General features: G+C 45.5%; 1 protein-coding gene and 1 long non-coding RNA gene across 4 annotated transcripts; one reads left to right on the top strand and one right to left on the bottom strand.

Annotated features, from left to right (window-relative positions):
- Positions 1-3782: 3782 nt before the first annotated feature.
- Positions 3783-23307, bottom strand: LOC310829837 (Golgi-associated RAB2B interactor protein 3-like). 2 transcript variants are annotated; one of them, XM_083708847.1, is made up of 8 exons: positions 23220-23307; positions 21648-21702; positions 20715-20878; positions 11928-12127; positions 8948-9197; positions 7413-7699; positions 5396-5442; positions 3783-3993 (listed from the first exon to the last, which is right to left on the bottom strand). In XM_083708847.1, the coding sequence occupies exons 2-8, from the start codon at positions 21700-21702 to the stop codon at positions 3878-3880; spliced, it is 1119 nt and encodes a 372-aa protein (XP_083564973.1). In that variant the 5' UTR covers positions 23220-23307; the 3' UTR covers positions 3783-3877. The 2 variants fall into 2 exon arrangements, with proteins under 2 accessions (XP_083564973.1, XP_083564974.1); XM_083708848.1 differs by lacking the exons at positions 20715-20878; positions 21648-21702; positions 23220-23307 and adding an exon at positions 18555-18661.
- A 60-nt stretch (positions 23308-23367) lies between these two features.
- Positions 23368-25601, top strand: LOC310829887. Of its 2 annotated transcripts, none has more exons than XR_014557408.1 (3): positions 23368-23424; positions 24591-24680; positions 25006-25600. It is a non-coding gene; the product is annotated as an uncharacterized lncRNA (long non-coding RNA). The 2 variants fall into 2 exon arrangements; XR_014557409.1 differs by having other exon boundaries at positions 23417-23464; positions 25006-25601.
- The last annotated feature ends 45946 nt before the right edge of the window (positions 25602-71547 follow it).

Here is a 71547-nt window from a genome sequence, read left to right on the forward strand (position 1 = left end):
TTCTTCTCCGCTCTTCCGTGTTTCTGGAACAAATGGTTCTCACACAGAGAGAATATCCAACAGTGGCTGTATGTTTCTATGTCGCTCCCGCCACCTGCTTCAGCCAGTAGGTTTCGTTGACTTTCAGCAGGTTTTGTGCTGCCTCTTTGCTTCCTTGTTTCAGAACTATTTGGATCCAGGGTGGGGACCCAGGGCTGCTTCAGGCATCGTACTCCCTGTCGTACATCCATCAGCTCCAGCCAGCCTGACCAGTGTTCAGGGGTGATGGGGGATGTAGTCCAGCAACAACTGGAGGACCGCAGGTCCCCGATTGGTGAGGATAGCCTTAAAATGTTGCATTAGGCTACCATCTCAGAACTGGTATCCTTCTCATTGGGGAGCAAACCAAGTTGTGAAGGTTTTTTGCAGTCTGTTTGTGCATCATACAGAAACAGGACTGGGCTGTGGTCTCATACATGCACACCAACTGGTGGATAAATCCTGCAGCTTTATCAATTTCTGCTAGAGCAGTGTTTCTCAACCTTGGGTCTCTTGCTGTTGTTGGACTACAACTCCCACCATCCCTTAGCTAGCAGGACCAAGTGGTCAGGGATGATGGGAACTGTAGTCCAAAGACAGCTTTGGGAAACTGTGCTAGAGGCTGAGTGTCAGCGTGTTTAGGGCTTATTCCTGGCCTAGAGGCAGTGGGATAAGGGGATGCAGTTACATGGTTTTTCCACTAGAGGTAGGAATGAGCAAGTGGGAAAAGCTGAAAGGAAGCAAAAGGGGGAAATGGGAAGTGAAATGGCTTCATCTGACCACCAGGTGGCTGCAGAGATTTGTGGCAAGCGCTGCCTGCATTGTGGAACGTACGTTCCTTACTCAGTGGTACGTGAATGTCCAGTCCAAATGCTCAGAAGCCCCCTTGTTGGATTCCCACTTCATGCATTCCAGGTTGAGGTGTGTGTGTTTTAAAATAACTGGTTCTAGAATTCAGCTCTGGGAAGCATTGATTCAAACTAGGCACAAACTAGTACACCTCTGTACATGCACAAGACATTCGAGGTTCAGACCAGCCTCCATGCCCTGAGCCACTTGAAATTGGTTTGTAGTAGATGCATGTTAACCCAATTTAAATGCTGCTTGATGCCTTGCGGCTGAGCATGGGCACAGACTGCACTGAGAAGAGTCGGGTCCTGGGAGTTCTGTCCGTGGTGCTGGATCTGTGATGGTGCATCCACAGTCACAAGTCATTTCCTTCACGTGGTTGATTAAAATACGCATATCTTGTTATGGGAGCTCACCCTGTCACGGGGATTCGAAGCGGCCCACACAGACTTATCATGTCATGGTGGCAAGTTGTCAAGTGTTGAGTAGGGGCTCGAGACATATTGCTGGCTGAGCAAAGTGTGGTTGCTGCCCCCGACTCCATTCCACCTATTGAACAAGATGGAGAGTTGACTCTTTGGTGATGAGGTACTGCCCTCCATTACAAGGGTGCATGTAGGACCCATTGCTGTGTACACCAGCAGAGGTTAGGAGCTCAGGAGATGGCCATTTCTGCCTGCCCCCTCAGGATCCGCTGCCCGAAGCAGTTACCTCATTCCGCCTGATGGTAGGAATGGCCCTTCCCCACTGCCTGTTGTGCTACAGCAAGGGTGGCCATTTTGGCCAACCCATGCCCACCTGCCAATCACCTAACATTCCATATTACATATGTGGGAGGCAGTGGAAGATAGGAGTGCCTGGCGTGCTCTGGTCCATAGGGTCACGAAGAGTCAGACACAACTAAACAACAATGGGGCAGGCAGCTACAAAAGCATCTGCCCTGGAGTGGCTGGCTGACAGGTGGGTTGCCCTGCTGTCCACAGGAAGGGAATTACTCACATGGAGTGCTGCAGACAAATAAACAACCCCTGTATCACCACCTGTCTATTGATGGGGACATCTGGAGAAGGGCATTGGGAGATGAGCTGAATACCTGGGCTGCCTGAAATGGGAGCAGGCATCCCTTTATGTACCTGTGTTCCAAATGTTTAGTGTTTTATAGGTAAGCAGACTCTGCCCCGAAGATATTGTAGATGTCATATCAGCCAAAGCTCTTAAAAAGCACGCTAAGCCAGCAAATCTGCTTGGGCCTCAATGACAAAACTAGATCTAGGAGCACACTCAAGCTGCACAGCATCCCCTTTCTGGGGAACGTCACCTGGAATTAGGGAATTGCTCACCCCCCCCCCCCGAACCACCATCTTGTCAGGATTTAATTTGTTGTCTGGGCCTCATCCAGGCCATTACTTTAAAAAAAAAAATGTTTTATTGATTTGCACATAAGCAAAATAAATAAATATTAATACTTTACTGATAACCCCAAAGAACGGCAAACACCAAAATGACAGTTTGGACTTTGGCAAACGTAACTGGATTGACCGTCCTGGAGAGGGGGAAGTGGGTCTTTTTTGTAATTGTTATATACTGGAAATCAGTAAAACTGTATTTTTGGGGGGGGGGGAGAAATTTCCCAAAGTATAATACAACGTATAACAATATAACAAAAAAGGCCATAAGTATATTGTATGGTTTTTGTAATTGTCAAGGGAGTCAACAAACATTAATAAATAACAGTGTCCCCGGGTGTTTTGAAAAGAATCACATAGTCTGGTCTGTAACTGATTTGGTGGGACCATTCAGCCCATCCACTGCCTTGCTTGACTTACAGTGTCATGCTATAAATACCTCCTCAGAAATGGGGCCTAATCCCAGATAAGCAGGAGTGGGTAACAAGGAGAGAGACAGCTGGCTTGTCACACATCACACCTGGACCTAGTTTGTAGTGTCCACCTGGCCCCTACTGAATTGGCCAGGCATGTCTTTTGATGGAAATCAGGCTGGTATAATTCCCATCTGGAGATCCTAATTGTTATGTGAGGAGGGCTGTTAGGTGAGAAATCCACCTGTTGAGTTTTGTTATTTGGCCGGGTAAAAAAAAAAAAAGTTGAAAGGCGATTTGTAATTATCTTCCTTTATGTGGGGGAGCAAAGGGAGGGGGGACCCAAAAAGCATTTGTACCTTGAAACGTGCTTTAGGAAGGGCAAATAAGGGTGTTTCAGAGGCAATTTTTACCTCAAAATTCATTTCAGTGCAGTTTCCCAGCATACCTACCTGCCTTTTGGTATAGCACACCCTCGGTGCTTGTGGTTGCAAAGACTCAGTTCTAGTGCCTATTCACACACCCACTTTGCTTTTTCAAGCACAATCTCATCAGAGTGATAATTTCATGGCTTGCCAGGGGTCACAAGCCCCTCTCCATTCTGCCTGAGTTAATTAGCGGACCCCATGGCAGAAAGTGGCAAAATCCATCAGGTGACCTTGGCAAACGGAGGCAGTCGAAAGTTAATGTTCCTGGCACTCCCCTGAGAATTTTAATGAAGGTGGCCCCAAGTGGAGAAATGGAGGGGATCTGGTAATAATTGCCTCTGGCCGCATTGGAACAGGCCAATCCAAAGGTGTGAGGCCTTATTGATTACCAGTGGAGGGATTTTCGTCTTGGGGTTCAACAGAAAGGACAGCACGTCCAAGAAGGAAACAGTTTGGTCCTGTACAGAGCTTTCGCTCCCTCAGTCTGCTTCTGGCCTCGTCTGGAAGTTTATTAAGCTAGGCCGGCCCTACCATTTGGCAGGAGCTGCAGGTGCAGAGCAGCTACACAGTGTCAGAAAATGGAACTGTCTTTGCCGTTCAGTGTGCTCTGCACCCCCTTAACTTTGACCCTTGCTTCTCATTTCCCCCATACCCACAATGCTTTGCGCTTTTTTGGTGTTCTTTGTTTTTATTATAACCAGTCTCTTTAGTAATGTTGAGGTGGCCAAGAGGCTCCAGAATTTGGGTTCTCCTTTCTCTCCACTCAGTGTTTCTTTCCTTTGCCCCGGGACCTGGCATCTCGGCTCTTGCTCCTCTTCCGCCTCCCCCAGGAGCAGGATCTGATGAGGGAGATAATCTTGCTGGGCTTCCGGCTTGAACCTGTGGAGGAAACAGGAAAAGGAAGTAGACACATGACTCCCTGGAGCACAAGGGCCTGCTCATGGACACAGGGGAATTGTAGTTCTGTGGGAATTGTAGTTCTGTGATGGAGAGGAGGGATAGTGTAGGCCTAATCCAGGGATGGGAAACTTGCAGCCTTCCAGATGTTGTTGGTCTCCAACACCCATCATCTCAAGCCAGCATGGTCTAGTGGGTAGAGAAGTCAGGAGCTGGGGGCCACCAACATCCTCAGCATGTGACAAGGTCTGAGCTGGTTGCTCCAAGCTCAGACCGCATAGCTTTAACAAGCCATTCTTGTGTTCCTATACCACTTGGCTTCTGTAACCAAGCTAGGCTTTCCTGCCTTTGCAACATTTTCTGAATGCTGTGTGGAAGAGCACATGAATCTGACCTTCGGAGAGTTTGTAAGTAAACCATTTTAACTTACCAAACATGGTCTTTTTCTATGCTGGGGGAAGAGGAGACTATTTTGTAATTCACAAGGGCATATATTAAAGGTTCAACAGTCTATATATCCATGTTTTCCTAGCTGCATATTTTGAGATTTTAAATCTCTGCTGGGGTTCTCCCACCAAATAATAATTGTCCCAAGCCAAGATCTAGGCAGCCAATGAATTCTCATTTTATACCTATTTTCCCCCCTTGTCACCAACAGGTAGGGTGTAAGGCAGGAGGCCAACAGTAGGGGGATCTAGAGTCAATGATGGGCAGAGCCAACTAATTCTGGTTTTGCCTCCATCTTCATCCCTGCTGATGTCTATAAGGACAACACTGAAACTAAGGAGGAGGAAGCTGATAGGAAACTGGTTGTAAGTAAGAAGGCAAACAAATGGAGTCCCGCTGAAGACAGACTGAACATTTAGCCTAAAGCAGCCTTTCTCAACTTGTGGTTGAGATATTGTTGAACTACAACTCCCATCACCCCTAGCTAGCAAGGCCAGAGCTCAGGGATGATGGGAGTTGTAGTCCAACGACATCTGGGGACCCACAGGTTGAGAACCGCTGGGCCCTAAAGGATCAGCCTCCACTGTGGGGCTTCATAGTGGCTTTTGAAGGGCTGCATGGTCCTGGTCTGGCTTAAAGAAGAAGAAGCCTAAGAACAGAAACTTGATGTCGCCCATCAGCAGTGAACACCTGGGCAGCAGACTGAACCAGGGGCACTGGTCACACTACGGCAAGATGCTTTTCTATTTAAGCAACCATAATGACAAAACTGAGGCCTGCTTTATCCTCATCTTTGGCAATGCAAGAAGTGGCCATCCTAAAGAGACCAGTTCAGAACCTAAGCAGGGCTGGTTATCAGCTAGAGTAGGAAGGTGATTGATAGGAGCCACCAAAGGGCAGAACTGTCAGCTCTCGACGGACGTTTAGCATCTCTTACTTCTCCGGGGAGACTTCCTTCTGCTACTTCTGCTCTTACTGGTTTTCCTGAAACGAGAACAGCCCGTCAAGACCACTCCATCCAATGACATCACACAATTCCCTACGGCCGGCGTGGGAAATTTTCCCAGCTTTGGATCCCTGGGCAAATTTAGTTACCTTGCAACGTTATTTTTTAGGATGGAGGTAGGCTTGCCTTCAATACCCGCCTTCCGGTCTCTTGCTTTCTTAACCCACTAGATGCACACCCACAACCAGTAACATATGTATACTGGAGGTGAAACCTACCTAAAGGTTGTCCAGATTTCCTTTCACACCATGTTTCCAGGCACAGATCCAAGCTCTAAAGCTCTGTGATGGAAACGGGTGTTTTTCCGCCCTATCGCTTTCCCCAGGAAAAACCACATTTTACCACTGAGTTGGAGCAAATGGCAATCAGGTTTTCTGCCAGTTGCCATTTGCTTCAATTCAGCATTAAAATGTGGGTTCTCGGGGCCTGGATAGCTCAGTTGGTGAGAGCATGCATAGTGCTGGTAACACCAAAGTTGCAGGTTTGATCCCCGTATGGCTCAGCTGCAGATTCCTGCATTGCAGGGGGTTGGACTAGATGATCCTCAGGGTCCCATCCAACTTTACAATTCTATGATTCCATGAAAGTGCCGTGATAGCAACTGCTTGGACAGGGAGCTTTAGAGTGCAGGCCTAGGCCTGGAAAGCATGGCACAAAAAGAAGTCCAGATGAACCCTAAGTCCGAAAATCAGTTTCAACATTTGATGTGTTTCAATTTGGGGGTGGTTGCAACTCAGCTTTCAGGGGGCCACAAAACAAACAACCCAACTCTGAAATCTGTTTTCCAAATTGCAGAGCTATAACGCTGTTTGTCAAATCCAATACTGAATAGTAATTCTGACCTAAAAGTTGCATTTTAGGTGTTGTTAAGACACCCTGGGATCTGTATGTGGAAGGTTGGGATAAAGAAATAATAATAATGAAAATAAAAATAAGCAATAAGCAATAAAATACATTTCACTGTTTGATTAAATAACCAATAGATACTGGTTTGCTAATCCCCAATCGGAGGGACGTGGGTGGCGCTGTGGGTTAAACCACAGAGCCTAGGACTTGACGATCAGAAGGTTGGCGCTTCAAATCCCCATGATGGGGTGAGCTCCCATTGCTCAGTCCCAGCTCCTGCCGACCTAGCAATTCGAAAGCACGTCAAGTGCAAGTAGATAAATAGGTACCACCCTGGCTGGAAGGTAAATGGCGTTTCCGTGCGCTGCTCTGGTTCGCCAGAAGCTGCTTAGTCATGCAGGCCACATGACCCGGAAGCTGTACGCCAGCTCCCTCGGCCAATAAAGTGAGATGAGCGCCGCAACCCCAGAGTCGGCCACGACTGGACCTAATGGTCAGGGGTCCCTTTACCTTTTTAATCCCTAATCATTCCTAGTCCAACAACATCTCAGAGGCTTACAGGTGCCACTCTTCCCCGTTTACAGGCTGAAATGACTTGCATCTTCCAGGTTCCTAAAGGGTTTGGTTGACTACCAAGTGATGGTGGTGGCTCTCTGTGGTATCCCCTGCAATCTTTTCAGCAACTTTATGGCTGCGTACAAGCAGCATACATTTAAAGCATGTGGCTTTCCCTCAAAGAACCCTGGGAGCTGTAGTTTGTGAGGGGTGCTGGGAATTGTAGCTCTGTGAGAGGTAAGTTGCCATTCCCAGGGGGTGCGCATGTGTGCCTAGGGAAATGCGCTTTCAATGTCTGCTATGTACGCAGCCTCTGTATGGCGCCTGGCCCCAGGGCACTCAAATCAGCTTCACGGTCGAGTGGGGATTTGAAGCCAGGTCTCCCACTGTCCTGGTCTGTTGCTCTGACCACTACACCCCACTGCCTCCCAGTAGTTGCTTGCTCTCTCTCTCCTGCTTTTCAAAACATTGTGTTTGAGCTGGAGCGCTGCAAATTTCAGCTCCCTTAACACCCCTCCCCTCTCCCAAACAAGCCCTAACCCAGTACCTGCTCATCCTAGGGCTCCTCTCAGTCCTCTCGGGCTGACTGCCCCGACTCCTGGTGCTGGGCGGGCGCTCCAAGGGCTCTGGCACCCCCAGGTCCTCAAACTCAGTTGTCCTTCCTTCGCTTTCAAATGGAGAAGGGCTGGGGGCTCTGGAGCTGGGCTGGCTCCCCATTGAGAAAACCAGGCTGTGCCTGCTCCTGACGTCCTCTTGGGCAGGGCTGCGAACTTCAGTGGGTGAATAGATACTACGGATGCTCACGGTTTCTTCTAGGTTTAAGGATCCCAGGCTCTGGGGCAGACAGATGGATCAGGACCGTTGAAAGCACCACCAAATAATTCTAACCCTTATCTTATCCTCACAATAACCCTGCCAGGTAGGTTCGGCTGAGAACCAGTGGCTGGCTCAAGGGAACCCAGCGAGCTTCGTGGCTTTGGGACTGGAACCCAGGTCTCCCAGGTGCTAGTCCAACACTCTGACCAGTACACCACACTGCCGGGGTCTGGAGTGGGCTGCAATCTTGGAAGCAAAGTTCAGATGCAACATTTCTGTGCGCCCAATTGGCACATGAGGGTCCACACACTCCTGCCTCTTCCCTCACCATACTCATGTCTATTCCACCACTTTGCCATCTACACCAATGGGTGGAGCAGCACAGAAAATATCCCTGGTGTGTGTGCGTGCGTGTGTTTGTTTGTGCTTTTTTTTTTTTTTTGGTCCCTTTCCACCAACCATCTCCTCCACCCTCCACCCAGCTTACGGAATCAAACTGCCGTTTGCTCTTTCTTTAAAAAAGCAGAAATGTTCATACAAATTTGATTTAACAGACTCCTGCAAGAGCTGTAAGAGAAGCAACCCGATTTGGGGGCTGCTTCGTGTTCTTCATGATATGTGAGTGCATGTACCAAGCTGTTTGTAAATTAAAAGATAACTCCTCTCTCTCTCTCTCTCTCTCTCTCTCTCTCTCTCTCTCTCTCTGCCTTCTCTTCAACGGATGTCCAACAAGCTTAAAGCATCCAAGGATCGAATTGTGTTGCTAAGAGGTAGGAGGGGAATCCAATCAGTTCTGAGTCTCTTCGTACTGCTTCTCCCTGTTTTTCCCACCCCAGACCTCTCCCATGAGCTTCCTGCAGCATCGGAGATATTGGTATGGGGCAGCAAGGGGTGCATGAAGAAGGCAGAAGACAGCAAGGGTAAGGTTACCAGATGTCCCCGTTTTCCAGGGACAGTCCCCAGATTTACAAATCAGTCCCCTGGCAAAATTCATCTATTTAGTAGTGTCCCCGGATTCATTGGAAAAAATCTGGTAACCTTAAGCAAGGGCTGTAGCCGAGTAGCAGAGCATCTGAAGAAGGTTCCAGGTTTGATCCGTGGCATCTTCCTGCAGGCCTGGGAGAAACCCCTCTCCGGAATCCTGTATAGCTGCTGCCAGTCAGTGTAGGCAATACTAAGCTAGATAGACCCGTTTCCTGTGCTCATGCTGCCCTGCAGAGTGTCTTGTATAGTGATTACGCTATATAAACAGAAGGAGTTGCACACCTGTGCCCTATCGGTCATGGCCTCCCCAGACCCCCCCGGGTCTTCGCTGTTGCTGTGCAATAGGGGCCCTTGGTCCGAGGGTGGCCGCAGCATGTTGACCACCTTGACCCACAGTTTGAAGACATCCTCTTTCGCACCAGGCTGGGGGCAGAGCTGCAAGTAGAAGGTGCGGCCGCTCGCCAGCTTGAATCGCAGCTGCTTCTTCTCTGCGTTGTGGAGCGAGATCTTGACAAAATGAAGAGGGATAAGCCTGTAGGTGGTGGAAATGATGAATTAGGGGCATGATTCAGCACGTACAAAAACAGCCCCGATTTGGTCCAAACAGCTTCAGAAAGACATGAAGTTTTTGTGCCTCCCAGTTCACTATTAGTGAGGAAAATGAAGAAATGGTTTTAGCCTCTCTCTTGTTCTCTGTTTGGCAGAACTGGATGAACTTTGCAAGCATAGCCTGGATGGATAAATTCCGCCAAATTCTAGACAAATAGGTCCAGGGTTCTTCATCTATTTAAAAAACCAACAAATATTTCTGCACTGTCAGGCTGCTCTCTGCAATCCCTTTCAAGCAGGTGAGGCTTGTCTAGTAGCCGGTAGCCAACAACCATCAAGACCACTGACTAACACCTAGCAAATGATACAAAACCCTCCAGAAATGGTCACGGTGCACATTCAAAGCAGGTGCTTGTAACAATACAAAATTGCCTCTGTTTTTCCTCCCTTTACCATACAAAACTGACAACACACACACACACACACACAGAGGCACAGCTCCACCTGCCACTTTCCATTCCTAGATGACCTTGGTTGCTCATTAATCAGCATTCATTGTTAGTAGCCAGCCCACCAAGAAGGATTGCAAACCCTTCCAGGAAAAGTTGGCCAAGAGGGGTGGGAGACAGAGAGCCTCTGCCAATCAGTGTAGACAGTCCTGGGCTAGACGGACTAATGGTCTAACTCAGCATGGCAGTTTGCTGTGGACTTGGGGACTGAGGAATACAAATAGGACAGGAAGCAGAGCTGAATCGAAGCCACGCTCAGTCACGGAAGCTGTCAGCGGTGCCAAAGCTACTAGTCTCCTACCTGCCAATAGCTGCCTGTCTGCCCACGGTCCTTGCCTGCCTTTGAATCTGAGTATTAAATTAAATCAGTGCTGTTCACCCCACTTCTCCAAGCAGCGAGGATGTTCCAGAGATGCAATGCTTACCTGGGTTCAGTTTCCTTTGGAAGGAGGTCACTTGTTGCATTTTTTATTATTATAAATGTACAGGTTGAGCATAGGTGGAGGAGGAACAGACAGCCAAAACTGTCCTCCTCCAGTAAGGCAGTTAGCACCCCAAAGTGCTCCTAAAGTTTTCAGCTCAATTCTCTTTCCCTCACCCCATTCTGTCTCATTCAAAATTTCAGTCTGTTGCCCAAAATGCTTGTCTTGTTCTCCACTCACACATAGCATACCTGCTACCTTTGACTGGAGGGGGGATGGATAAGGATAACACAACTTCTCCAAGCATCACCTAATCACCTAGGACAAGATGAGCCTGACAACTTTGCTGCAGTACACAGAATCATAGAATTATAGAGTGGGGCGGGACCATGAGGGGCATCTAGCCCAGGGGTCAGCAAACTTTTTCAGCAGGGGCCAGTCCACTGTCCCTCAGACCTTGTGGGGGCCCGGACTATATTTTTTGGGGGGCAAATGAACAAATTCCTATGCCCCACAAATAACCCAGAGATGCATTTTAAATAAAAGGACACATTCTACTCATGTAAAAACATGCTGATTCCCGGACCGTCCAGATATAGAAGGCGATTGGGCTGGATCCGGCCCCCGGGCCTTAGTTTGCCTCCCCATGATCTAGTCCAACCCCCTGCAATGCAGCAATCTTTTGACCAATGTGGGGCTCAAACCCACAAATCTCATTAAGAGATGGCTGAGCCATGAGCCATGATAAAGGACACCACCATCATAATGAGTACTGTACTTTTCCATGTACAGTGGTACTTCGGGTTAAGAACTTAATTCGTTCCGGAGATCCGTTCTTAACCTGAAACTGTTCTTAACCTGAAGCATCACTTTAGCTAATGGGGCCTCCTGCTGCTGGTGCTGCACCACCGGAGCACAATTTCTGTTCTCACCCTGAAGCAAAGTTCTTAACCCGAGGTACTATTTCTGGGTTAGCAGAGTCTGTAACCTGAAGCGTATGTAACCTGAAGTGTATGTAACCTGAAGTACCACTGTATAGGACTAGGTTTTTTTATTTTAAAATTATGCTGAAAAGGGGGGGTTGCCTTATACATGGATAGTGCATAGGTTCCTTCCGCGGCTGTCAGTGGCTACTGGGCGTGTTACTGGTTGCTGCGTCAATAGCTGGTGTTGATTGGCTGACACTGCGGCAATTGGGTGGGTGATTGGCAGCTTCTGCTGGCGAGGGGACAGACGAGAGGCGGATTTTGCAACGCGTGCGGGTGAGTGATTTTTGGCATCCCTCCCAAAAAAAGAACTCTGTGCCATCTTCCCACGTTTTCTTAAACTGGAGTCCCCCAAAATACATGGGGGCCTCTTATACATGGGAAAATACAGGTGGAAAACCCAGCAGGTCCCAGGGCACCTGACAACAATTTAAAGTTCAGGATTAAAAACAGTTAAGACAAAATTCAGAAGTCATAGTGTGGTCATTTGGGTTCTACAACCCTATCCTGTCCACCCCTACCCCAAACTCACCCTTGTAAGATTGCCAACCTTTTAAAAAAAGGATTGCGAGAGTCTTCAGTCCAGGAAAAGCTGTGGCGTAACAGGCAGAAATGAACAGGTGAAGCTTTTTTTTACAGCCTAGAGATACCATGAACACTTCACCTATGAGTTTGACCTGTTCAAGTTGCAGCATCTCCATCCATTAAAAATGGTGGCCTGTCTTACGTTACGAAGCCTTGAAAGGCATTGCAGCATCTGCAGGATTTTCTGTATGGAGCTGGGAGCTGGGCTTACCTGGTGAGCTCTAATCCCAGCGACGAGGAAGACTGGCGGAGCAAGGTTTTAAACTTCTGGGGCGTCTCTTCGGGAGGGCAGGTGGGGCGAGCCAGAAGCAGCACGTTGGGGACCGTCATGCTGGAGGAGTTGCAAGCAACCCCGACAGTCACGGTCTGGACTTGGTTGTGCACGTCAATCACCTCTCCTCGTTTGTTAATCTGCAGAGAACAGGAAAGGGCAGTGGCAGATATACAGGGCCTCATTCAACAGAATGAGCAGGCACTGATGGTGTATCACATCATAAGTCTTTCATAAGACCATCTCAAGAAGGGCGGTGCCTGAGACCTCACTGTGCCACTCCGAATGCTGTTGGCATCAACAAGAGCATAAAAATAAATTCCTGGAATGATTTGTTTCCTCAGTTTTCTGACAGGCCAACTCAAACAAACTTTATGAAAGCTGCTCAGCCTAAGCAGCCACATCCCAGTTGTTTTGGGTTCTTCTTGTTTAAATACTGTGTGGAAACCACCATCGATTAACTGAATCTTTGGTGGCCACCAGTGTTTTAAGAAGTCTAGCTTATGGCTGGGATCCAAAGGATTGCTTCAGATATGACCAAAAGACTGGCAATTATGCCCAGTGAAGTTGACCTCTTTTAAGCAAGTTGGTGCTAATCCCATATTACAAACCTTATGAGGAATGGTTGAGGGAGTTGGGTATGTTTAGCCTGGAAAAGAGGTGAATGAGAGGAGATATGATAGTCATCTTAAGAATGGAAGATGGAGCAAGCTTGTTTTCTCCTGCTCTGGAGAGTAGGATTCAAACCAATGAATTCAAGTTACAAAGGGAGATTCCAACTAAACATCAAGAAGAACTGTATTGACAATAAGACTCCCATGAGAGGGGGTGGACTTGCCTTCACTGGAGGTTTTTAAGCAGAGGTCGGATGGCCATCTGTCACAGATGCTTTAGCTGAGATTCCTGCATAGCTTCACCATTAATTTTTTTGGGGGTGGAAGATGTCAGATCGATTGTGTGTCATTTATGTTTTAAGTAACCTTAACATTCAGTATGGCAAGTTCCATTTAAAAAGTGATAGAGGAAAGAAAAACAGCTTTGGACACACTGCTTACTATTGGCATTCTTCAGCAGATATTTGCTGAACAAATAAAATCTTACAGATCGGAGACGAATGAAATGAGGAATGAAATTAAGTCAGACATGAATGAAATGGGGAAAGGTATCAGAAATGATATAGATGCTCTAGACCAGTGTTTCCCAACATTTGGTCTCCAGCTGTTTTTGGACTACAATTCCCATCATCCCTGACCACTGGTCTTGCTAGCTAGGGATGATGGGAGTTGTAGTCCAAAAACAGCTGGAGACCAAAGGTTGGGAAACACTGCTCTAGACAACGAAGAACTGGCAGGACAGAGAAATGAAACCATGGCAAAACTAGAAGGAGCAACTGATGAAATGGAAGAACCCACTATACAAGTGTATGGAGAAATGAAGCAACCAAACGATAAAGCTGAGATTTTGGAAAACAAAAATAAAGTTATAGATGGAGAGATGCAGAGTTATCTGGATAATCTGACATCAATAGAATTGAGAGAGAAAGAGTTCTACCTATGACTTGGAGTGGTGATCCCAAGGGATAAAGCTATTAAATCTCTGGCAATTTTTCATTTATTTTTTTGGAAAAAGAATGGAAGAAACACAAATGGAAGAATCAATACTAAATAAGGCTGGAAGAATATAGCAAATTTAACATGAAGTGGAAACTGAAGATATAGAACTGGGTGTGGACCAATGGATAATAAGAAAAGGGTTATGGAATATTATCTCAATATATGATCACAACGGAGAGACTTTTACATGAGCAAATAGGGAAAAGTTTGTCATTAGTTAATAAGGAGGCATGGTTGCTGAAATTGTTGGAGGCAAAGTTGATATGTCTTTCCAACAGAGGAAACCAAAGAGTGCTGCATTCTCAAACCTATTTAGGCCTCTCTTGTAGGCAGGTTTTCAATTAAAGTCTCCACCTGCTTAACAACATATGGAGTGGTCTTAATTTGGAAGCTCTCTTTCCACAAGAAGGATCTGGACAAATTTCAGTGAGTCCTGCCTTTAATTTAAATAAATTAGTAAATAAGCAAGTAAGCATGCTTGAGAAAGAGAGGGGAGCTTCTGAAAGTAACAACAAGCCGAAGCCGATATGCTTGAAAAGAAGAAGAATCAGAATAAGGAAATCTAAGCTGTTTTGCAGAAACATAACACAAATTACTCTTGTCCTGCATGTCAGGCACTCGCTCTGAAGTCTGAAATTGCTGCATAGGATAATAAGGGCTTATAATGACTGCCAGTTACGGTAACTGTTTTTACATCTCCATAAGAACAGGGAAGATAATTTAAGGGATGTGAGTAACGTGCCACCCTACATTTCACAAATGAAAGCAGGGACACACTTGGAGGAGGACGGCTGTCGCTGAGTGGGTAGAGCACCTGCTTGGCATGCAGAAGGTCCCGGGTTCAATCCTTGGCAAATGCCACATAGGTCTGGGAAAGGCTCCCTTTCTGATACCTCAGAGAGCTGCTGCTAGTTGCTATAAATAATAATTACCTGGATGGACCAGTGGTCCAATTTGGTCTATTATTTGATTGATTGATTACCAGCCCTTCACCCTAAGCTCCCAGGGCAAGTTATGGCATGAAAACACAATATAAAAACAATTCAAAACAACTAGCAACCATAAAAATAAGTTGGGTCTTATTTTGATGCCTCAAGTATCTAAAGCTGAGGTAAAAAGGCACGTCCTTAGCTGTATATAATGCAGGTGACGCACCTTTCACACACATTTCTCTGATGAAAATAAGGTAGGTACTGCTGCCCGTACGGGCCAGTCGTGTCCGACTCTAGGGTTGTGCGCCCATCTCACTTAAGAGGCCGGGGGCCAGCGCTGTCCGGAGACACTTCCGGGTCACGTGGCCAGCATGACAAGCTGCATCTGGCGAGCCAGCGCAGCACACGGAAACGCCGTTTACCTTCCCGCTAGTAAGCGGTCCCTATTTATCTACTTGCACCCGGAGGTGCTTTCGAACTGCTAGGTTGGCAGGCGCTGGGACCAAGCAACGGGAGCGCACACCGCCATGGGGATTTGAACCGCCGACCTGACGATCAGCAAGTCCTAGGCGCTGAGGTTTTACCCACAGCGCCACCCGCGTCCCTGTGATGAAAATAGAGACATCCTATTCCATAATAAAAAATTTACTATTTATACCGTGCCCATCTGACTGGGTTGCCCCAGCCATTCTGGGCGACTTCTAACGTATATGAAAGCATACTAAAACATTAAGCATCACAAAGATTCCCTATACCCTATGCCTTCAGGTGGCTCGGGGGTCGGGTAACTCCATACCCTCCAACATTTCTCTGATGAAAATAGGAATGTCCCAAGGAAAAGTGGAATATTCTGGGATCAAATCAGAAACCAGGACAGCTTCTGTAAATCCAGGACCGCCCCCGGAAAATCAGGTGAAAGGCATAGGACCACTGGACGATTAAGTCCAGTCAAAGGCAACTACGGGGTTGCAGCGCTCATCTTGCGTTCAGGTCGAGGGAGCCGGTGTTTGTCCACAGACAGCTTTCTGGGTCATGTGGCCAGCATGACTAAACCACTTCTGGTGCAACGGGACACCGTGACAGAAACCAGAGTGCATGGAAACGCCATTTACCTTCCTGCCGCAGCAGTACCTATTTATCTACTTGCACTGGTGTGCTTTCAAACTGCTAGGTTCGAAGATTTTTGAACCTATTTTCCCTGGAAAATAAGGATATTTGGAGAGTTTGACCTCTGTGGGGAGGGAGTTCCACAGTTTGGGGGCTGCCGCAGAGAATATCTTCTCCCAAGCTGCCACTCTCTCTCCACCCCAAGCAACAGAACTACCAAAAAGGCCCCCTCTGCCAGTCTCAGCACCCAAGAAGGTCTATAGGGAAGGAAAGCCTGAGCCCCCAAAGCAGCTTCGTATCTATAAATTTGCAGCTGCCATATTCCCACACAGAAAGTACCTGAGGTATTGCCACAGCTCTCAACTTTGCATTGGTTTTTCTTTTTCATTTTAAACCCAGCTATATTCAATAACTCTGCAACAGCTGGTTCTGCACTAGCTTCTAAAGCAGGGCTTGTTAGTAAACTGATCAAAGCAGTGTCCCTTAAACAAACAAACAAGAACATTTCATCTCCCGTGGATCTGGCCGTGTTAATTGCAGAAGAAATTACAGTCAAACTCATTCAGCGGCAATCTGACAGGTGGTTTTGTGTGTGGCACTGGGGGCAAGCATTAGCATTTTGTATCTAGGAAGAACCGACTTTGTCATAGCCTGGATCTAAGTCCTATCGTACGATTTAATATTAAAATCACAAAGATGTTGCACTAAGGGGAAAACATCTCATGATTGCTGACTGTGATAAATGGCTGTGTTTTGTTGTTCAAAACAGGCCTCCTCTTTCCTTTTCTGAGCCACAGTTCAAAATGAATGGCATCAAATGCAAAGTGTGAAGTGGGAGACAGTCCGCTCGATGTTGCCTTGGTGTTTGTGAATGTGCGTCTGCAGGCAAGTGCGCCAGGGATATGACTTCTAGAGCTGTGGGGAGGGAGTTCCATAGCTTGGGGGGCACCCCAGAGAATGTCTGGTCCTCTGTATATCATACACACCATCCTTCACATCCTGGTTGTGTTGTTCAGCAGGGATGCTGGCAGCACCAAGAAGCAGGAGGGTGGGATTAGGGGCTGCACTGAGGAAGGATAGTCCAGGGGCAGATGAGGCTGGTCCATTTGGGTATATGGAGCACTGCCCCCCACCAACCTCAGTCTGGCCAGACGCCACCTGTGTATCAGTTTCTTTCCCCTTAGTCTCAGTGCCGCCGCTTGTGGAAGGGTGGAAGAAGGGCAAATATATACGGTAATTAGTTGATTCTGCCTCTCATTGGTTCTGGCTCATTAGCGCCACCTACTGTTGGTCTCCCTGCCTTCCACCCTATCAGTACCAATGGGCACCAGCCATTGCAGGTTGTGGGTTCTCCACCTATATTCTAGTGGTTTGTCATTCAGGAACAGCAGAAGGTAAAGGCAGGAATAAAAGAGGAACCATCCCTAGGATTTAAGAGTCATTTGGGCATCTGTAGTATCAGTTCATCTGCTGTAGACCACCCCTTCCGTAATGTATGCATGATGTATTGGGAGGTGGTCTTGGGCTACAGGGTGGCAGTTTCAAAAGTCTATACAGCGGTACCTTGGGTTAAGAACTTAATTTGTTCTGGAGGTCCATTCTTAACCTGAAACTGTTCTTAACCTGAAGCACCACTTTAGCTAATGGGGCCTCCCACTGCTGCTGCACAATTTCTGTTCTCATCCTGAAGCAAATTTCTTAACCCGAGGTACTATTTCTGGGTTAGCGGAGTCTGTAACCTGAAGCGTCTGTAACCGGAGGTACCACTGTATAAGAGCTTGCACACCTTTGTTCTGGGTTTCTCCTCCCTCCTGCATGTGGTGAGTGAGGACCCTGTTGCAACAGTTCAAGAAAGATCAGACTTGCTAGCTGCTTTGCTTCTCAATATTCTCTGGTTGCCCTCTGTTATTTTCTCCTACCAAAAGGGAACCCACTTAAGGTCTCTATACAGTGGTACCTCTGGTTAAGAACTTAATTTGTTCTGGAGGTCTGTTCTTAACCTGAAACTGTTCTTAACTTTAGCTAATGGGGTCTCCCGCTGCTGCCACCGCACGATTTCTGTTCTCATCCTGAAGCAAAGTTCTTAACCCGAGGTACTATTTCTGAGTTAGCGGAGTCTGTAACCTGAAGCATCTGTAACCTGAAGCGTCTGTAACTCAAGGTACCACTGTAGGTAGCCGTGTTTGTCTGCCATAGTCAAAACAAAACAAAATTCCTTCTAGTAGCACCTTAAAGACCAACTAAGTTAGTTCTTGGTATGAGCTTTCGTGTGCATGCACACTTCTTCAGATACCTGAAGGTATCTGAAGAAGTGTGCATGCCTACAATAGGTGATCATGCTTACCATCTCTTAAAAAGATTCCCTGGCCATTTTCTGAAAATCATGCCCATGCTAAAATCTCAGAAGTTGTCTTAGATGTGTGCTTACTTTTTAGAAACTGGTCATTGGGCAAGCCTATTTATTTTCCTGTCAGTTCTCCGTGCAAAGGCAGAAATTCAACCAGTGAAGCTTTTGCTGGCCTGGAGGAGGCAACAATGAGAGAGAGAGACTTCATCCATTCAGGTTCTGCCCGCCCAGCAGCTATTATAGGCACAGGAGCTGCTGCTGCTGCTGTTGTTTTTAAAGGTGAAGCCTCAGAGGATAAGGAAGGGCTGATAACACTTGCTAAATGATAAATGCCTAATAAAGAACAACCATTTCATGCAGCCTTGAGCCCCAGAATTTCTCCCTTGGAAGGCGAGAAGCTGCCTTATGAGTCAGACCATTGGTCCGTCTTGCTCAGTATGGTCTACTTTGACTGGCAGAAGCTCTCCAGGGCTAAAGACAAGGGTCTCTCTCAGCCCTCCCTGTCAGGGGCTGAACATGGCACCTTCTGCATGCCAAGCATGTGGAGCTACATCCCTTCCCCTATTACCTGAGAGATTAAGTCATCAGGAGAGATGGGAAGAGGGGGCGGGCCTAGAGTGGACATCTTCTTCCTCTTCTTTTAACTTGCTCTGTCCCTGTGCTTTTAGGAGCAGCCTGCCAGGAAGGAAATGAAGCAGCTTCGGTTCTTCCTGTCCTTTTTAATCTCAGCGCTCAAGATATGGCTGCATCTGCTACACTTCTGGGCAGAGAAATACCTCGCACATTTCCAGGGCAGGCCTGAAGGGCAAAATGGCGCACACAAGCCCCTTTCCATGTACAGAAGCCAAACAGACAATCAATTTAATACTGAATAATAATAATCAGAGCCAGATTAGAACCTTCAGAGGCCCTAAGCACTTAGGAGATTTTAGTGCCCCCATATATATCCAACTCAAAGTATAAATAAAAAAAAATTCAAAATGGAAAAAACCCTACAGTAAGATGGAAAATGGTTTATGTATATATATATATATGTATGCAGGTTTTGCTACGAAAGCAAATATATATGTATACTTCCACTTTATCTATATTTGAAATTTTTTTCTCCTACTTTTTCCCAATTGCAAAGTCTTTGATGGGCTCCTCAAAACTAATCTCACATAACTCATCTGCTTCTATACTTAGCAGAGATAAGGCTAGCCGGCCAGCCTTGTTGCATAGTGGTTCTGCTGGGATTTTTTAATAGGCTTCAACTGAGAAAATGAATGCTCAGCTGAGCAATCTGTGACCATTCGTGTTAAAAATCCAGCCATGGAAAATCTCTGTGGCAACCCCCTTCCCTTGATTCCCTAAGCTTGTGCTTATTTTGCCTAATGGTTAATCCAGCCCTAATACCATATTGGCCCATATATAAGCTGCACCCGAATATAAGCCTCATGTTGAAAATTGGAGGGGGGGGGGAAGAAAAAACACCCGAATATAAGCCACTCCATTCCTCGTTGCTCCTGGCTGCATACGGAGGGGTGGGCACTGTGTTGCCAGGATCCTTTCTCCTTCCTCACTCTCTCCCTTCCTGACCTTGGGGGAGAGGACGGGGGACTACACACAGGGCTGGCGCCACTTTGCCACACTCCTGGTGCTGTTTGCCCCACGCTCCTGGCTGCATACTATAAGGTCACGAATATAAGCTGCACTTTAACTTTTCACAGTGGGAATTTGGGAAAAGGTGAGGCTTATATTCAGGCCAATACAGTAGTACTAGTAGTAGTAATAATAATAATGATCATGAAGAAGATGATGATGATCTTGTTGTTGCTGGTTTGTTTATTACCTGTCCTTCACCCTCCCTGTAAGGGAGGCTTGTGACAATTTAAAATGCAACTTTAAAAACAGTGTTACCCAGATTACAATCACAAGTGTAGGGCGGGTCTTAAAACATACATTGCAGGGGTCAAAGGCAAGGGCGGAAGCGAAGACACTTGATTCTGTCTTTGTACTGCTGCCAGCCCCAATGAGGCGTCACCCACATTCACCCCACAGCCTCATTGTTGTGTTGTGGCAGCAGCTGGCATATCCACAGGTGTGGGTACCATTGCGGTGATGGGGCTGGCAGCAGTGCAGGGGCAGGAACAGGGTGGGGACCTGAATCTGTGGGGTGGGTGTTGTGGGGTGGAGGTGGCAGCACTGGGGAGGGGGTGGTGTTGGGGCCTTTTGCCTACAGCAGCAAAATGTCTCAGGCCACCCCTGGTCAAAGGCCGGGAATGAAGAGGTGCGTCTTCAGAATTTGCCAAAAACTTCCATTGAGAGCCAGTGTGGTGTAGTGGTTAAGAGCAGTGGACTCGTAATCTGGTGAACCGGGTTTTCATCCCCGCTCCTCCACATGCAGCTGCTGGGTGACCTTGGGCTAGTCACACTTCTCTGAAGTCTCTCAGCCCCACTCACCTCCCAGAGTGTTGTGGGGGAGGAAGGGAAAGGAGAACGTTAGCCATTTTGAGACTCCTTTGGGTAGTGATAAAGCAGGACATCAAATCCAAACTCTTCTTCTCTGCCACGCTCCTATGACCCACCACTGCTTCTTGCCGCCCAGTATCCTTCAACTGACTCAGGCGTCTCACTTGGCAACAGTAGGGCTCTCTTTCTAGGGAAGAGGTGCCCTTGGGGGGGAAGGGTGACGAGAACAAAATTCACCTGGCAACCAGAAGGGTTATTTGATCTTGCTGCAAGTTACCTGCACAAAGTCACTTTCCAACATGGGAGCAAGCCTGAGTAAGGCGTATTCCCCTTGACTAAGCTGGCTCTGCAATGGTCCCATCTCCCTGTTGAAAAGTCCTTTGCCGTTGTCGCCTCCCGCTGAGACGCTGGGCAGCTGGGATCTCAGCGTCTTCCCTCGTCCTGAACCCACAATGGCATGCAGTTGGGGGAGAAACAGGGAGGAAGAACCTCTGTGAATTAGACATGCTAGGTAGGCCAATGACCTGTGGGCGAGACAACTGTGAGCCAGTGTGGTATAGTGGTTAAGGGACTGAAGTGGGGACCTGTGAGACCAGGGTTCAAATCTCCACCCAGCCATGAAGCTCACTGGGTGACCTTGGGCCAGTCACAGCCTAGCCTACCTCACGGTTTTGGTTGTGAGGATAAAATGGAGAGCGTGAGGAACTTAGATTTCAGTTTCACATGCTTGGCCCAGGGGAAAAAATGGGGTTGGGAGAGTGAGGGAAAGCCGTCAGCAATCTCACCCACTATTGCACTCAATCTGGGACAGTGTTTGGGTACAACTGGACACCATTTTGAATCAAGATGGCAGGCGGAACCTTTCAAAACTGCACTGATTTTAACTACTGATTCCATAAGTGCCCAGATTTCTTTTTTAATTCCTGAGGAACATATGGCACTATAATTCCTGAAGCTCATAAAAAATAACTAAGTTCTATGTCTGCCAGGGAGCCCATCTCCAGCTTTCCCAGAAAGAGCTGGTTGATTTCTGGAATGTACTACTGCAGTTGACAGGGGGAGGAGCTATCGATGATTCAGCCTGCTAAAAACACCCACTGAATTCTGTAAATGCAGATGTAGAGTAATAGCTAAGAGACTCAGCTACCAATAATGAATTTCCCTATTTGATCCCTTCCAATTCTACAATTATATGATTCTATGAACTCACCAGGAGGCCTTAGGAAAGCCATTCTCTCGCTTTGTTTCTTCCAGAGTCCTTTCATCTGCAGTATAGGGAAATAATACTACTTCTTTATCTCACAGGGGTGTTATAAGGATTACAATGAGGAAATTCATGTGCTTTGAACAGCACTGTACAAATGCGAAGTACAGGAGGTTGAAGACTCAGTTGTAGTAGCACCCCCCTCCCTTGTTTATGGAATGCTCCCCCAAGGGGACCTGCCTGGCTCCAACCTTGGGATGGTTTTGCATTTTCATTTTTCTGGGCAGCAACTAACGATTTGGAATTGTTATCATTGTATTGTTCTTTTTTTACTGGCTTATAGCCAGCTTTGGGACTTCTTAGTGAGAAGCTATATACAAATTTAATAAACCTAAACCTAATAATGAGGGAGATGAGGAGCTTTGAAAAATATGACCTCTTCTGCTGAAGCCCAGAATTCTGACATCTCATTCTGAGCTCAGTCATTCTCACCCAGACTCAGTTTCCCTTTGATAGAATAGACTGAAATGATGATCACTGCTTTGAGCTTTTGGGGGGAAATGCAGGATACAGGAGTATTGTTTCGGGGGGCGTTCCAGTAGTCTCTAGAACCTCTGCTCCAACCCCTTTTAAAAATGTAAAATATACTCTGTTTACAGGGCAGATTTCCCTCTGAAACTTTGCCTAAATTTGCATCTAAACTTATAAAGGAGCATATGCACAAATATGGCCCATAGTCCTGTGTCTTGGTTTGTTTAAGGATCTTGCAATGCTCCTGGCAGGATAAACTACTGTTAGTACTGCTAATTGTATAATTTGCATCGATAATAATGCCATCAGCTTCTCAGTTCTAGGTTTTTGCTCACATGACCAAAAGGGGATTCCCCCCCTTTCTATAAACAGTACACATGCGCATGTCTGTCACTCACTGAGTGCAGCATCCGAGTGGCGATGTGAATGACCCATCACAAATCAAATACTTTTGCCCCACCTCCCATGACTTCAGACGCAATGGAGTTTTCAGTGGAGTTGGTTCTTGCAGGTTCTGCTTCATCAAGGATTGTATACTCAAGTGATGTGCACACATACACACTCATGTGAAGGGGCCCCCTGGGAAACTGTAACAAGCAGTGAGTTCTAATATCCTCAAGGGCACGCTGGGAAATGCTCTCTGGTAAGAGAACAAATGTTTGTGCTTGGGCTGTCTGTTGACTACTTCAGTAGCCTGGCACCTGTCCCCCCCCCCCCATCTCCTGCAACTGTGTACATACCATACATTTAAAGCATATGAGCCACCACCACCCCAAAAAAAATCAATCGTGGGAACGGTAGTTTTTTGGGTGTACTATGAAGGGGTAACCTACAGTTCCCATGTGCTTTAAGTGAATGGTGTGTCTGCAGCCTCAGAGAGAAAGGCCCATCCTTGTCGTTTATTTGTCTCTAGGGAATAGTCACCATTCATAGGACCCCTTATTAGAGGACCATCTCAGGCAACTGCTTGTAGTAGCCTTGGTTATCACCCTCCCTCCCTCTCTCCCAGAGTCCCGCCAAAAATCTCTAGGTCTAGGAGTCACTGACCGTCTTTTTGTAGCTTGTAACATAAGGTCTTCAATGTTAACTCCCCACAGCTGCTGCCTCTGTGCTTCCCCCTCCCTTGGCTAGGGGGATGAATGTTGTGATGTCATCATTGCCTCTATGACCTTTTTAGCCCAGGCCTTAATGGGTGGCTGGGGTGAAGAGGAAGGGGTTAGCGGCTAGGAGTCCGTCTCCACTCCCTGGACTAGTAGGTTCAGGATCTGGGCTGGTTCTCTTCACGACCCATGGTGCGTATGACCTTAGGAAGTGGCCTTATTGGAATCAAACCACTGGTCCATCTAGCTCAATATTGTCAACACTGACTGGCAGCGACTCTCTGGGGTTCCAGGCAAGAGTATCTCACCACCCCACTTGGAGATGGCAAGGATTGAACCAGGGACTGTCTGCACGCAAGGCTGAGTCTTGGTGGTGCCGTTCCCTCCAACGAATGCTAGAGTCAAAAAAGACTGTGCTGCTGGAAAGCTGCAGCCAACGTTTCGGTTTCCCCTCTTCCCTCCTGGAACCCCAAACTTCCTCAGCTTCGTAGTCCAGCCCCCTTATCTCCCCAGATCCCTTTCCTGCTAAGGTGGTGATCAGGTGTGATGGAGGAAGACAGAGTTCCTGTAGCTTTGGCTAGACAAAGGGATGAAAACAGGTGCAGCCTTTATCCCCTCCCATTAGGCAGAATGAGGTCATAGAGTCATAGTCAAAGAATCATAGAGTTGGAAGGAACTACAAGAACCGTCTGGTCCAGCCCCCTTCAATGCAGGGATCTTTTGCCCAAGAAGATTAAGAGTCTTGTGCTCTACTGCCTGATCTGACTGCTTCAGGCAAATTAGGACCATAGGAAATTACCTGACACTGAGGCTGATCATTGGTCTGTCTAACTGAGTATTCTCTATACCAATGAGCAGAGGCTCTCCAGGGTTTCAGATTCGAGTCCTGGACCTCCTGTATACAAAGCAAATGGTTTGCCACAGAGCTACAGCACTTCCTCGAAATGATCTGCGTGATCCTTGCATGTTTGTTTTCCAGCGATGGGGAAAGGAGGGCTTTTCTGTCCAAGGTACTGAAATAACTTGGCCAGCCTTGCTGTTCTGCCTCAGGCAGCACCTCAGGGCCACCCTGTGCACCTACCCAAATGGCCTTGGAATACCTGTAGATATAGAAACCTGTGCACAACGGGAGATTTTGCAAATGGTCTCTGAGAGCACCCACTGCCCTAAGCCAGATGATGCTAAGGAGATCTGAGGAGAGATGGCCTGGGAACTTGAGGTCCATGGTAGAAGCAAGCTAAGATAGAGAAATGCTAGGTAACAATTAAGTAGAATAATCCTGCTGAAGTTATTTCCTCTTCCTTTAATGTGTGTTCAGATTCCTGAAGTGGAACCACTCTGAGAGCAACTTCAGCTGAAATGCAGCATCAGTTCCAATTGCAAATCGCTGCCCCTACCAAATTTCAAGGTGAGCGAAAAGGAACCTGGGTCAACAAATGGGCAGCAGATTAAGTAAGAGTGAGCCCAAAACCACTCCCCTTCCCCCTTTCCCAAAAATATACACCCCTTGCAAAAATGGTAACTGCTTTTCTGCTCCTTTGGGGGGGTTGGGAGGATATATTTATCTCACTTGGGGTGGGTGTGTTGCCACTTAACTTACTGAGGGCTTATCCACACTTCATTTTGTCCCACTGTTTCCCCCACCCACCCAAAGGTGGGGGAAACTGCTCTTTAGCACTCAATCGGAGCGGCAATATGGGTTTTTACCTAGATTGATGTTTACTCTGATATAGAGCCAGAGCTAAAGAGTGGGTCTTCCCTTGGAAAGGAGCTGGGCAAGGGGGACAACCACTCAGAAGCATGCCTAGAAAGAGCAGTTCAAGTGGGAAACTGCTCAGACTCATGCTTTCTAGGCAGAGGATAAGCAAAAGTGTGGACGGGCCCCTAGTCTCTTGTCCGTAAGTTCAGCAGATGGAAAGCTGTAGACTAGGGAGTCTCACATGTGGCTTCACTTCCCAGAATGCCTTGGGAATGATGGGATGAGACATGGCATCACTTCCTAAGCCTTCCAGGAACTGTACTCCATGGGAAGCAGCAAAGAGTGTCTTTTGCTGCTGTTACCAGCTATGGACATTTTTTTTTTAAGTTGAAACAAGCAAGGGGAAAATGAGAGATCATGGACTACCTTGGTGATTTTTTGGTTTGTTTGTTTTTTGGTTAAATTTTTTTTTATTACTTTTACATTTATATCATAGTAATGTCCAATAACATAATGTACATTTTCTAATTCCCCCCCCCACAACTTCCCTCAACTTCCTCTTCTGTTTTTTTTAACATATAAATTCCCCTGCTTATTTTGTTAACTCTTGAAATTAAACTTAACTTACATGTTATTATCCTCTTACCATTCTAACATTAATTTATATTTTCTATATTTTTATTTATTTTGTCCATTTTAAGTGTTTACTCAAAGCCTCCTAGTGAGTCCAGTTCTTTACACTGTTTCTGCTAATACAGCATGAATGGTTCCCATTCTTTATTAAAGTCTCTATTGTCTTGGTCTCTTAATCCTTCAGTTAGCTTTGCCATTTCCACGTATTCGTCACTTTTTCTTGCCATTGTTCTTTAGTTAGTATTTCATCGCTTTTTCATCTTTGGGCCAGTAATATTCTAGCCGCTGTTGACGTATACATGAAAAGTTTCTTCTGATCATGGACTACCTTGTAAAGCTAAGGAAGGTAAATGAACATTTCAGAAAAATCCCTCCCCTGATTTTTCAGGAGAGTTTAATTTCTCCCCAATCACCTAATGAATAGTTGAAAACGTCGGTCTTGGAATTTTCAGCACAGCTCTAGTATTAACTATACTCATCAGAGCAGAGCTTCCGCCATGTCGGGTCCCGTGGTTAAACTATTATTGCTGGATAGCAAAAGTCACCTTTCCTGGCCATGAAAATAATTTCAGGTCCCCTCTCCTCAATATGCCTTTGCTTCCCCCACACCTCCTCCTCCTTGCTGAAGTGAGCATCTCATTCTCAGCAGCTAATGAAGAAGAAGAAAAATGCCTTGATAGGAAAATAGTGGAGAGAGAGAGATTGGCAGGCAGAATCTCGAGGAGAGATGTAATTGACCTGGAATTGAAAAGGATGAGCACTGTCTAGGCAAGGCAATAGGGTGGAGGGAGGCAGATGTGGCTGGTTTGAAAATTGTGATACTGCAGAAGGCAACAGGGCTGCTCTGAAACTTTCCCCCCGAATCAGCCAGGGACAAACAATATTGAAGAGGTATTGCGAGACTCTGCAAAGAGATTGCCACTCTTCTCTCCCACCCCTCAAAAAAAATGTCTGTGCTTTGGCAGGTGCATGACAGGCAGGAATTCAACAGGCAGCACACCAATCACTGCAGCTGGGAAATCAATGCTTGGGAAAGCATTGCCTGTTGAATTTCAGCCTGTCACAGAGCTTTTAAAAATAACAGATCTTCCATCTGTGTTGGAGAGGGCCAATTCTAATCAATCTGGCTGGTGTGTGTGTGTGTGTGTGTGTGTGTGTGTGTTTTGGAGGATATTGGGTGTCTGGTGTTTTTCCTATAACAGGAAATAGAAAAGGGTGGGGGGGAAGGAACCATTTACCTCCCAACAACTATAAGTGGCAGATTTTGTTAATTGTAAGTTAGTTATCACCCTACTTCCTTTTGCTATCTGAAAATGGCACTTATATTGACGCTTTCCCAGCATGCAAATGTATTTAAAAGTAATCAGTTGGTGAAAAAGACAAATTAGTTGACTGAAATTCTTCTTCGTTGGCTGGAAACCTGGAACATATGAAAGGCAGGTGAACATCCTGTGGTCCGTATGCTGGCAGGAACCCCTCGCTTCAATAAGTAGGAGGGTGCAGGGATGGTTAGGAGGGAGCCTTTGACTGCAAAGAAGCGGAGGTGTTTCGAAACAGCAGTTTGAGACAGTCTGCTGCGGCTCCATCCCTGGTGCACGACCAAGGACGCCTTTCAAGCTGATCCACCTGACACCATGTCAAGCAAAGCAATAGGCAGGAGAGACAGATGAAAGCTGAGGAAGATGTGGGTTGACAGGATGCAATCGACAATTATTAAGCCCCGCTGGAAGATTCCGGGGGGAAACAGGCACAAGGTTGCTGAGAGCTGAGGAGGCCGCTTACCTGCCTCATCTTTCTGTAAAACGGCACATTTGTACAGTCCCCGTCGCTTTTCGCTCTGCAGCCCAGTTGGTTATATCAATTGTGCCAGAAATGTAGTAAATGCTTCAGCTGAAAGGCAGCATTCTTTTCTGCGGAACCTTCCGGGGACTTCATGGGCAGGGGCCTGAGGCAACAGTAAGCTGAGCAATGGATGTGACGCTTACTTTTCTACTCTTCTAGCTACACAAAAGTTAGACGTTTCTGTACACACACACACACACACACACACACACACACACACACAACCCCTACCTCCAGCCATGCAAGCAAGAGATATTGCCACGGTTCAAGGGCACATTCCAGCCAGGCAAAATCACTTGAGGAATGGGCAAAGCAGGGCCTGTCAGAGGAGTGGCCTGAGGAAAATGGGATGCAAAGAGGTTTAGGGAACATTCTTTCACATGTGGTAGACTTGTAAAAAGGGTAAAAGAGTATTGGGAAATAATCCATAATGAATTGGAAAAAAATGTTTAAAAGTACTCCCCCCCCAAAAAAAACACCAGAGTCCTATTTGTTGAGGATAATTCAGACTGAAATTCCCAGGTGTCAAAAAAAGGTTATGGTATTTATGTATGTCACTACTGCAGCCCATGTTTTGTTAGCCCCCAAGTGTAAAATAAGAGAGGACCCAACCAGAGAAGAATGGCAACTTTAGCTGACAGAATATGCGCAGCTTGCAGATTTACCATATAGAATAAGAGAACAAGAAGAACATAGGTTTAGAGAAGATTGGAAAACGTTTATTGAATATATGGGGGAAATTGTGTACACCTGAAAACGTTGGCAGCGTTAAGATAAATTCAACAGTGTAAATAAGTTTTGATGGATGCAATAATGGAATACTGAATGGTATAGTTTTTGTAAAATATGCAGGGATTTATGATATGCAAAATGAACCATGTAAAGAGAAGAAGGGAAGCCATTGATGTTTTAAGGATGTTTAAATGAGTATTTTAAATTGTAAAACAGTGTGTGTGTGTGTAGAAATGGGGTGTGACCTGGAGAGAGTCTCAAGGACAAAAGAGAAAGAGAGCTTTAGGGTTGCATTTGACCCCCAGGCCTGAGGATCTCCCTTCTCCCGTCTCATTAGTACCCATTTGGATATTGTTGCACTACATAATGGTAGCTTCCTACCTAGGAATGCAGGATTCTGCCTTACACAGAGTCAGAGCATTTGTCCATCTTGCTCAGCTTTGTCTATGCAGATTATTATTAGTGCATTGTACAGTGGTACCTCGGGTTAAGAATTTAATTCGTTCTGGAGATCTGTTCTTAATCTGAAACTGTTCTTAACCTGAAGCACCACTTTAGCTAATGGGGCCTCCCGCTGTCGCCACACGATTTCTGTTCTCATCCTGAAGCAAAGTTCTTAACCCGAGGTACTATTTCTGGGTTATCAGAGTTTGTAATCTGAAGCGTCTGTAACCCAAGGTACCACTGTACTGGATTGTACATTGTACTGGAATGTACTCTGTACATTGTACAGAGTATTCTTATTACATTGTACTGGAGAGGCCGGGGATTGAATCTGGAACCTTCTGCTTGCAAAACAGATGTTCTCTTCCTGAGCTGCAGCCACCCCTCCCTTGAGTGGGGCCCAAGAAGAGGTTTGCATCACAGTCCCCTACTAAAACTGAGTCGTCCTTCCACCCCCCATCCCTTCATCGTTTTAGTGGAGAATTCCATGCAAACCTGCACAGGACCTGCTGCTCAAACGATGCCTCCATCGTAACGGGGGTTCCATGCAAACTCCTTCCTGAAACAGAAAGGGATGAACATTAACATCTCTTACTAAAATGGATTTCCGTCCATTCTTTTAGCAGGGGATTGAAACATTGGGAGAAAAGTCTTTCATGGGGACTCTGATGGACACCCCTCCCTGAACCAGTTTGAATCCTGCTCAGTTTGATTGCAGGCTCCTGTTCCTCCCACCCCTCCTATTCATACTGCCCATCTCACGCCAACAAGACCATTTCGGCTTCAGCCGTCGAAGGCAAGGAGGAGGCAGGTGGTGATAGAGCCAAACAGCTAGGGAGCTGCAAAGCCTGTCCTTACAGTTCCTTCATCACTTGGGCCTCTGTCTCTGTCTGCGTCTCCTTCCACTCTCTCCCTTCTCATCAGGGTCCAATGCGGCTACAATGGCAAAGCAGCACTAGGAAATCTGTGGTGATACTGTGGTGGTAACAGTCTTACAGGGCCTCTCCTCCTCCCAGAGAAAAGGGGTTGTGAGCGGGAACAGCTTCCCGCTGGGGCATGGAGGCGTGCTCGGCTGGAATATGTGTGCTGTGTTGGAGGATTGGGTATGTGCCATCATCTACCCCTCCTCTTTTGGATATTCCGTTAAAGGAATCCAGCGGTCGTGGATCCTGTCCAATGCCCTGCTGGTGGCAAGGGCCATGGCACAACCCCTGGTGATGTCATGGGGGAGCTTCCAGTTGTATTTGCATCAACAAGCTCCTCCCATTGGTTGTTAACCCTGATATGACTCCTGGCTGTGCAGGGTGGAGTCTGGTATTGCTGTTTCATCCAATGCCTAAGCCAATACTACTCACATGCTGTAACCAATAAAAATTGTGGCCTAATTTTGCCCATTAACCTAAAATAATGTGTCTTTGTGTCTTACTATACTCCTATGCAGGTGGCGGGTCCTCGACTCACAAAGAGAGAGAGAGAGAGAGATTTCGTATGAGAAATCTCTAAACCATTTAATAGATTTAGATTTTTGCGCGCGCACACACACACACACACACACACACAAGCTTTCTGGTAAGGCTGTCTCCATGTATACCATTTCAGCTGCTCTCTGCTGGGGTAGGTCTGTTGGGCAAGAGGGCAACCTCCAAGAGAAGCCTGCCCTGGCGCGATTGCTTGCGCTTCCTCTTGGCATCACATGCTATGCTGCTTCTGAGGTTCCAGCGATACCCTCTGGAGCTGCAAATCAGCAAAAGAGTTGACTTCAGCTTCTGTCCCACAAGATTTAGTGCAGGAGAGTCACTCTATATTTGTAGGAACAATAACCATGATATTTATAGGACAAGCCCAGCCAAAATGCTTTGGTTTCTCTTTTTTTCTCTCCCGCCCCTTGCTTGGCAGAACTGGAGAATCTCATCTCTCTCCTCATTCTCACGCTTCCACCATCAGCTGCTGCAGCTGGCAAAATTTATAACTCCTGAGGAAGTGCAAGCAGCAAGGGGAAGATGAACGGTGTCTTACCTGCCAAGCAAGCTAGCCAAAGGGCTCCATGATTGACTGCCACAGTCAGCTGCCTCTCCCGACTTCGCTCTGCAAGTAATGATCCATCCTAAACATCTGCTGTTGAGCAGCAGGAATCAATGGCACCCGGCCAACATTCTGTGCTTCTGAACATGTGCAGAGTGCATTTCTCTCATTGCTCAGGAATCACAACTTTTAATCTATTTCATTGTTTAGTAACAATCTACTCTTTTATTTGTAGGGATGCGGGTGGCGCTGTGGGTAAAACCTCAGCGCCTAGCACTTGCCGATCATCAGGTCGGTGGTTCGAATCCCCATGGCGGGGTGTGCTCCCGCTGCTCGGTCCCAGCGCCTGCCAACCTAGCAGTTCGAAAGCACCCCCGGGTGCAAGTAGATAAATAGGGACTGCTTACTAGCAGGAAGGTAAACGGTGTTTCCGTGTGCCGTGCTGGCTCGCCAGATGCAGCTTTGTCACGCTGGCCACATGACCCGGAAGTGTCTTCGGACAGCGCTGCCCCCCGGCCTCTTAAGCGAGATGGGCGCTCAACCCCAGAGTCAGACACGACTGGCCCGTACGGACAGGGGTACCTTTACCTTTTTACTCTTTTATTTATGGACATGGGTGGCGCTGTGGGTTAAACCACAGAGCCTAGGACTTGCCGATCAGAAGGTCGGCAGTTTTAATCCCTGTGACGGGGTGAGCTCCTGTTGCTCGGTCCCTGCTCCTGCCAACCTAGCAGTCTGAAAGCACGTCAAAGTGCAAGTAGATAGATAGGTACCGCTCCAGCAGGAAGGTAAACGGCGTTTCTGTGCGCTGCTCTGGTTCGCTGGCCACATGACCCAGAAGTTGTCTGCGGACAAACGCCGGCTCCCTCGGCCTGTAGAGTGAGATGAGCGCTGCAACCCCAGAGTCGGTCACGACTGGACCTAATGGTCCCTTTACCTTTACCTATTTTTTATTTATTTTTAAAAAACCAATGTCCCAAGTGTTTTTCAAAAGAAATTCACGGCGGCTAACAGTCAAAGCCAACAGTCATAAAACAATCCATATTTCAAGCAAATTGCATGTTGAAACAGTAACTCAAAAACCATTTTTGCGATGATAATTGCAATTTAAGAGTCCCAGCTAAAGGCGACGCTGAGAGACTTTGTGAGCTCCTTGTGGGATCAGATCCTCTATCCATAGCCCAATCTGCCCAGATCATGTCTCCATATTTCTGGAGCTCCACATATTTTTTTTGCCTCAGACGTTTCAGGCAGGTGGTTGCTAGCAAATTATCAGTCAGAGGAAGGGCTCCTCCAGCTGCATAATCCCAAGACTGCTTTGCCTGGGTTAATTAAAACTAAATATAGACCCTGCCGGCTGGGCAAATTGCAAGGGGAGTTTCAAAGTGTCTGAGTATTTCTTCCACCTACTTTCACCTGGAGCAGAGCTCTTTGGGATGCCGTTCAAAAGTGTGAGGAGAGAGAGAGAGAAAGCAGAGAGAGACTATTCTGGGATGCCTCTGCTCTAAAGCAGGGTGGAGGAGAGGGCGGAAGCAGAGCCTTGTAGGAATGAAATTATGTTGGGTGGAGAGAACCTCTTGCTGCCTGCATCGGCTAGTCTTCAAATTTGGCCGGGCAAAATCCAGTCCCCTGAGGAATGACGACTGGCTGGCTACTGAGGGCAAGGCCTTTCCAGCAATTGCAATTCCCCCAAGTGGCATTGCTTACTCTCTTTCAGCCCTTAAGAAGGAGGCAAAATCCTTGGCTGATTTACTTGCTTGCTTTAGATTTAGATTTGCTCACTCTGCCGTTTTGTATAAGCTTGACTTTGATTCAGTTTTAATTAGCACTGTTATTTCATTGTGATAGATATTTATCTAATCTTTTAGGACAATTTCATTGCCTCGTGGACCTGGTTTGGGATACAGAAGCATGATAGGAATGTATTTCATTGGCCAATATTGGCGTGCTGTTTGTATCATCAGGTCGTAGATAGCTATGCATCTGATTACTGCATTTTTAGGCAGGGAATGTGCCTAAAAATCAATTCTCCATCAATTGCTTATTGGAGAAGCCTCCTCAATCTTATTTATGACTATGAACCTAGAATTGTTTTTAATGTGTGAGGGGTTTTTTAATGCTCAGTGTTTTATGGTGTTTTTATATATGCTGAAAGCCGCCCAGAGTGGCTGGGGCAACCCAATCAGATGGGCAGCATATTATTATTATTATTATTATTATTGTTGTTGTTGTTGTTGTTGTTGTTGTTGTTGTTGTTGTTGTTGTTATTGTTATTAGGCTTTGAGTCTCTTCGAGGTATGCAGCAATTTTTGTAGTTCATATCTTTTAAACAAGTTCCTAATCTCTTCTTTCTTGCATTTCAAGTCTTTCTTTAATAAAAAAATATTTTTAGAAAATGTCTAGAGCTAGAAAGTAGCAAAAGGCCATCTATTTGAAAGGACTACTTGTCCGAAGTGTGAGAAGTGGGGGTGAGCACCCACCCTTAGCCCCACACAACCTTCAGAAACTGGACAACAGTGTATCTTGCCAGCACCCAGTGATCAGTAATCTCTGGGCTGGTTTCAGTCATTCAGCAGTGCCGGAAGAATCATTCTGTACCTGCTCAGGCGTAGTCAATATGATGAAGTGGACCCTAGTCCACAAAAGCTTGTGCTATAATAAATCCATCTGTCTTTAAGGTTTCCCCAAGGCTCTTGCTTGTTTTTCCTGTGAAATACTAACAGTGCTGCTCCTCTGGAAATATCACAAGTTTCAGGGCTAAAACTGGCATTATAAACAAACAGATTCTGGTCCTGAACACCTGAGCAAATAGAATCCATTCCTTCATCAAAGTTTTCACAGCATGGTTAGAGTTTTCTAAGCTTGATGCTGACCTATCAGTGATACTGTGGTTGATTTTTATTTTATTTTATTTTATTGCAAGGGGGTTGGACTAGATGAACTTTGGTGTTCTTTCTAACTGCACAATTGTAAAATCCTGCTTTTTGCCCTGTAGACTTTCTTGTAGCATGATCAGCTGTCCTGCCATGTCCTGGAAGTCATGCCTGCAGGTGCGGCACCACGGACAGCTCTGAGTGAGCAACTTGTTCCAGCAAACCCTGGAGTTGGATGGAGGCCTTTTATGCCCCTCCCAGACTCCGCCCCTTTCTTGATGAATGGAGGGCCTTAAAGGGACAGGCTAGGGCATAACACATCTCTCAGAAAACACCTTCCTAGTTTGTGGCCTGCGTTGACAGGCCTACTTGGAGGTGGTTCCCTTGCGTAGAAGGGATTGCTTCCTCAAGGGATTCGTATTCTGAGGGTCCAGGTTCTGAAGATCCCAATTTAGGGGTCCCTGGTGCAAGGACCACCAAACCACAAGGTTCTAGAGCTTAGGCCCAGTTGTGATGATGAGCCCATGTTGGTTTCTATTGCCTCTGCCTCCACTGCCCTTGGGCTGCTGGATTTGGCTGGATCAGTCAAACCAATCCAGTTTATTGAAATGAACTTGACAGCTATTGAATGCCCTCAGCTAGCTGGCCGACAGTTCAAGGATTTGTTGGAGTTAGTGCTATGAGCTGTTCATCTTATGCTCAGTTGGTACAGATGTGCAAATAAACCATGTGTCACTCTGACAGCATTCTCCTTTTAGAAAAGGGGGGGGGTGATCCCAAAGTTGCTCACTCTCTTTTAGTTGTTTCTTGAGCCACATCTGAGAGTTGGCATCTGGGTATTAGATACTGGCTCGGATGGGGTTAAAGAGCGCTTGTTGCACTTCATGTAGAAATAGGCAGAGGCTATGCTTTGGACATCTTATATTTATTTTGTATTTTATTTATTCACTGGTTCATTTGCACCATTTTTAATCCTGCTGCAAAGCTGGAAAACTCCCAGAAAGCAGCTTGTATGAGATAATGAGCACACAATAAGATCCCTGGCTGCAGGCTGACAGTCAGAAAGGTGTGGCACAAAATGAACAAGGGATGAAGAGGGAAGAGGAAGACAAACAAACTCAAGCACCGGTTCTTAAATGTACAAAACTGTTCTGAGCACCACCAGGGATGGGAAACCGTTCAGGTACGTAAGGTAAAAAGGTAAAGGACCCCTGGATGGTTAAGTCCAGTCAAAGGCGACTATGGGGTTGCGGTGCTCATCTTGCTTCAAGCTGAGGGAACCGGTGTTTGTCCACAGCCAGCTTTCCAGGTCACATGGCCAGCATGACTAAACCACTTCTGGCGCAACAGGACACCAAGACGGGAACCAGAGCACACGGAAACGCCGTTTACCTTCCCGCCACAGCAGTACCTATTTATCTACTTGCACTGATGTGCTTCTGAGCTACTAGGTTGGCAGGAGCTGGGACACAGCAATGGGAGCTTACCCCTTTGGAGGGATTCGAACCGCTGACCTTCTGATCAGCAAGCCCAAGAGGCTCAGTGGTTAAGACCACAGCACCACCCACATCTCAGTTCAGGTAGAAGAGAAGCCAAATGGAGCAGTTCTTTCAGCAGAACTTGACGGTGTGGTCCAGTGCTATAGCCTGAAAGCAATTTTTGTTGTTGTTTTTTAAAAAATAATATTTATTAAAGTTTTAAAGGTTACAAAAAGAAAAAGTAAAAACACCATATTAAACAAAAACAAAACAACACATCACAATAAGGAAAAAAAAAAGAGAAAAAAATAAAAATAAAAAATAAAATCCATTAAAAAACACACAACGAATCTTCCCATAACTTATCTTTCATTTGCTTGTTTCCTTGACCTCCTCACACCTCCCTTTTTTGTATTCTAGTTCGGTTAACTATTTCAGCAAATCCTTTCCATCTTTTCCAATTTTTGTCCTGTAATTTATCTTAACATAATGTAACTTTACTTTCCCTCCTTTCACCAATTAACAATCTGTTTTTTCCTAATCCTTTATAACATTTCTGCTAAAACCACATAACTTCATTCCAACATCCTTCTAACATTCATTAATTTTACAATGTTTCTGTAAATAGTCTTTAAATTTCTTCGAATCTTCCTCCACCAACTCTTCTCCCTGGTCTCGAATTCTGCCAGTCATTTCCGCCAGTTCCATGTAGTCCATCACTTTCATCTGCCATTCTTCCCGGGTGGGTAGATCTTGTGTCTTCCAGTACTTTGCAATAAGTATTCTTGCTGCTGTTGTAGCATACATAAAGAATATTCTATCCTTCTTTGGCACCAATTGGCCGACCATGCCCAGGAGAAAGGCCTCTGGTTTCTTCAGAAAGGTATATTTAAATACCTTTTTCATTTCACTATAGATCATCTCCCAGAAAGTCTTAATCCTTGGGCATGTCCACCAAAGGTGAAAGAATGTACCTTCAGTCTCTTTGCATTTCCAAAATTTATTATCGGGCAAATGGTAATTTTTTGCGAGCTTGACTGGTGTCATGTACCACCTGTAGATCATTTTCATTATATTCTCTCTTAAGGCATTACATGCCGTGAACTTCATACCTGTGGTCCATAACTGTTCCCAGTCAGCCATCATAATGTTATATCCAACATCTTGTGCCCATTTAATCATAGCAGATTTCACCGTTTCATCCTGAGTGTTCCATTTCAACAGCAAGTTATACATTCTTGACAAGTTCTTAATTTTGGGATCTAGCAGTTCTGTTTCCAATTTTGATTTTTCCACCTGGAAGCCAATTTTTTTGTCGAAATTATATGCCTCCATTATCTGGTAATAATGAAGCCAATCTCGCTCTATTTTTTAGTTTTTCAAAACTCTGCAGTTTTAATTTGTCTCCCTCTTGTTCCAAAATTTCCCAATATTTCGGCCATTTGGCCTCCATACTGAGCTTTTTCTAAGCCTTTGCTTCCATTGATGACAACCACCTTGGGGTTTTATTTTCAAGCAAGTCCTTATATCTTATCCAGACATTAAACAGTGCTTTTCTGACAATATGGTTTTTAAACGCTTTATGTGCTTTGACCTTATCATACCACAAATATGCATGCCACCCAAATACATTGTTAAAACCTTCTAAATCCAGCACGTCAGTATTTTCAAGAAGCAGCCATTCTCTCAGCCAGCAAAAAGCGGCTGATTCATAATAAAGTTTTAAGTCTGGTAGGGCAAATCCACCTCTTTCTTTAGCATCAGTTAATATCTTAAATTTTATTCGAGGCTTCTTGCCCTGCCAGACAAATCTAGAAATATCTCTCTGCCACTTCTTGAAACACTCCATTTTATCCAAATTTGCAATGTTTGAAACAAAAACAGCATCCTTGGCAATACATTCATTTTTATCACAGCAATTCGGCCTAGCAATGATAGCTTCAGATTTGACCATATTTCTAAATCCTTTTTCACTTCCATCCAACCTTTCTCATAATTATCCTTAAATAAATTCACGTTCTTGGCAGTCATATTAACCCCTAGGTATTTCACTTTCTTAACCAGTGTTAATCCTGTCTCCTTCTGAAACCTCTCTCTCTCAGTCACTGTTAGATTTTTCTCTAAATGCCTGAAAGCAATTTTTGGCTGCCAAATGACAGGGACACACTACAGAACAAATCAGAGACTCTGTGTGTGTCAACCCCAAGTTGCATTTTAAGACTTCCACTCGTTCACACCAGATGCTGCTCTGGAAACAAAATCCCCTTTTAAAAATGAGTTCCTATAAGGAGAGGAAAGAAACCCAGGATGCTATTTAAGTAGCATGACCAGGAACTGAACAATACAACACAGTGTAAATTTTCATTATTCTGCTCTGTGTGCAGAATTCATTTGCATCCCCTGCCTTGCTTGCTGCTGGCGGAGGAACAAAAGGGCGGCTTGTAAAAGGAGGCCTCTGTGGCAGGTTTAGCAAAGCTTAATTTAATCCTTTGGTAAGTCAAGGTGGCCTAAGGCTTTGTGTGACAACAGCACAATTAGGGGTGGGGGGAGTCAGATGTCAACCCTGGAGTGGCAAGCATGGAGAGATCAGCCTGAAAAAGATTTGCCTGGTCTGGGGCTTCCTCCTCCTCCGCCTCCTCCTTCTCCGCCTCCTCACTGGAGATCTGCGGCCAAGAGTTCCACTGCTCACGGAGGCAGAGATGCAGGCCAAGGTGATGGATGGAAGCATCCATTCTCCTAGCCTAGCAAGGCAGGCTTTTCCTCTCAAGGGGACGCCTGGGTAATTAGCACTGAATCCTAAGCACTTTTAATTAAACACTAAAGTTCCCTGAGCCATCTGCTTTCGCCACAAATTTGCTCACTAGTCAAGTCGCTGGTAGCAGGGGAGGGATTTGTAGTCTTATTTTTTTCTTTAGACAGCGAAATTGAGCTTTCTCATTCTCTCCGTGTTTAACTGGAGCCACGAGGACTCACCGGGCCCCGGCTTAGACTGGAATATCCAAATGCTAGAGTCTGCTGCTAAAACAAATGAACTCAAGGAGAGCAGATGTGAGCATGTGCAGAGTGTATCTTCCCTCTCAGGTCTAGATTCACAACTAGACAATTGTGGATCATATATATATATATATATATGCAGGTTTTGGTGTCCTTGGGTGTCTTCCCGTGTAAAAGTTGGGGTGTCTAGGCGACGTTTCGACGAGGTCTCACTCGTCATCTTCAGGCTGGTGCTTTCGGCTTCTTGTTACTGGAACAGAGCGGGATCTCAATGTTTGAGTTCCTATAAATACTGTAGAGGGGGTGTGGTGTCTAGCCTCCAATGTTCTGGGCAGAGAGGAAGTTCCCAGGCTAGTGTGCCTTTTCTTCTTTTGTTCCTTAATTACTTGAGAGATACCTTGAGTGATTTCTTGAGTGATATCCTGAGTACCACTTAGGTGGGTCATTAGGTGTGGATTAGTTGCTAAAGTCTTTGTGTCTTGACCTCTTGAACTTTGTGAAGAGTTTTCCTGAGAAGATGGCTGTATTGCACTTAGTTGTGCTTTGGCTTGGCTTCGTGTATAGGGGCGAGCTGTGGTTTTGTGGCTTGTGTCAGCCAGATCTGTGTAGGGATTGCAGGGGGGTGCAGCATCCGGAGGTGCCACCATGGATTGGCTACTGGATGGTGTCAGTAATTCATCTGTGGAGAGGGTCTGGGTTTGGGTCTGGTGTGGTTGATTGGTGTTGGCGTTCTGTGTGCCTCTGGATCTGGTGTCAGTTTTTATGGGGAGGGCTAATTTCCAGATGTCTGGCAAGCGGGATGTGTCGTCACGCTTGTTCATGTTGTGAGGGTGTTTCTCTATCTCGATGGCTTCCATGATTATTCTCTTGTGGTGATGTTCCGTGTTAAAGAGCAATTTGGAATCTGCAAAATTAATTTCGTGTCCTGTTTCTTTCATGTGTTGGAAAAGAGAGGAAGTTTTTTCTTCTTTTTTGACGGCATTCTTGTGTTCTGCGATACGTGCATTTATTCGTCTGTTTGTTTGTCCAATGTACGTGGCTGGGCAGACTTTGCAGGGTATTTCATAGATCCCTTGGTTTTCCAACTGGATTTTATCCTTGGGGTTTCTGAGGATATTGGCTATTTTTTGGTTGGTGCAAAAGGCTGTTTTGATATTGTGTTTATGGAGGATTTTGCTAATTTTATCTGTAGTGCCCTTGATATAAGGAAGGAGGGCCATGCCATTGTTTTCTTCTGTGTCTTGGTTTTTGGGGGGTGTTTCCTTTTGGAAACATCGAGATAGAGAAACACCCTCACAACATGAACAAGCGTGACGACACATCCCGCTTGCCAGACATCTGGAAATTAGCCCTCCCCATAAAAACTGACACCAGATCCAGAGGCACACAGAACGCCAACACCAATCAACCACACCAGACCCAAACCCAGACCCTCTCCACAGATGAATTACTGACACCATCCAGTAGCCAATCCATGGTGGTACCTCCGGATGCTGCACCCCCCTGCAATCCCTACACAGATCTGGCTGACACAAGCCACAAAACCACAGCTCGCCCCTATACACGAAGCCAAGCCAAAGCACAACTAAGTGCAATACAGCCATCTTCTCAGGAAAACTCTTCACAAAGTTCAAGAGGTCAAGACACAAAGACTTTAGCAACTAATCCACACCTAATGACCCACCTAAGTGGTACTCAGGATATCACTCAAGAAATCACTCAAGGTATCTCTCAAGTAATTAAGGAACAAAAGAAGAAAAGGCACACTAGCCTGGGAACTTCCTCTCTGCCCAGAACATTGGAGGCTAGACACCACACCCCCTCTACAGTATTTATAGGAACTCAAACATTGAGATCCCGCTCTGTTCCAGTAACAAGAAGCCGAAAGCACCAGCCTGAAGATGACGAGTGAGACCTCGTCGAAACGTCGCCTAGACACCCCAACTTTTACACGGGAAGACACCCGAAGACACCAAAACCTGCATTCCTGTACCCGTGAAAATCTACGAAAGCATATATATATATATATATATAATTGAGCCCAACTGTCCGTCAAGGGACTCAGTATCCCCTAAGTCCATCATTGGTCAGAGAAGAAAGAACGGAGCAAGGAATCAGTCAAAGCAAGGCAGATTTATTTTTATGTTGCAACATAATCCCACTCCCTTCCCCCAACCCAGGGGTCAGCAAACTTTTTCAGCAGGGAGCCAGTCCACTGTCCCTCAGACCTTGTGGGGGGCCGGACTATATATTTTTTGGGGGGATGAACAAATTCCCATGCCCCATAAATAATCCAGAGATGCATTTTAAATAAAAGGACACATTCTACTCATGTAAAAACATGCTGATTCCCAGACCGTCCGCGGGCAGGATTTAGAAGGCGATTGGGCTGGATCCTGCCCCCAGGCCTTAGTTTGCCTACCCATGCCCCAACAGCCTTACAAGGAGGTAGGGACCTAGAACAAAGCTGTGTAACAACTTTTAAAGGCTTTAGAAATTGCCCAACCCCTTAGCCATGGACCACCCAAAAGCATCGTACAAACATTGCAGAAATGGGTTGCGCATGTAAATCAGGCAAAGCTCAGAGCTCAGGTTTCTGCAACATGCTTACAAGTTTGTTGCTCAGAGATTTGAACAATACAATCTCATTGCTTTCCTGGGCTTGCCAGATCATCCTACTGAAATGCTGAATATACAGGTACGGAATCTATTCCCACTGGCTCCCATTCCTACCAAAATGTTTAAGTTTTAACAGGGCTTGAGACATTAGCCATTGTAAAGTCTGCTGACTGTGGAGGAATATTTTAGCAAGAACTTCCTTCTATCTGTTTGAAAGGAGGTCTTCACAGTTCAACTGTCTTCTTCTTCTTTGGCAATCACTTGTAGCAGAGTAAGATTGTCTTCCATAAACACGGTTTTAACACTGAGTCCATAAGGGACTGTGCGAGGCCAATTCTGAATCCACACGTCCTTCCACAGTGGGGACATCTGTTTCCGGGTGGGAGTTGATCATGGTGAGGGTTTGCCAGGCATGCCTTCCTCTTAGCATGCTTCTACCTTTTGTCCTGAGTTCAAGTGTCTTCAAAGCCCATGACACCTTTGGTAAAGGCTGTTCTCCAACTGGAGCGCACACAGGGCAGTGTTTCCCAGTTGTCAGTGTTTATACTACATTTTTAAAGATTTGCCTTGAGGAAGTCTTTGAACCTCATTTTGTTGACCACCAGCATTACGTTTCCATTTTTAAGTTTGGAATAGAGTAGTTGCTTTAGGCCTTAGTTTTGCTCTGTGAACTGTATTAAGTGTCTCTTTTTCCAGATAATAGCCCCCAAATTGTTGAAGGATCAGCTTTCTGGGGAGGGAGTGCTCGCTATGAGTGCGTAAATTGCAAATTGCTGCAAAATGTGGAGAGCTGAATTAAAGTTTGGGGAAACGAGAAACAGAGAGAACCGAAATGGACAGCTCCTTCCATCCCTACTCACGAGTGTTCGAATCCTCCTTCCTGTGGGATCCACCTGAAAGTGGGGGCAGGTGGGTGTGTGGAAGGCACATCTCTAATGTGACACCATCATGCATGTTGCGAGTTTCCTTGCCCCCGGAACCATTTCATTGGCTGCCACTTGCAGATGTGGGTGGGTGGGGCAGGTCTCATCGCAGTGATGTCATGACAACACCTCACTAGCCATTAGGTGGGTGAGAATGAGGAGATGTGGAGCAATGGCTTCCTGCAGTGACCGAGAATATGTAACCCACTGAGGTGGCAGGGATGGGGGCCATAGCTGTCAACTTTTCCCTTTTCTTGCAAGGAATCCTATTCAGAATAAGGGGATTTCCCTTTTAAAAAGGGAAACGTTGACAGCTATGATGGGGACCATGAAGCCATTCGTGCCTCGTCTACGTATTGAACTAGCTCCCTTGATGCAAACCACCACAACAAAGAGAACGTGGCCTCTGCTCCTTCCCAGATATGAGAATATAGAGATAATAGTTGTTTGCTTTGTGTTGTCTTTAGTATTCTAGCCCTTGCGCGCGCTCTCTTTCCCTCTCCGGGCTTCTGTTTTCTCTGCCTTGCCCTGGGATCTGATCTCTCCAACAATGGGAAGCTGCCCTTGTCTGGCTCCACCAGACAGCATTGTCACTGTGCTAACACCTTCCGGCGTGACCTTTGCATTCTATATTTTTATCGGGATGCGTCTTCATTACCGTGGAAGACGGAAATTGCTATGGTAACTCCTCCAGTGAGCGAAATTTCAGGCACACCCTCCAAGAACATCAGAGCCCTGGCGGATCAGATCGAGGAAGTCTTGTCTAGCCCAGATTCCTGTTTCCAACTCATGGCCGGTCAAATGGGCTCTTCAGTCATCAGGTATGGAGCGGGGGGAGAGAAATCTGCCTGCCAAATTTCTCCTCTTTTGCTTATCAACATTAGAGCAAAATAATTTGCTTTCCTGGATCAGACAAAGGGCCGCCGTCTCATGAACAATTTTGGGGGATTCCGATTCCCATCAGCCCCAGCCATCATGGCCCAATTGTCATGGATGATGGGAGCTGTAGTCCAGAAGCATCTGGTGAGCCACAAGTTAGTCACCCTCATTTTAAAGTTTGTTTGATTTGAAATAAACAAGGGCAGCCCTTGGTGTGACAAAACGCATCCTTCCGGATGAAAGTAAGCATCGTGCCTATTCCAGCCCCCAATACACCCACATTTCTCTCTCTCTCTCTTCTGCCATAGTTTCACAGCTGCACCTGCTTTAACAATGCTCTATTTTTAATCCATGCGCAACTTCAAATGATAAGCTGTGGAACATGGGAGATAGTACCAGTAAGCTTTGGCTCCATTTCCGCCTGGATATTCTTATGAATATTATGAATATTATGCAAATCAGCACATTGACGTACCGTGCATATCATGCAAATATTATTCGTGTGCCGCCGACATGACATTTACGCAAACTGTTCTGACATCTAAATAGCATTTGACTTTAAATCACCTTATGCTAATGTATAAGATTAAATGCTTACCTTGAAAAATATACAGTATTGGTGTGTGTACCACACAAGCTTTAACAAAACAGAGAGAGGAAAGCAAACTTAATAATCTATAAAGTTAAGTTTCCTATGGTGCCATTCACATTCACCACTAATTTTACAGATGCTACCAGTGGTGTAGTGTGGGGGGCACAGGGGCGGTTGCCCCGGGCACAAAATTGTTAGGGCCACAAAATTTCAGCACCCAATGCTGCCTCAGTACAGCCTCATGCTTCCATCTGTGGACTCCGTTGAAAACGGCTTCTCCTTGTGAACCAGGAAGTGACCTTTTCACACAATTGAAGGACTCTTCTCATCTCTGCGGATGCAATTTCCCGGGTGACGCGGATGCCATTAGGCAGTCGAATGCACATGCGTACTTCATCTGTTTCCCTCCCTCACATCTCCCCCCCCCTTCTGTGCAGCCCCAGGCACTGGCAACCCACGCTACACCACTGTCAATTCTAGGAACATGGGACCATACGAAGCTGAGTTATACTGTACTGAGTCAGATCATTGGTCCGTCTAGATCATTATTGTCTATTTCAGGCAGGGGTCTCTCCCAGACCTACCTGGAGATGCCATGGATTGAACCTGATACCTTCTGCATGCAAAACAGTTGGCCCATCACTATGCTACAGCCAGCCTTTCCATGCCAATTGCACAGCAAAGAGCACATGGGCAGAGTCAAAATTGCACAAGTCCTTCCCACCTGATCATCATTTGGTTGGGTGAATGGGTAGGATGCATTCAGCACCCACACGGATGAATTTGCCCATGTGGTTCCTGTATTCAGAGCTGCCACAGAGAAGTAACACCTCTGCTGCCAGTCATAAGTGGAAGTGAATCCTTTGACTTGACAACAACGCTCTTGCGTGACTGTGGTTTCTTTTATTTTGATGGCATTTTCACTGAAGAACTTCCTGGCGTGTTACATACCCCTGTGGGTCTGGTCTGCCTGTCTCCCGGTCTGCAGCTCCTCATAACTCCCTGAACCCACCTTGTCTCATGGCACGTTCCACCTCTGGGCCTGAATCCAGCTGATAAATAATTTGCATTGATGAATCCAGGCAGCCTCAATTAATATGTAGCTCTGAATGCAGAGTCACATAGATCAAGCCTGTTCTCCCTTGCATCTTATTAACTGATTGGCTCATGTTTGTTCATTTATTTGTTTTGTTCTCCAAGAGAGAACAATTAAACTTTAATCAGCCTGTTATTAACTTCCAGCACGGAAGACTCTTTGAAAACTCCACCCGTGGTCATATCTATTAGCAATTATTAAAATACACAGCGAGGCAGCCGTGGAGACAGTGATGGCATTTTGCTGCTTTGGAAGAGACTTTGTGAAATAGCCTTTGTAGGCTGTCACAGTCTCACAAATCAATAGGCAAGGAGGGTGGTGCGGGGAGAGGGAACGAATCCCTCCAGGGGTTTGGGAACTCTGTGTGAGACATTTCCTGCAGCCTCCAGGCTTGGTGGATGTTACTGAGAGCCTGTACAATTTGCTGAGTAAGAGAGAAGATAATGTAGTATCGAATGGGCAATAGATTGTGACCTGCAATCCAAGACTTGGTGTCAGCAAGGGGCTCACCAAGGCTAAACCCGAAAACTGTAGTCAATGCCAGGGGCTTAGCCCTTTGGTGCTTCTGAGCATGTGCAGAGTGCCTTGGATTTACAGCTGAGTAAAAACAACTGATGCGGGTGGCCACCACAGAGCCTAGGACTTGCCGATCAGAAGGTCGGCGGTTCGAATCCCCGCGACGGGGTGAGCTCCCATTGCTCGGTCCCTGCTCCTGCCAACCTAGCTGTTCGAAACCACGTCAAAGTGCAAGTAGATAAATAGGTACCACTCTGGCAGGAAGGTAAACGGCGTTTCCGTGCGCTGCTCTGGTTCGCCAGAAGCGGCTTTGTCATGCTGGCCACATGACACGGAAGCTGTTCGCCGGCTCCTTCAGCCAATAAAGCGAGATGAGCGCTGCAACCCCCGAGTCGGTCACGACTGGACCTAATGGTCAGGGGTCCCTTTATCTTTACCTAAAAACAACTGATCCTAATCCGCCTTTGGTGGCATGCACACCACATATTTTAAAGTACGTAGCATACCCCAGAGAATCCTGGGAATTGCAGCTTGCCCACCCTACCCCCCACTCACAGAGCCACAGCTCCCAGCATCCTTAACAAACTACAGCTCCCAGAATTCTTTGGGGGAAGTCATGTGATTTAAATGTACAGAGTGTGTATGCAGTAGGGAATAGGGACTCAAAGACAGAAGATAATGTGGCTGTCAGACAGGCTTGTAAAAAACTGGAAGTGAGACTGATTGCAGGGCACCATGGGGAAAGAGGAGAAAAGTGGTCATTATAAACAATGGTCGAGGTTTAAGTAGAATGGGCAGGGGTGACATTGGGAGGGAATGGCAAGGTTTGAGTACAGCAGGAAAGGAGTTTGAAAGGCTCTGTTGCAGTAGCTTTTTGGTGTTAGCTTTTGCGTTGTACCCATCTCTGCTGTTTCTCCTTCCTAAAACTGGTTTGTTTGGGGGTTGTTGTTGTTTTTAAACTCAGGACTCAGCTATACAGCTGCAAATAAAATGTCTGATGAGTGTTTTAAGTGCAATATACAATGTGATACTAAGACGGCGATGGGTGAACCTTATGGAAAATTCAATGTATTTTTAAAAAATGCTTTTTAAAAATAGCATTTTAAGAACATTTTTAATATGTATGTAGATTCCACTTCAGTGTTGGTCCATCCCTGCTTTCCTCAAATTTCTGCTGTTGTTATAAAGTGTTTCCCCTTTGCTTTTCTCAAACTTCTGTCATTTGCTTGGGAGTGAGCAACACAGAAATACTTCTTACTACTTCTGAGCAAAGTTGCACCATTAATCACACTAAGGGCTCATTCAGACATCCACTTGTCCCCCCGTTACTCCCCAGGGAAACCCAATCTTTACCGCTGAATCAGAGCAAGCATCAATGGGGTTTTCCGCAAACTGACTTTTGTGCCGATTCAGCACAAAAGAGTGGCTTTTCCCAGGGCAAACAGAAAACTGCTTGGACCCATGCTTTCTGAGCATGGGGTGAGCAGATGTTTGGACGACCCCTTACTAGGGAGTAAGCCCCACCGAACACAGAGCAAGAGGATCATGCATGAAGCGGTGCATTGGATTGTTCCATAAAACATTTGTGCTGAATACCAAAAATACAATTTGCTTGGATGCAGCGGCACAAAGGTAGTGAATATATTTGCTCTTCCAAATATAGATGCGATGAACCACTATTAACAGCTTTCTACGGGATTGCAGTTCTGCTCTCTGGCTTCTTCTCTGCTGTCATCTAGGCTGAAGGAAAATGAAAAATTTCCTGGCCCTGGTAAATCCCAAATGGATATATATTTTTTAATCCCAATTCGTCTTGTTCTGCTTTTTGCATCTTCCCTTCTACCCATCGTCGGTTACCCCCCCCCCCCACAAACCCTGTCTTGGACAGAGTGATGAGCAACCAAATGCGAAAGAGGAAAATAAGACTTTGAAGGGGTTTTTTTAAGGGGGGGGTTACCCTGGCTATTGGTTTCCTAATAAAGTGAGAGAACTGTTGAAGCATGAAGCAAGGTCGGAAAAGGTCTGTGCTCAGAGGGCTTCTCCCGTCAATTAAGCGGCTTGCAGGCTGGGTAGAGGGGAAACCTCTTAAAATCTTAGCCAGGATGTGATTGGCAGAGGCTAAAACAAGGCTAGTTCCAGTCAGGACCATACACTGTTATGTGGAAGCTTGATTCTGAGGGCCAAATCAAATGTCACACAGGAGGAGATTTCTGAGTGGCCCTACCCATGTTTTCTTTTAAAAAATATATATATTTAAAAGGAGCTGCTATGACCCTGAATTACAGCAGGATGGTGGCATTGGAGGCTGAGAAAATGTTTCCCCAGCCCCATCAGTAGGGTGGCCCCTTATCCACCAGTGTGCCCTCGCAGCCAGTATAGTCTAGTGGTTAGCGTGTAGGACAGGGATCAGCAAACTTTTTCAGCAGGAGGCCGGTTCACTGTCCCTCAGACCTTGTGGAGGGCCAGACTATATTTTTTTTGAGGGGGAGAAATGAACAAATTCCTATGCCCCACAAATAACCCAGAGATGCATTTTAAATAAAAGGACACATTCTACTCATGTAAAAACACGCTGATTCCCAGACCGTCCATGGGCCGGATTTAGAAGGCGTTTGGGCTGGATCCAGCCCCCGGGCCTTAGGTTGCCAACCCATGGTGTAGGACCTGGGAGACCAGGGTTCAAATCCCTGCTTGGCCATGGAGTTTGCTGGGTGACGTTGGGTCAGTCACTAAGGAAAACAAAGGAAATGCGTCACCAAGCAAGACAACGAAAGAGGACACCCCTTTGCATAAAATTGGCATAAAATAGATTTATCTGCAGAGGTGCAAATGTGGAAATAATCTCTTATAATTTAAACAGAACGACATCTCACCATAGTGGAGAAAGCAGGGACCAGGTGGCTTTGGATGAGCAAATTCACAGTGGCTATGAGCCATGGTATCTGAAAGAGCCTCTATGTGCAGAGGCAGTATATTAGCCTTATATTTATGCACTAGGTGCCAAGAACTTGCAGGCAGACAGGCAAATGGACTGCATAGAGGGAGGATATAGTGCTCTCACTCTCTCCCTTGTCAACCCTCAGCAGGTTAATAAAAAAGATTGCAGTAACATTTGGGTGCTTATTTAGAAAGCTGCAGTACTCTGGTCCATGGGGTCATGAAGAGTCAGACACGACTAAACGACTAAACGACTAAACAACAACAACAAGTACACTGGGAGTGCTCAGTGCTCCAGTGGATAGTGCAATTCTACAGCTTAGTCACTAGGTGGCATTTGTTTCTGGGTGGAGTCAGGAGCTTCCTGTGTCTGTTCTGTGTTTGTTTTGAGAGAGACACCATAAAGTTCTTGTCCCGCTTCCTGCCTGGAATGTCCCCCCAGGTCTTCCATGATTTAGAGGCAAACCACAGAGGACGGCTATCGACTTTGTGCCCTGCTGGGAGGCACCTATAGGACTTCTGTTGGGAGGTGAATGTTGGATGAGATGGATCCCTGGGATTGATCCAGCATCTAAGTTCCTAGGCAGTAAGAAAACTGGAACTGGGACTTCCGGAGGCGGCACGAACGGCAATGGTGGTCCTCCTCGCACTGTGAGGAGGAAGCTCCGCAGAAACGGGTCATCTGCTACGGCGAAGCGGAGACCCGCACCGAAAAACCACAGGCAGCAAGAGCCTGTGGCCGTGGGACTCGGCGGGCGCCAGAAGCGTCCCCTGAAACCGAGAAGGGACCCCGTAAGGAGCCTCTGACCGTGGAGGGGGTATCGTGGCGCTGTAAGTTGATCGCTATTTCTGGGGAGTGAAGCCGCATAGCTGCTGTCGGTGAGCGCTGACCTTTTTTCCTGGAAATATTGGACTTTGAAAAGCAACAACCCGCGAGTAAGAAAACCAGTATGAATTGGAACTAAATTGTTATAAATTCGGCTAAAAGCGGGAGACGCAAAACAGGAAGTCCGTCTTCCGCTTCTGCTAAAGATCAAAAGCAAAGGACTTTGATGCTTGGAGCCTTTGAAGAGGCGCTTAAAATAACTAATCTGTGCATCCGTTGAAGCTGCATTTGTACAAATTTAGGACCTAACTTCTTTTAAGTGACTTACTTTTTAAATGAACTGTGTTTTACTTCTTCCTTTGGAATTACAACTTACTGAGAAGCCCAGGTAGTTGGGCTGCCTGACCAACAGATCTGTCAGACTGCAGAACTTGATACTTTGTAATTCTGGGCTGTTACAATCTGAATTTGTGTGGATCTGCTACACTGAAACATTTTCCCTGGCACTTGTTAGAGAAACTGCAGTGCTTTTTAAGCCAACTCTGTCAACTACAGGAAAAATTGAAGGTTCCCTGGAAATTAACTGAACTTTAACAAATTAGCTTTCTCCCTCAAGATATATCCGAACTCCCTCTAGAGGACTTTAGCTTCACAGTTGTAAGTGACTTTACTTTCTCTTTCCTTTCCTCCTATTTGACTGTTTATTGGTTGGGCTGCTGGATTCTCATGGGAACAGCTTAGCTTGACCTTGACTTGTAGACAAAACTGGAATGAGTGGTGTTGGGAAAACAAGAGCGGCTAAAGCGAAAGCTAAACAAACAACTTTAACTTCACAGCCACGCAGATCATCTGTTCCTACTGTTTTGCTGCCAGAGGAAGTAGAAACTGAGCAACTACAGCAAGAAGATATGGCTGCAGGAGGAACTGGCTCAATATTAGAGAAAATTTTTGAAAAATTGGAAGCTTTGGATAAGAAAGTGGATGAACAGTCGGCTAAGCTTGATCAAAATACAGCCAGTGTAAATAAATTAGCTGAACAAGTTGCTTCGAACACTCAATCAATTGGAAGGTTATTTGAGACCACTGCAGAAAACCACAAATTGACTGAGGAAGCCAGCCAAAAAGTTGAAGAATTAGAACAAGAGGTAAGACCACTGCATAAATTGGTTGGTGAACAGCAGGCGTATTTGTCTATGATTGAATGGCAGAATCGGGAAAATAATCTGAGATTGAGGTCGATACCAGAACTTGAACAAGGGAATTGAATTGAGTTCCTGACAAAAGAATTTTCCAAGTTTTGGCCTTTGGAGGAAGAAAAGGATTTTAAGATTGTGACTGCTTTTAGACTTGGAAGAGTAGTAAGGAAAGATAAGCCCAGAGACTGTTTGATTACTTTGAGATCGAAGGAGGAAAGAGACAAAATATTAGGCCTACACTACGCAAAGTCACTGGATATTTCGGACAAAAGAGTCGAAATTTACAAAGACATCCCGAAACAACTCTTGGACCATAGATCCACCTATACTGAACTAGCAAAATTGTTGAGGAGTAATTCAATTGTTTTCAGGTGGGAATTTCCCCAAGGACTATCCTTACCTTCAGAGGGAAGAAGGTTAAAATTAAAACAGCCGAGGACAGAGATAAATTTTTGAAGGCCTATGGAGAGGATCTTCAGAAAGGGATTGAAGGACTTCCAGGGTCTGGACCACCACCTGCATCTGCACCTTCGGGATCTGAAGAACCGGAAAAGATACCACCACTAGAGGAATAACAGATTGGTTCAGGATGTCTCTGCAACTTCTGAGTTGGAACATTAATGACTGCAATTCCCCGGAAAAGAGGAGAAGAATTTTTCATATACTGAGAAAAGAACAATTGGACATTATTTGCTTGCAAGAAACACACGTGACTAGGCTCCATAGAAAAGTGCTAATAAACAAAAGATTAGGTCAAGAATTTATCTCTTCGGATCGAGTTAAGAAAACAGGAGTGGTGATATATGCAAAGGAGAGCCTGTCACCAAAATTTTTATTTAAAGATGACCAAGGAAGAATTTTGGCTATTGAGATACAGAATCAGGGAGAAAAGTTTTTGATATTGGGAATTTACGCACCAAATGAGGGGAAATCGGAATTTTATAAGAAGCTGCATGAGATAATGCTGGACTATCTGGACTATGACAACATCATTATGATGGGAGATATGAATGGGGTGGCATCAACCAACATGGATAAGTCTCAAAGCCTAAATGTGACAAAAGATGGCAGACTACCTAAAACTTTTTTTGAATTGACTGACAATATGGACTTGATTGACATTTGGAGGACAAAGAACCCCCTGGGAAGAGAGGGAACATTCTTTTCTGAAGCCCAACTGACATGGACAAGAATCGACCAAATATGGATAACTAGAGGTCTGGCACCTAAGACGAGAAAGGTGGAAATCTGCCCAAAGACCTGCTCCGACCATAACGCTGTAAAGATGGACATGAGATTAATCCCAACCGGCTCCTTTAGATGGAAGATGAATGACAACTTGTTCAGAGATCAGGAGATCATCAAAAAGGCCCAAAAAGCTTTGAAGGACTATTTTGAGATAAATTTGAACACGACGGTGGAAAAAAGAATAATCTGAGACGCAAGTAAGGTGGTTATGAGGGGGTTTCTGATACAACAGAACGCTGCAAAGAAAAGAGTTCAAAATGAGAAAAAAGATAAGATTTTGGAGAAAATTAAAGACTGTGAGAAGAAGCTAAGAGTGAAACCGAAGTCAAAGGAGATTTTGAAAGAAATTAAATTTCACCAAGCACAATACTCCAAATTGATGAATCAGGAAGTGGAGTGGAAAGTTAAGTTGATGAAACAAAGATCATTTGATTCGGCAAATAAATGTGGAAAACTGCTAGCATGGCAGTTGAAAAAGAGACAAAAATTAAATACGATCACTAATCTAGAGATTGAAGGAAGAAATATTCAGAACCCAGTGGATATTAGGAAGTGCTTCCAGAGATACTTTAAACAACTATATACCCAAGGGCCGCAAAATGAGGCGGAGATAGAACAATTTTTGATAAAGAATGGACTACCAAGGTTGTCTCAAGAAAACAGATCAATACTGAATTGTAAAATAACACAAGAGATTGAAGTTGCCATTCAAAACATGCAACTGGGCAAATCCCCAGGGCCTGACGGGCTTACCTCCAAATATTATAAGACATTGAAAGATTACTTGATACACCCACTAATGGAGGTTTGCAATGAGATTATGGAGGGGAAGAAAGCACCGGAAACGTGGAAAAAAACTTTCATCACATTGATACCTAAATCAGAATTGGAAAAGACACAACTTAAGAACTACCGTCCCATTTCCCTTCTTAATGTGGATTACAAAATCTTCGCAGACATTTTAGCAAACAGATTTAAAAAGGTTTTAAGTGATGTGATCCATAAAGATCAGGCAGGTTTTCTCCCAGGAAGACATTTGTTTGCCAACACAAGGAATATTATTGACATTTTAGAACTTCTGCAAACAAATATTAATACAAGAGCAGTGCTAATATTTATAGATGCGGAGAAGGCCTTTGATAATATTTCTTGGAAGTTTATGAAGAAAAACTTGGAAGGGATGGGAGTGGGACGGGGATTTGAAAATGGGATAGATGCAATCTATTCAGAACAGAAGGCCAAATTGATAGTTAACAATGTGGTGACAGAAGAGTTTAAAATTGAAAAAGGAACACAACAAGGTTGCCCTATTTCCCCTCTGTTATTTATTTCGGTCCTTGAGGTGCTCCTGAATATTAGAGGGGTGCTCGCTTCGGCAGCACATATACTAAAACTGAATATTAGAGGGGACCGGTTGGTGGAAGGAATTCAGGTCGGAGCGAAACAATATAAACTTAAGGCTTTTGCAGATGACCTAGTTTTGACCTTACAGGAGCCAGAATCTAGTACAAAAAGGGCATTACAATTGATTCAAGACTTTGGTCGGGTAGCGGGATTTAAACTAAATAAACAAAAAACTAAGGTACTGGAAAAAAATTTGACAACTTCAGAGTCAGAAAGGTTTCAGAAAGAGACAGAGTTAAATGTGGTTAAAAAAGTAAAATATCTAGGGGTGAACATAACAGCAAAGAATCTGAGTTTATTTAAGGACAATTATGAAAAGTGTTGGTCAGAAATCAAGAGGGACTTAGAAAGTTGGTCAAGATTGAAACTTTCCTTGTTGGGCCGAATTGCTGCTATAAAAATGAATGTATTGCCAAGGATGCTGGTTTTTTTTTTTCAGACTCTACAGATTGTGGACAAAATGGAGTGTTTCCGGAGGTGGCAAAGAGATATTTCTAAATTTGTCTGGCAGGGCAAAAAGCCCAGAATTAAGTTTAAAATACTAACTGATGCTAAAGAAAGAGGGGGGTTTGCCCTGCCAGACTTAAGGTTGTATTATGAATCAGCAGCTTTTTGCTGGCTGAAAGATTGGCTGCTTCTTGAAAACACTGATGTTTTAGATTTGGAAGGATTTAATAATGCTTTTGGATGGCATGCATATCTGTGGTATGACAAGGTTAAGATTCACAAGAATTTCAAGAACCATATTGTAAGGAAAGCAGTGTTTAATGTCTGGACAAAATACAAAGACTTATTAGAAAATAAGACCCCGAGGTGGTTATCACCTATGGAAGCTAAAGCAGTGAAAAGACCCAATATGGAGGTCAAATGGCCAAAGTATTGGGAAATATTAGAAAGAGATGGAGACAATTGGAGATTGCAGAGTTTGGAGAAACTAAAAGATAAAGTGTGAGATTGGCTACATTATGCTCAGATTAAAGAGGCTTTTAAATTGGATAAAAAGTTAGGATTCCAGGTGGAAAAATCGAAATTGGAAACAGAACTGTTAGAACCTAAGACTAAGTTACTTTCAAGAATGTATAGCTTGCTGCTCAGGTGGAATACACAGGATGAAACGGTTAAATCAGCTATGATAAAGTGGGCACAGGATATTGGGTATAATATCATGTTTGCTGACTGGGAAAAGTTATGGACCACCGGTATGAAGTTTACGGCATGTAATGCCTTGAAAGAAAATATTATGAAAATGATATATAGGTGGTACATGACTCCAGTCAAGCTAGCAAAAATATATCACCTGTCAGATAACAAGTGTTGGAAATGTAAGGAAACTGAAGGAACGTTTTTTCACCTCTGGTGGACCTGCCCTAAGGTCAAGGCCTTCTGGGAAATGATATATAATGAGCTGAAAAAGGTATTTAAGTATACCTTTCCCAAGAAACCAGAGGCCTTCCTTTTGGGCATTGTTGGCCAGAGGGTGTTAAAGAATGATCGAACACTATTTATGTCTGCAACAACAGCAGCAAGGATACTCGTTGCCAAATATTGGAAAACTCAAGATTTGCCCACGCTGGAGGAATGGCAGATGCAATTGATGGACTACATGGAGCTTGCAGAAATGACCGGCAGAATCCGAGACCTGGGAGAGGAAGCCGTGGAAGAGGACTGGAAGAAATTTAAGGACTATCTACAAAAACATTGTAAACTATATGAGTGCTAAGAAGGATGAGAGAATTGAAAATAGCAGGGCCCATTGAGTTAGTTGATAAAAATTATGAGAATGAGTGAAATATATGAGAAAAAGAGAAATTTTGAATAAACATTGTGTTAAAATTAGGAACCTAAGACCTAGATAAAAGTATTCAAAGTTAGGGACAAAATATTGGAAATGTGTATAATAAGATTTGAAACAAGGTGATAAGTTGCTGGCTAAAGTTTTGTAAATTGGAATGCAAGAGCGGGAGATGTGAGGAAGTCCAAAAGATGAAGAAAAGATGAGTATTATAAGATGTTAAATTTTATGTTTGTTCTTTTTTCTGTCTATTATCTGCTTATTCTGTCTTTTCTCTATTGTATTAACAAAACTCTTAATAAAATTTTTTTTTAAAAAAAGAAAACTGGAACTGGTTGTTTTTTAACTGCCACAATCTGAAGGCACATTTGTGATTTAAAGCACCTATTTTGTGCAAGCAGGTAGAACTGGAACTATTAGCATTTTGACAGTCTCTCAGCAGAGGGGAAGGGAGGGTTCGTGATGGCTGCTTAGGGGTGCATAAGAGATGCCTCAATGCGCTGGTTTCCTCCTCATCTCACCAGCAAGCTCCCCCCGGCTGCTCATTTCCCCTCCTCATAAATCCACACACTGACTGATACAGCCAAGCCAATTAACATTCCAACTTTGGAAATTACCACTCAGGTTCTACTCCTCCATAGCCTGAGAGCTGGGATTCCTCTCACGGGAAGCGCACACACACACATAACACACACACACCTTTCTCCTTTACAGCTATTTTGACTACAAATAAACATTTCTAAAACAGACTGCAGAGCTCCAATTTGCAATTACGGCTCCCTTGATTTACTGACTTTGGGACTCGCCCTTTGGGAAACCGCAAAGGCATTTCAATGAATTGCAAATCATGAGTTAGGGCCTGCAACAGGAGGCTGTGGAAGTGGCTTGTCTTCACAATCCTGCCATCAATGACTTGCACATCATTTTTAAGGTGAAAGGTTAGTCAAGGCTCGAAGTTAGTCCTTTTGAATTCGTCAGGCCTTACTCCCAAGTAAGTGGGGTTAGGATCGCAACCTACGTTTACTGCACTTCCCATTCCCATTGAGATCAGCAGAACTTAAGTCACGGTTCGCTTTCCGCATTAATTTCAGCAGGGCCCCCGTTCTGCTCATTTAGTCTGCATCCAGCCCACTGAGTTGCGTTTATTTTCCAAAGCAAGTTACTAGCCCTCAAGGAAATGCTTCAATGACTCCTTGCTTGAGGTCCAAGCCATTGGCCAACTGAAAACTCAGGTTGTATAATGTTCAAGCTGCGTAATGGCTGTAACAATAAGCTTTCATTCGACTCCTTACGAAGTTCTCAGTATTTTTTGCCTGGTGTCCTTTCCACAAAACGGTTGCGCTATTTATAGGGCTCGGTTGTGCTGAAGGGACACAACTTAGCTCACGCAGAGAAATAAACCCAGAGCTCCAAAGTGGGAGCACTCATCGCAGCAGGCTACACAGCCTCACGTGTGCTATGTTTTCTCCCCCTTATTGTCTCTCTCGCTCTGTGCCCTTTTGAAATCCATGCGTAACCCATCCAGGGGCCAAGAGCACAAAGGGCCGTGAAAGGACACTTCCCCTATTGTGTGCTCTCACCTTGCTAGCTCCAATCTCTGCCCATGGCAGCAGCTGATTAAGATTTATGCCTCCAAGCATCCCCTGTCAAGGCAGCGGGGGAATCAAACTGATTGTCCGGGTGAGGATCACAGGAACCCAAACACAAATACTGCAGCCTTTATCTGACAAGACCCGAGCAGGCCTTTCAATCACTCATCTCTTCAGAAAGACAGTGTTTGGGAGCGTTTGCATGACAATGAGGCCGAGGCTGGTGGAATGCAGAGGAAGAGAGGAAAGAGACAGCTCACATTCCACTAGGCCAGAGGGGATTAATTTCTCTCTCCCCCCCATTTATTTTCCATTTTAATTTTGCAACACAAACACACACACTAATAAAAAGGAAAAGGAAAAAGAGCATGAAAAAGGAAAAAAATATCAAAGGTAAATACAAAAACTTACACTAAACAAATATTAAACAATATGTTGATGCATACAGTATTCCTGTTCTTCTTTTCTTCCAGTTAACTTCCTTCATCCTCAGCGCAGTTCTGTTTTCATATTTAGTAAACTGTTTCTTTCTCATTTCATTTTTGCCCCTTTTTCTTTCTCTTTTTAGCTTTTACCCCATAATACATTTTGCAAAAGTTAAAACAGGTCCAAGTATTAATTTGAGGGCATTGTTTTTTAAGGTATTCTCTATATTTCCCCCATTTTTCTGGAATTTTTGTTTGTTCTGACCCCCTAATTGCATCTGTCATTCTGGCCAATTCTATATAATCAAATAATTTATCTTGCCTTTTTTTTGTCAGTGTTACTTCTTTTTTCCAATTTTTGGCTATTAATCTTCTCGCTGCCGCTGTGGCATAAAGAAATATTTTCTTATTTTCCTTCGTTATCTCTATATCCAATATCCCCAAGAGAAAAGCTTTTGTTTTCTTGGCAAATTTTTGTTTGAACACTTTCTTTAGTTCTTCATGTACCATATATGCAAAAGTGTCTGGAGGGGATTAATCTGAAATATGTCTCTCACCGGAGCTCAGGCCAGTTTTCTATGTTCCTGGACAATAATAATAAGAGTGTCTCTGAGCATGTGAAGATTGCTTGCTGCTCACCACTGACAGGGACTCATGAGGCAGATCCGTGGTGGAGTCCTTATGTTGAGCCATAGCTCTGCTGCCATTTTATCGGTTATGCTATTAGTGTCAATTGCTCAAACCTAATTGATTTAAACATCCTTTCTTATTTATTACCATAATCCCAGTTCTCCGTGTTACATGTCAGATAGTTACACTATTATTGAAAACAGGCAATTCTGAATGCCATATGCTTATTCATGAATCCGACATCACATTTAAAATATAAAAATAGACTTTTTGGCTTCTCCCTGCCTGACCAATGTGAATATTTTTCCCCAAAGACTTGAAAGAGTTATGGTGTACTCAGTGGTGTCTCCAGAACCCAATATTCCTGCTTTCCATCCTGCCGCATTCCCTGGTTAAACAGGTGAGTCTTGCCAGGTTTTGTAGTACTTCAAAGCCCTGCAAAATGTGTTTGACCACACACAAGAGCAGCAAAAAAGAGAAGGAGTGTCCGATGCACTGCATGGGCTCTAGCACATTAACTTCAAATCTCTGGAAAATTCTTAATCTGCACACAGCCTTCATATTACTGGCAGAATTCCTCTTTCTGAGAAAGAAGGAGGAGGAGTGAAGTGACTGTATTATGCTTCTGCACGAGCGTGCCAAAGCTTACATCTGCCAGAGATATCTCTGAATATTCATGAAACTGATTCAGCTGCTCACGGCTAGATGGATTTCGATGGATTGGCCTCTGTGGATCCCATTCAGAGGTCCATTGAGATGCACAGCGACTGCTGGCATGTAAAGGGTGGAAGCGAAGTGAAAGGAAGTGGCTTCCATGTTTCTCCTCAAGCCTACACAAACTTTAGCCACTGTTTGTGTGACTTCTAAAGCTGGGGCACCGATAATTGTGGCTCTCTGGATGTTGTTGGACTCCAACTCCCAGCAGCACCCAGCCAGCATGGCCAATGGGTCGGGGATGATGGGAGTTGTAGTCTGGTAGGCCACAGGTTCCCCATCCTTGGCCTAAGGACACCTATTCCAAGTCGTGTGAGCTGCCTATCAACCTAGTTGAAGGGCTTCAAATTGCAAACCAGTGGCCTTTGGTGAGCAAAGCCACTTCCAAGCTGGAGAGGAGGTGGGGTTGCGGGCCCACCCCCTCCCACGCACGCAGGGGCTGGCTCTTAGCCCCCGCGAGATCAGGGGAATCCTCGGGCACGTCACCAACCCAGCCAGCCAATTGGCGGGCCGGGGAGGCGTGGCCTAGCGCATTTAAGGCTGGTGGGCCCAGGGACCACCCTCTCTTCCCCGTTCCAGCTATCTTCTCTCTCTCATATCATTGCAATAATATAATAATCTCTCGTTCCTTCTGTTGCTCGTAGTTCGAATCCTGCTCGTGAATTCATCACACTATAATACTTCTATAAATAGTCTGAAAAGGGCTTCCATTTTTCTGCAAAACAATCATCATTAGGTTCTCTTATATTAGCTGTTCACCTTGCTGATCCCATATGGTCCAGTGATTCACATTGGTTAAGCTACCACAAACACACATCTATTCCCATTTTAATTGGCAGTCTTTCACCATATTATTCAGGCTGGTCAATATAAGGTATCTGAATGTTATCAGCATTTCAAATTAAGAACCTAAGAACTGTCTTGCTGGATGGTACTTGAGGCCCACTTAGTCTAGCATAGTGGTCAAGGATGACCTGTCAGATGCCTCAGGGAAGCAGAAGTGATAGCTGGTGGTGACTCCCCTCTGCTGTTTGTCTCCAGTATTTGGTATTCAGAGACTGCCTCTGAACATGGAAGCTCTTTTTAGCTGACTTTTAGCCATGGGTGGACTCTCCCTCCAAGAATCCGTTCCTTTTTTCAGATCTGCATTCCATTATTATTATTAAAAACAAAAAAAATTCCTTCCAGTAGCACCTTAAAGACCAGCTAAGTCAGTTCTTGGTATGAGCTTTCGTGTGCATGCACACTTCTTCAGATACACTGAAACAGAAGTTTCCAGACCCTTCTATATAGTGAGAAGGTGGGGAGGGGTATTACTCAGAAGGCTGGTGGGAATGGGTGATTGGCAGATAGCTATGATGAGCCTGTTGACGACTCTTAACGACTGCAATAGGTCTTACAGGAAGAAGCAAGGGGTGAAAAGGTGAAAAATGGCTTTGTCATGTATAATGAGATAAGAATCCAAGGTCTTTGTTCAGGCCAGGTTTCTCCATGGTTTTAAGTTTGGTGATAAGTTGTAATTCAGCAGCTTCTCTTTCCAGTCTATTTCTGAAATTCCTTTGTAGTAAAACAGCTACTTTGAGATCTTGTATAGAATGTCCTGGGAGATTGAAGTGTTCTCCTACTGGTTTCTCTGTCTTGTGATTCCTGATGTCCGATTTATGTCCGTTTATTCTTTGGCGTAAGGTCTGGCCTGTTTGTCCAATATAGAGAGCTGAAGGACACTGTTGGCATTTGATGGCATACACAATGTTAGACGATGAGCAATTAAATACTCCCGAGATGGTATGTGTGATGTTGTTGGGGCCAGTAATGGTGTTGTCCGGGTGTATGTGGCAGCAAAGTTGGCATCTGGGTTTATTGCAGGCTCTGGTGCCAGTGTCCGTGTTAGGTCTGGTTGTAGTATTATTGTGGGTTAGGAGTTGTTTAAGACTGGGTGGCTGTCTGTAGGCAATGAAAGGTCTTCCTCCCAGAGCTTGAGAAAGAGCATGCAGCAGCAATCCTCCAATCAGCAGTGGGTGTTGCTCTGGGGCATTGTGGGAAATTTCAAATGGTGCCTCTTAGTAACCACTACCTGGCAGTAGCCTAGAGATGCCTGGTGCCAACAGCTGCCTTCCCCGCTCCCTGCCTCTGCCTTTGTATTATTTTTAATTGCCTTCTGCAAGGATCTCACTGGACTGGACAAAACCCTGGGTTGCTGCCTTGCCCTTCGCACAACAGCTGGATCTGCAGAAATCTGAACTTTCTTGCAGTGGGGAGAACAAGCTTCAGCCACCTGCTAATGCCCATGCATCAAGTTGCTGTTAAGGCACAGGAGCAGGGCCAGCAAAAAAGTCTGGCAACCCTTCCCCTTCCATTAGCCTCCTTTTCAGTAATGCTCATGGGTGAGGGGAAAGCTGGCGAGAGTGCAAAGAAACGGGGCTTGCTGCCAGATTTGTAGGCCTATGTACTCTGTGGGACATGATTGCTTCTAGGAAGAGAAGGCAGGAAACTGTGTAATCATCCAAGATCCCTAGAAATCACTAGGGCAGGAATCCAGCCTCCCACATCCTTCCTCTTCTGGGCTGAAAATCTGCTCCGGAGCTGCAGCCCCATCAGGCTGAATAGGAAGAACTGGCTGGGTTGGGGAGAGGGAGTAGCTGAATCACTCAGATAGGGAGTCAGGAGGGTGGGAAGCCTTTGGAAGCTCATATGTCGTATAGCTACTTCACTTTTTTTATTGTCAGACCTCCTAAACCAGGGGAAGGAAATGGTGCCCACCTGATGTTGCTGGACTACACTTCCCATCAGCCCTTGCCAGCACTGCCAGTGATTGAGGTTGATGGGAGTTGTAGTTCAGCATCATCTGCAGGCTGCCATCTTGGCTGGTCCACTCAATTTCAGTCCGCTCGGTTTCTTATTTCCCCCATTACTAAATTCAGCTCTCAACCTTTCTGCAGCAATCCGTGAATTTTTGTTAAAATATTCGTGAAAACTTGCATCGGTTTTTTTACAGCGAATTTCTCCTGATAAACAGTTTTGTAAGCAATTATAATATACGTTGATTTTTGCAAGTCATTTCCCCTGATGCAATGCCTTTTTTTGTATGTTATTTTTACTCATATGTGCATTTATGTGCATACTTTCCTTCTTTGCACACAGCACATTTGTGTTTTGGTACACATTACCTGGCCGGAGAACTACATTGCAAAATTTGCAGAAGTGCAAATTTCAAAGGATGGCCATGTTCCAGTTTGCAGAATGTGCACACTTTACTTCTTTGCACACAGTGCATATGCATTTTGGTACACATTACCTGGCTGGAGAACTACATTGCAAAATTCGCAGAAGTGCGAATTTCAAAGGATGGCTGCGTTCTGGTTCGTAGATTGTTTCAGAAAGTGTGAATGAGGTCAGTTCACCTTTAAGTGGGAATTGAACTGAATCTCTCCTTTGTCCCTACATGATGAGGAAAGTCCCCCTGCCCCCATTGGGTTCCTGCCAGCCAACCCATTGAGACATGCAAGGGCCTTTTCTGATGGGTAAGAGAGAATTTTAGCTTACACATAACCTGCTAGAATTGAAGCAGATGTGCCCCAGAGATTTCTTTCCTTTGCAGGGGTGGAGGAGTGGAGGTATCTCTGTGGCTGCAACTAATACGGATAAGGCTGTCAGCAGTAATGGGAAGGTGGGCGCTGATCAACCAAGCTTTGCTGAAGTTGTCAGCTGCTAATCGAGTCCCCTGGGGAGGCAGAACTGTTCAGATGTTGGTTGGTGGCAGCATGTAGAAGCCGGGGAGAGACAGAATCAGTAATAACAGGAGAAAGTAGTGTGTCGAGTGCAATGGTACCAATAAGCTAGGGCTTTGCCGCAGAAGCCCAGGGCCCCGCTTAGAATGCAGAATGAACAAGAGCGCCCCCAAATGGCACACAATGGGCAGATCCAGACCATACAATCAAAGCAGGTTTGTCATCGTCGTCCCCTCACCGAGCTATGATTCACAGGTACATTTCCCAGGATTCTTTGGGGAAGTCATGTACCTCAACCCAGTATACCTGAAGGAGCATCTCCACCCCCATCATCCAGCCCAGACACTGAGGTCCAGCTCCCAGGGCCTTCTGGTGGTTCCCTCCCTGTGAGAAGTGAGGTTCCAGGGAACCAGGCAGAGGGTCTTCTTGGTGGTGGCACCCTTCCATCAGATGTCAATGAAATAAACAACTATCTGACTTTTAGAGGACATCTGAAGGCAATCCTGTTTAGGGAAGTTTTTAAAGTTTGATGTTTTATTGTGTTTACCTGGCATTTCCAGGTAATTCTGGGAGAAAACTCTGCTTGGAATCCTGGAGAGTCACTGCCCAGTCGGTGTAGACAACACTGAGCCAGATGGACCAATGGTCTGACTGAGTATAAGGCAGCTTCCTGTGTTCCTTCCTAAGTCAGCAAGTGATGTACACCTGATCTATGAAGCAGCCCTTAAAAAGCAAGTCTTGGAGAGGGGTGTGGACCCAGACCTTATCTAAGGTCCCCAGGCAGTCAGACAAGCTTCTGTAATGCCTGCTCCTCTACTGAGTGACAGAGGTTGACTCATTCCCTTTGGAACTGAGCTGAAGCCGAGGAGTGAATTTGTGGTAAACTGTTTCAGCGTGTCAAAACAGATTAGTGGAGCTTTTCTGGATAATTCCCCTCCATCAGCTAAATGGCCTCATTTTCAGGAGAAAGCTGACAGAAATCCATGTGCATCTTCAACAATGCTCAGGCTGAAACTCACAAAGCTGATGCCCCTTTGCACTTTGCCTGTTCCTTGGATTCGTGCTCATCTCTTTAATTTCCTCTTCAACCTTTTTGTTCTGGCTGAGGGCCTCTTGTGTGGCTGCCTCCGGGTACGGGGGGAGGGAAGACTCAGCTAGCTTCCAAACTGAGAGGCGCTGGGGCTCAAATCTGTTCAAAAGCCACATGCTCTGATCCTAAAACCTTTTCACCACATCCCAGATGAACGAGGCATGTGGCTGATATAACTCAGTAGCAAGGGGAAAGCACAGGGCTGGATGAAGACATTTTGCTGCCTGAGGAGAAGGCAGGATACCACCACTAATTTATTAAATTGTGCGTGCAATTGTTATATTTGTCTGAGAAGGGGTTTGTGGGAAATTGCAGTCAAACATAACTATGCATGAGTGCCAGTTAGTGCATGAAGGGGTTAAGACCAGAGAGTCCTGTTCCTAGACTCAGCTAGGTCATGCCTCCTCTTCTCCATGAGAGAGGAAGTGAAGAGGCTTCTCTTCCTGTTCCTCACTCTCTTCACACCATGCAGCTGACCAAGGAAGAAGTGCCTAAGCAAGCTCCAAGCTTAGAGCATGCATTTGAAGCTTTCTGTATTTTCTACCCAAGAGCATTCTGCCTGTGTTCTCCTTGCTGCTACTTTGATAAATGCATGAATCTGACCTTTGGAACGTTTTGTAAGTGAAGCATTTTAAGCTTGCTTAGCACAGTGTGGTCTGTTTATTGCAAGAGGGGTAGAAAGAGAAGGTTACTGTTTGCTAGCAGTGCAACAACCTGTATGCCTAATGCTATACCTCTGCTTGATTTTTGTGAGTTTAAGCTCTGCTATGGGGGCTCTCTCCTGATGGAGAGTGAGTTTAGCCCTGTGTTTTGAATCTAGGCACCCAGCTGATTCTTTTGTTATTTACTCCTCACATGTGGGTCATGGGGATTTTTATTCTTCCCTCACAAAGCTTAAAGGGGAGATTTCTCTGCAAAGGAGAACAGCATGTCTCACGATACCAGTGCGGAACTGTTCTTCTTCTGAACTAGAACCTTTCCAGCATCTTAAAATTGCAGCCTCTCGGGGAAACCCAAAGACCCATTTAGCTCACAGGGGGGAAATGATCAAGGGAGACATAATTGCCACTTTAACACATTGACAAGGGTGCCTTATGTCACATGATTCACAAGCCTTTCATGAGCATCCTCTGCAGTGCTGCTCTTTGAGTCTTCTCCGGTCCTCTTATGCCCTTCATAAAATATGTCAGTTGGCTCTCCAGCTGAGATTTCAAAGGGGTAGGTTTTCTCCCACATCTTGTGCATGCTGTCAGTGCATTCCTGCTGATTCAATGTTTTGCTAAAATCACTGAGCAACCCCCTCTCCCATTAGTGAGGCTGCCCTGCACTTGGCATCACCTGCATGTGCCATGCATGGTAATTACACCAGTGATGCATTAGGGGTGTCATGTTCTTGGGGAAGTCATGAAATTGGCTCTGGCCAGGTCCAGGGCTCCTAAGTGGAATAATGAGGTTAATAACTCCCTTTTTTGGCAGCCGCTGATGCGTTTACACTCCCCCCGCCTCATTCTCTGTATAGGAGGCACTGGTAGAACACCAAGAACTTACCAGGAGCTCATCTACATGATATGAGACAGAGCAAAAACCAAGAAAAGGGAAGTGGAATTACCGTATTTTTTGCTCTATAAGACGCACCAGACCACAAGACGCACCTAGTTTTTGGAGGAGGAAAACAAGGAAAAAAATATTCTGAATCTCAGAAGCCAGAACAGCAAGAGGGATCACTGCACAGCGAAAGCAGCAACCCCTCTTGCTGTTCTGGCTTCTGGGATAGCTGCGCAGCCTGCATTCGCTCCATAAGACGCACACACATCTCCCCTTACTTTTTAGGAGGGAAAAAGTGAGTCTTATAGAGCAAAAGATACGGTACTTCCTCATTGTGGGTTTGCCTTGCAATCAAGTACTTTTAGGGGCTCCTCCAGACAGTCTTCTCCTCGTGCATTTATGGTTATTTGTGCTCATGATCTCATGTGTGATTCTGCTTTCAATACTGTTTTGAGCCTGCAAATGTCTCAGGGCAGACACCCTGCTTCGTTTCCTAGTGGTGCCATGTGCTGCAGCTTCCTGCAGAAATCCTGTAATTTTTCATACCAGAAATGTTCTGAGGGTGGTGGTGGTGTTGCTGCCATTGCTTGCACCCTTTTCGAACCACAGTAATGCAGTAAGATTTGAGAAGTGTCGCAGAACAGCTATGGAAGCGGAATGGTGTGTGGGTGCTCCAGTATAAATCCACCACTAATGCGGTAGGATTGCATCAATGACAAGTTGCAGGAAACACCTGCAGAAACCTAAACTCCATTGGGAGGGGCTCCAGAGCTGGCACGAGTTGGATCCAAGATGGGTAGAGGTAGGAAATGCAGCAAGCAGGGGTAGGATCCAGAAATGTACACTATTAAAAAGAAGCCTGCTGTCTTCAACTCGTCTAAAGATCTGTCCCTCCCCTCCTTGAGTTTGCTGTTCATTCGTTGCTCTGTGATGATATGAAGACAATTAAATTTACACTACCCAGCCCGGAATTGCTTCCTTAAATGAAGAAGGAAGCAATTCACTATGAAATATTCCTGCTTCAAGGGCACTCCCACTGATTTCCATAAAACACACAGCGAAGAGCTTCCTGATGGGATATGCCCTAGGTTTATGCCTCACAATTTCTAAATATTGTTGTCTTTTTCTCTCAGATTATTCACTACAGCTAATTAAAATCTATTTCTGGTGTCTGTTTGCTGTGTATCTGGAACACCGCTTCTGAACAGAGAGGCAGTGACTTCTGTTTAGAATGATGAGCTTTTGGGATATTTGTTTATTACATTTATATACCACCTTTGTTTCAAGTTGCTCAAGGAAGCATGCATCGCTTCCCCCCCCCCCAACCTCCATTTTCTCCTCACAACAACCCTGTGAGGTAGGTTAGATTGAGAGAAGTGGTCACCCAGGGAGCTTCATGGGGGATTTGAACCCTGGTCTCCCAGGTCCTGGATGGACACTCCAACCACTAGACCATGCTGGCTCCAGACACATTGGATGATTCGGGCCCCTCTACAGTATGTATGGTCTAGTTTCTGCTGATGGGATGACAAAACAATACCCACGTGGTGTCATTTTAGATGGGAGGAGTTGAGGTGTCATTATTTCACTTGACATTACAATTTTTGCCCACATTTCTGTCTATGGACACACAAAGTGGCTTCCAGTGGCTTCTCCGTCAGTATTATTAGTTTCTAGAATAGAAGAATAGAATTTATTATTTATACCCCGCCCATCTGGCTGGGTTTCCCCAGCCACTATGGGCAGCTTCCAACAAAGTATTAAAATACAGTCGTCTGTTAAACATTAAAAGCTTCCCTAAATATGTCTTCTAAAAGTCTGGTAGTTGTTCTTCTCTTTGACATCTGGTGGGAGGGCGTTCCACAGGGCGGGTGGCACTACCGAGAAGCCCCTCTGCCTGGCTTCCTGTAACTTGGCTTCTCACAGTGAGGGAACCGCCAGAAGGCCCTCGGCGCTGGACCTCAGTGTTCGGGCAGAACGATGGGGGTGGATATGTTCCTTCAGGTATACTTGGACTGGGGCTATTTAGGGCTTTAAAGGTCAGCACCAACACTTTGAATTGTGCTCAGAAACATACTGGGAGCCAATTTAGATCTTTCAAGACCAGTGTTATGTGGTCTTGGTGGCTGCTCCCAGTCACCAGTCTAGCTGCTGCATTCTGGCATCTCTGCTTGTCATCCATGGAGATGGGCAGAGGGTCGAAGGAAGCTTAAGAACCTGTCATACCCATCCAGTGGGTGAGGACCAGCCACTCTAAAAAAAAATATGCACTGAGCTCTGTGGACTTAAAAATGATGGTGACCCTCTGCCTCAAAGTTGACTTCATGGAGCCCGTGGTCCTTTGTACAAGGTGGACACTACTGTTGACTCATTCATGTCTCACCAGGAGCCACATCAGATGTCACGGCTAAAAGACTCGTGAAAGGGAATGGGTTGAGCTCGGTGCCTGAAATGAATTAAATTGTTTTGCCTGCAAGGAAAGAGGCTCTTTTTGGTTCCAGGAAGCCTTTTTAATTGTTTGTTTATTGTGGCTCCCATCCTCCACAGTTCTATTTGGATCCCTTCCTAAATTAGAGCATTTCATTAAGATTATTGACAAAGAAACCCATTACTCAGAAGGTGGCAAACAGCAGGGTAACTCGGCATTTTGGAAGAAGGTATTGTAGGAAAATATGGAGAACGTTTCCTCTTTTGGGGTCTTGAGTGGCACGAGGGAGGGGACTTCAGCCATTAATTGGTATCTACTCCCTCCACGGCCTCTGTGGGCCTTTGCCACCTGTGTCCCTCAATGAGCCCACTCTACTGATTGTCATGATGAAAGCAAGATGAGGTATAGTGCAATGAGTAGTTTGTTCCACTTGGATATATACAGGAGTCCATCTCTTGCCAGGCTCAGTCAACACACATTCAGCTGTTCAGGTAACTAGCAGAGAGAGGTTCAAAAACAAATCTTGTTAGCCTCTTTTGCCTGTTCTGGGCACAAATGCTTGTTTGTTGGTGTTTTGTTTCAAAGGCACACCTTGAATTCAGTTTGTTAGGTCTTCCAGGTTGAAATTGCTTTGCAATCTAGGTGGTCCCTGTGGGTGACAAGTTGGCCATCTCTGAGCTACAGAATCACTTCTATAGCCCACCTAAGGCAGGCAGACTGCATTTTATATTAGAAGGTTAGAACATGAGGATTGCTTTCACCAGATCAGCTATCGGACGTATCGTCTGCATTTCAGGAGCAGCTACAAACTTTCCCACGGGGACAAGAGATCTGCAAGCATGATATTTATATCTATCCTAGAAGGAGGGAAGCTATTTCAGCCTGAGGTCTACATTTCCGTTTGAGGCCACTTGCTGTGGGATTTCCAGTCAAAATCACAAATGCATGATTGGCAGACAGTCACATGAGGGGCTGACACTCAGAGTTCCTGAATCAATATAGAAGGGACTGTATAAGGTCACTTCTTTAATGTTTCGATGGACATTTCTAACAAAGGAAATAACCCGATGTATTTCCTTCCTGCCTGAGTGCGCGCTCTCTCTCTCTCTCTCTCTCTCTCTCTCTCTCTCTCTCCCTCCCTCCCTCCCTCCCTCCCTCTCCCCTTTAAGCCAGGAATGTGAGAAGACATATCTGCCTGGGCTCTGCTCAGATCCCAAACTCCATTTTAGAAACTAATTGTGTATTTTGAAACTAAGAAACATCCGCCCCCCCGAATATTGCTTAGAGGTATTAGCTGCCTGCATTGAATGTAAGTAAACCTTTTTATTCTTACAGATACGTGTGGTTTATTCTTAGCAATGGGGACAGACCAGGAAAAAGGGATACAATGTGCAATTGCCTAATTCCTAGCTTTCAGTAAGCTGCAAAAGTGTATAAGTGTTTTTGCTCTGCTAAAAAGGGCTTCGCTGCCTGATTAATCTCATATTTCTCCCACACACATGGGACGGGAGGTTTAAATGTTAACATTCCATTCAGGCAAAACCACTCAAGGTTAATGTGAAGCAAGGTGGGTGATGGGGTGTGGCTGGAGTGGGGATGTGGACAGGGGACAGTCCCAAGGGCCAGACAGGACAGGAGGGCCATATTTCGCCCCCGCTCCCAGGCCTGAGGTTCCACTTCCTTGCTGTTAGCTCTCAGCATGTGGTGGTCAAAGAGGAAGATGCTGCAGGTGGATGTTCTGAATTTTTGGTACCATCTGCAGTGGTTGATGCACACTGATAGAGCAGAAGGCAGGGAGGCTAACAGTAGGTGGCGCCAGAGCGAAGGACAGGCAGAGCCTCCAGCCCCATCCTCCTTCCTGCTGAGTTCTACAAGGGCAACAACACTGGGACTGAGGAGAAGGAAGCTGCCCTGCACTGGGTGTAAGTAAGAAGGCAGACAGGCAGGTGGGGGCTGACTGTGGGCAGACGGAGGTTGCTGGGGCAGTGTCCCATTAGCCCTAATGAAGTAGCCCCCACCGGCTGGCACAGCTGATAGCTAGTCACTGATAGACCCGTCTTCCATCATGCAGTCATCAACCACCAGACTGAGCCAATTTCTGCCGGGGCTTCTCATAACATTGGGTGAATAATTTTACTTTAATTATGTATTAGTCTTTTAAAACATTCATGTCCTACCTCTCTTTCAAAATGAACTCAAGGCAGCTCATCGTGAAAAAGGTAAACACAAAGCCGCTGAAAGCATATACAATGCCTGAATTAAAACCACGTAGGACGGAGCCAAGCTCACATTAAATAGTCAACAGCAAGAACCATTGGTGATAAAATGGGCTATTAAGATCAAGAAGCATATCGTTTTGTTTGCTCTTCCCAGGCTGCCTATCAGTTTTGGTGGATGCCTGGATTTTTTTTAAAAATTATGAGACAGGAGGCAGAAGGGAGAGAGAGATAGACAGGCCGGCAGGGAGAAAGGGAATGTATTTTTTCCACTTTGCTTTCTTGATGTCACTCATCACTTTTAAACATTATTCATTGCACTTTGCCAAGCAAGCTCAGGTCACTTACATGCCACTCCACCCTTTTACCCTCACAACAACCCTGTAATTAATAATATTAATAATAATTTGTACCCCGCCCATCTGACTGGGTTGCCTCAGCCACAATGGGTGGCTTCCAACGTATATAAAAACATAATAAAACATTAAACATTAAAAAGCTTCCCTATACAGGGCTGCCTTCATATGTCTTCTAAAGGTTATATCATCTCCTTGACATCTGATGGGAGGGCGTTCCACAGGGTGGGTGCTACTACCGAGAAGGCCCTCTGCCTGGTTCCCTGTAGCTTCATGTCTTGCAGTGAGAGAACTGCCAGAAGGCCCTCAGAGCTGGATCTCAGTGTCTGGGCTCAACATGGGGGTGGAGATGCTCCTTCAGGTAAGGTAGGTTAGATGGTGCTATCATGACTAGTCCTGTCTGAACACTTTATCCTTCTATGCCTTCTTGTCACACACACACACACACACACACACACCCGTGAAAAAAACACCCCACTTGTTCTTTCTAAGAAGAGTCAAATGGCTGTATTGACAGCTGCATCGATCCATTCACAGGATCAGTGAATTAGGCCCAAGCGATGATTACAATGCACTGTAAGGTGTGTGTTTTCCAAGTTACACAACTCTTTCCCAAGCTGGATGTTAAAGGTAAGGAGAGAGGATCGGAGGGGGGGGGGAGAGAGAGAGATGTCTCCTTGAAAGATCACTTTGTTAAATCCTGTGTGCGGTTTATTTCACAAGACGATAACAGAGGAAACTTCTGCAGTCTTCATTGGATTAAGTCTGTGCCTTGTGCCAAGTTACATATTATATTGTCAGAGTTGCTTGGGGACAAGGAAGCCATGGAGGACTTGCACAACCCTTTAAAAATATAACCACCACATAACCCTGGGATGGGGAATACGTGTCCCTGCAGATGTTGCTGGACGACTCCCATCAGCCCCAGCCAACATGGCCATTGGCCGGGGATGATGGGAGTTGTAGTTCAGCAGTTGTAAGAGGCCCACAGGTTCCCCACACCTTGGTTCAGATAATGAACCATTCCTCCAATACCATTTTATCTGCCTGTATTTTACTCTGTACCTTCTCTAAAGGAAGACAAGTTCAATGAAAGAAGGAGTTGCGGGGAAGAGGAGATGGAAAGTCTGAAAGAAATTGAATTCAGACTGTCAGCAGAGAAGAACCTAATGGAACTTTAATGCCCTTATCTGCCTTCATACAGGCAGAATGTGGCAGCATATCATCGGCAAGGTACGTATTCATTATCAAAGCTCAGCCATCAAACAGACAACTATGTTCCAATTCACATATTATTCCAGGAAGAGCAAATCACGTCAAATTTGCCTCAATGTTAATTGCTGACCAAAAGAAACCCTCAAGCATCCCTAGTTCATGGTAAACAAAATCTGAAGTGGGTTCCCCTCCCCCCCACACACACTCCTGGTTCATATCTATTCCTCTTAACCACTATGGCAGACAACCCCACTCCCAAATGACCTTGAATATCTTGAAAAGACACTATCTTCTGGGGGGTGGCTGTCTGTACCATCCTGGCTTTGGTGGAGCTAATGGAGGAGAATGCCCTGCTCAAAAGAATCTCTGACCAGTGTTTAATGTCTGCATTATTGCAGCATTTGTCAGTTCAGCGGAGAATTTAAGAACCAGCCTCCCGCTTCCCTCCCCCACCCCTCTGTATTTTCCTGCATGCAGATAAAATTTACTGCTGTAAAATGTTAGTTCATTGTGGGTGTGAATGTTTTATTTTCACCTCTGCTCCCCATTAATAGCTGCTGATTTTTTTTATAAAAAAAAGAGGGAGGGAGGGAGGGGGAATGAAAGAGAAAGAAAACCCACTGCCTATGGAACGGGGATGCTGCTAAGCAGGCAATGGCCTTTGCACACTCACACACCCCTTTGGTTCTTGCGAGGCGACAACAGCCTCCCATGAATCTCTCCGTTTTGGGGGCTGACGGCCTGACAAATGCCAGCCTCGTAATTAAGCTGCGGGAGACACCGAGAGAATCCGAGATGAGAGGAAACCACAGAGAAAGGGGGATAGAGGTGGAGGAGGAGGCTGAAATGTTTGTGGTTCTTGTTCATCCCATCTTCTCATTGATCCTGGTCCCGTCTACATCCCAGTGTATGACAGCATCTCATACCACAGGGGAGGGGAACTTTTTCCAGCCCGAGAGCCGCATTCCCTCATTGGTAACCTACCAGGGGCCGCATGCCAGAGGTGGCCAGTGGATGTGACTCTTTGTTCTTTGCACAATAAGATGCCAGGCAAAAGTCTCAAGCTTGCTGCAGGGAAAGGTTTCAGGGTACAGGCAAGCGGCTCAACGAAAGAGTCAACCTTTCCAGCTGGGCAAGAGCTAGGTGGTGGATTCCTCGCAGAGTGAAGGGGAAGAGGCGTGGCTCAGTGGGAGAGCATCTGATTTGCATGCAGAAGGTTAAAGTGCAATCCCTGGCATTTCCAGATAGGGCAGGGAGTGCCCCTTGTCTGAATCACTGGAGAGCTGTTGTCAGTTGTACTGTAGACAATGCTGAGCGAGATTCAGTATAAGGCAGCTCTCTCTGTTCCGCACCGTCTTCCATACTTTCTGCCACAAGGAGGCACTGGGCAGTTCAACCTGCCTCACTCAAATCAGGAAGAAACACATATTTGCCGAGGCTGCAGGCTACGCTGGCAGCCCACTTAGATTTCTCGAAATTCCAGCAACAACCTGCTTGCAGTCCTTCCTGTTTTGATCCTTGACACTGTTACGTCTGGTTAGCAATGCTGCACTTCTTATCTTCTGAAAAAGCAGCTGGTGCTCAAACCGGCAGC

The sequence above is a fragment of the Podarcis gaigeae genome (genome assembly GCF_964106915.1).
Source record: "Podarcis gaigeae genome assembly, chromosome: 13".
Classification (NCBI taxonomy): Eukaryota; Metazoa; Chordata; class Lepidosauria; order Squamata; family Lacertidae; genus Podarcis; species Podarcis gaigeae.

Coding starts and splice junctions, on each gene's coding strand:
- LOC310829837 (XM_083708847.1), bottom strand. CDS start 21,702: ATGAAAGGACTCTGGAAGAAACAAAGCGAGAGAATGGCTTTCCTAAGG. Junction 9,198..11,927: donor CTGGGATTAGAGCTCACCAG/GTAAGCCCAGCT, acceptor CACCACCTACAG/GCTTATCCCTCTTCATTTTG. Junction 5,443..7,412: donor AGGAGCCCTAGGATGAGCAG/GTACTGGGTTAG, acceptor TTCTCGTTTCAG/GAAAACCAGTAAGAGCAGAA.